The sequence below is a fragment of the Zingiber officinale genome, chromosome 8B (assembly GCF_018446385.1).
Source record: "Zingiber officinale cultivar Zhangliang chromosome 8B, Zo_v1.1, whole genome shotgun sequence".
In the NCBI taxonomy this organism is placed as follows: Eukaryota; Viridiplantae; Streptophyta; class Magnoliopsida; order Zingiberales; family Zingiberaceae; genus Zingiber; species Zingiber officinale.
The window spans coordinates 35922678-35993782 of NC_056001.1; the positions used below are offsets into that span (position 1 = coordinate 35922678).

The 71105-nt window shown below is 37.4% G+C and overlaps 6 protein-coding genes across 21 annotated transcripts; 3 read left to right on the forward strand and 3 right to left on the reverse strand.

Moving 5' to 3' along the window:
• Positions 1–9075: 9075 nt before the first annotated feature.
• Positions 9076–10863, forward strand: LOC122013676 (homeobox-leucine zipper protein HOX17-like). The gene is made up of 5 exons (XM_042569913.1): positions 9076–9254; positions 9915–10108; positions 10192–10358; positions 10435–10514; positions 10614–10863. Exons 1-5 carry the CDS (start codon positions 9076–9078, stop codon positions 10861–10863), a joined length of 870 nt encoding a protein of 289 aa, XP_042425847.1.
• A 2004-nt stretch (positions 10864–12867) lies between these two features.
• On the forward strand, positions 12868–21764 carry LOC122014234 (EH domain-containing protein 1-like). Its single transcript, XM_042570407.1, has 16 exons — positions 12868–13031; positions 13123–13202; positions 13659–13727; positions 13822–13879; positions 13973–14025; positions 14125–14173; positions 14250–14308; positions 18428–18544; positions 18702–18804; positions 18901–18950; positions 19699–19827; positions 19896–20147; positions 20217–20296; positions 20422–20548; positions 20629–20772; positions 21372–21764. The coding sequence occupies exons 1-16, from the start codon at positions 12956–12958 to the stop codon at positions 21558–21560; spliced, it is 1635 nt and encodes a 544-aa protein (XP_042426341.1). The 5' UTR covers positions 12868–12955; the 3' UTR covers positions 21561–21764.
• A 6872-nt stretch (positions 21765–28636) lies between these two features.
• LOC122015022 (transcription factor MYB106-like) lies at positions 28637–30165 on the reverse strand. The gene is made up of 3 exons (XM_042571656.1): positions 29890–30165; positions 29672–29801; positions 28637–29587 (listed from the first exon to the last, which is right to left on the reverse strand). The coding sequence occupies exons 1-3, from the start codon at positions 30020–30022 to the stop codon at positions 28825–28827; spliced, it is 1026 nt and encodes a 341-aa protein (XP_042427590.1). The 5' UTR covers positions 30023–30165; the 3' UTR covers positions 28637–28824.
• A 368-nt stretch (positions 30166–30533) lies between these two features.
• On the reverse strand, positions 30534–35278 carry LOC122015020 (O-fucosyltransferase 31-like). 6 transcript variants are annotated; one of them, XM_042571653.1, is made up of 12 exons: positions 35114–35272; positions 34903–35048; positions 34153–34215; positions 33980–34061; positions 33797–33867; positions 33627–33715; positions 33320–33523; positions 32588–32846; positions 32276–32503; positions 31998–32195; positions 31704–31914; positions 30534–30669 (listed from the first exon to the last, which is right to left on the reverse strand). In XM_042571653.1, exons 2-11 carry the CDS (start codon positions 35041–35043, stop codon positions 31705–31707), a joined length of 1545 nt encoding a protein of 514 aa, XP_042427587.1. In that variant the 5' UTR covers positions 35044–35048; positions 35114–35272; the 3' UTR covers positions 30534–30669; position 31704. The 6 variants fall into 6 exon arrangements, with proteins under 6 accessions (XP_042427587.1, XP_042427585.1, XP_042427588.1 ...); XM_042571651.1 differs by having other exon boundaries at positions 30611–30747; XM_042571654.1 differs by lacking the exon at positions 30534–30669 and adding an exon at positions 30873–31200.
• A 6372-nt stretch (positions 35279–41650) lies between these two features.
• On the reverse strand, positions 41651–42321 carry LOC122015131 (60S ribosomal protein L27a-3-like). The gene has a single exon (XM_042571855.1). The coding sequence runs from the start codon at positions 42319–42321 to the stop codon at positions 41872–41874; it is 450 nt and encodes a 149-aa protein (XP_042427789.1). The 3' UTR covers positions 41651–41871.
• On the forward strand, positions 42306–51210 carry LOC122015129 (transcription factor MYB105-like). Of its 11 annotated transcripts, none has more exons than XM_042571846.1 (6): positions 43001–44789; positions 45905–46003; positions 46076–46256; positions 49752–49965; positions 50047–50409; positions 50843–51210. In XM_042571846.1, exons 3-6 carry the CDS (start codon positions 46116–46118, stop codon positions 51013–51015), a joined length of 891 nt encoding a protein of 296 aa, XP_042427780.1. In that variant the 5' UTR covers positions 43001–44789; positions 45905–46003; positions 46076–46115; the 3' UTR covers positions 51016–51210. The 11 variants fall into 11 exon arrangements, with proteins under 11 accessions (XP_042427782.1, XP_042427788.1, XP_042427787.1 ...); XM_042571851.1 differs by lacking the exon at positions 45905–46003 and having other exon boundaries at positions 43001–44365; positions 44667–44789; XM_042571848.1 differs by having other exon boundaries at positions 42306–43461; positions 44658–46256.
• The last annotated feature ends 19895 nt before the right edge of the window (positions 51211–71105 follow it).

Sequence of the window (71105 nt, forward strand, 5' to 3'; positions counted from 1 at the left end):
AAGGATGAGGTTCGGCCACCACCACCAAGCTCCAAGGGATGCAAGAGTGAAGCCTCCTTTCTCTCCTTTTCTCCAAGCTAGATCCGGCCACCACAAGGACTCCAAGAGAACAAGATGGTTCGGCCACAAGAAGGAGAAGAGAGAAGAGGAAGAGGCCGGCCACCAAGGAAGAGAGGGAGGAAAAGAATAATAGAGTTGTCTTTCATAAAACCTCCTCTACCCCCTCTTTTATAATTCTTGATCTTGGCAAATAAGGAAATTTAAATAAAAACTTCCTTAATTCTTTTGCCATGAAAAGGAAAAATTTTATTTAATTAAAAATAATTTTTCTTTTCATTATAACATGGCCGACCACTTATTTCCCCAAATCAAGGAGAGTTTTAATTAAACAAGAATTAAAACTTCCTAATTTGTTTCTGAAAATTTATAAAAAATTCTCCAATAATTTTATCCCTTCATGATTGGTTTATAAAAAGGAAATTTAATAAATTAAAATCTTTCTTTTAAACATGTGGATAAAAAGAAAGTTATCTCTAAAAATTAAAATCTCTTTTAATCTACAAATAAGGAAAGATATCAAATCTTTTCTTAATCTGTTGTAGAAACTTATAAAAGAGAATATTTAATTTTTAAACTCTCTTTTAAATCATGAACATGGTTAAAAAGGAAAGTTTTCTTAAAATTTAAAATCCACCTTTTAATCAACAAATAAGGAAAGATTTCAATTTTTAAATTCTCTTTTAAACATGTAGATGATTTACAAATAAGGAAAGTTTTTACCAAAAATTAAAATCATCCTTTTAATCTACAAATAAGGAAAGAGATTAATCTCTTCTCTTAATCTTTTGTAGAAAGCTATAAAAGGAAATTTTTAATTTTTAAACTCTCTTTTAAAATCATGATATCCACATAAGAAATAATTTTAATAAAAATCCTTTTTAATATTCTAGTGGCCGGCCACCTAAGCTTGGGACCCAAGCTTTGGCCGGCCACCAACTTGGCTCATCCACTTGGTCTTGGCCGGCCCTAGCTTGGGTTCCAAGCTAGCTTGGCCGGCCCCATTGGATGGGTAAGAAGGTGGGTATGTGGTGGGTATAAATCTCTATATACAAGAGGCTACGGTAGGGACCGAGAGGAGGAATTGGTTTTGGTCTCCCGATAAAATTAAGCATCCCGTGTTCGCCCCAAACACACAACTTAATTTTATCAATAATAATTCATTCTACTAGAGAACTATTATTGAACTACAGCACCAATCCCAAATTACATTTTGGGCTCCTTCTTATTATGAGTGTGTTAGTCTCCCTGTGTTTAAGATGTCGAATGTCCACTAATTAAGTGAGTTACTGACAACTCATTTAATTAATATCTTAGTCCAAGAGTAGTACCACTCAACCTTATCGTCATGTCGGACTAAGTCCACCTGCAGAGTTTAACATGACAATCCTTATGAGCTCCTCTTGGGGACATTCTCAACCTAGATTACTAGGACACATTTTCCTTCTATAATCAACAACACACACTATAAGTGATATCATTTCCCAACTTATCGGGCTTATTGATTTATCGAACTAAATCTCACCCATTGATAAATTAAAGAAATAAATATCAAATATATGTGCTTGTTATTATATTAGGATTAAGAGCACACACTTCCATAATAACTGAGGTCTTTGTTCCTTTATAAAGTTAGTATAAAAGAAACGACCTCTAATGGTCCTACTCAATACACTCTAAGTGTACTAGTGTAATTATATAGTTAAGATAAACTAATACCTAATTACACTACGACCTTCCAATGGTTTGTTCCTTTCCATTTTGGTCGTGAGCTACTGTTTATAATTTATAAGGTACTGATAACATGATCCTCTGTGTGTGACACCACATACCATGTTATCTATAATATAAATTAATTGAACAACTACATTTATCATAAATGTAGACATTTGACCAATGTGATTCTTATTTCTAGATAAATGTTTATACCAAAAGCTAGACTTTTAGTATACATCCTAACAGTTTTAGCATGCAAAACTCCAAGAAAGGTTTTCTACCTTTTCGGCATGGAGTATCTTTATCTAAAGAGATGTGTCTTAAAACATCAAAGAAGATAGAGGAAATGAAGGCAGTTCCTTATACTTCGGCTGTAGGAAGCCTAATGTATTCGATGATATGTACGAGATCGGATATCTATTTTACCGTGAGCATGATTAGCAGATATCAAAGTAACCTAGGACCGGGACATTGGATTGCCGTAAAGTATATATTAAAGTACCTGAAAAGGACTAGAGATTATATGCTGGTTTACTAGGCAGATAATTTGCTCCCTGTGGGTTACACGGATTCAGATTTCCAATTAGATAGGGACAGTAGTAAGTTAACCTTGGGATATGTGTTTACTTTGGGAGGTGGAGTCATAACATGGAGGAGTGTTAAGCAGAAATATATTTCGGACTCCACCATGGAAACTGAGTATGTGGCAACTGTTGGTTGCTACTCGGAAAACCTAATGGTTCCACTGTACAAAAATTTTGTACAAAGGTCTAAACCTTTTCCTAGCTACCATGTGTTCTTTTAAATCAGCCAAAGAAGTTGTATGGCTCAGAAACTTCTTGATGGACTTAGATGTGATTCCTGGTTTACCCAAAATTATCACAATTTATTGTGAGAATAATGGTGCAGTAGCAAACTCGAAGAACCACGAGCCCATATGACAAGTAAACACATTGAGCGTAATTACCACCTGATACGAGACATCATAAAGCAGGGAGAAGTTGTTTTCGTCAAGATTGCATCAGCAGATAACCTGATCCTTTCACTAAGGCCCTTCCGGCGAGAGCTTTTGATGGGCATGCTGAGGGGATAAGAATCAGATGTATGGCAGTATATATGACAACATAGTCTTTTAGTATAAGTGAGAGATTATTGGGATGTATACTATAAGTCTAGCTTTTGAATAAACATTTGTTTTTGAGATATTTTGAAATGAGAATCACATAGGTCAAATGTCTGCATTTTATATATATGTCGATGCAGTTGTCCATTTAATTTATATTGTAGATAATCTGGTGTGTGGTGCCACACAGAAGATCATGTTATTAGTTCCTTATAAATTATAAATAGTAGCTCACAACCAAGATGGATAGAGACAAACCATTGGAACGGTTGTAGTATAATTTGATATTAGTTTGTCTTGACTATATAATTACACTAGTACATTATGTGTATATTGAGCAGGACCATTTGAGGTTGTTCGATTTATACTAACTATATAAAAGAACAGAACCTCTGTTATTATGGATGTGCGTACTCTTAATCCCGATATAATAACAAACACATATACTTAGTATTTATTTCTTTAACTTATCAATAGGTGAGATTTATTCGTTAAATCAATAGGCCCGATAAGTTGGGAGATAACACCATTTATATGGTGTGTTGTTGATTATAAAAGGAAACTGTGTCATATTTATTTAGGTTGATAATGCCCCCTTGAGGAGCTCATAAGGATTATCATATAAACCCTGCAGGTGGACTTAGTCCGACATAATAATAAAGTTGAGTGGTACTACTCTTGGAGTCAGATGTTAATTAAGTGAGTTGTCAGTAATTCATTTAATTAACGGACATACGATATCTTAAACACAAGGAGATTAACGTACTCATGATATGTAGGAGCCCATATTGTAATAGGATTGGTGCAGTAGTTCAATAATAACTCTTTAGTGGCATGAGTTATTATTGATGAACTTGAGTTGGCTATTCGGGTCGAACACAGAAAGCTTAAGATCATCAGGAGGCCAAAACCAATTCCTCCTCTCGGTCCCTGTTGTAGCCTCTATAAAGCCTCGTATTCACCCGTTTTATTTTTACTTCCTACCCAAGAAAGGGGTCGGCCACATCCTTGCTTGGAGCCCAAGCAAGGGACCGACCAAGCCTTGCTTGGTGCCCAAGCATGGGGCCGACCATAATAGTAATAAAAGGAAGATTTTATTTAAAATAGAATTTTGTTAAAAATTATTTCCTTTTATAACTATTTACCATGGTTTAAATGAGAGATTTTAATTTTGTTAAAATCTTTCCTTTTTGTAACCATCCATAATAGGAATAAAAAAAAGAAAATTTTATTTAAAAAAGAATTTTGTTAGAATCCTTCCATTTTAGTTGCTAGCAAATAATATAAAAGAACAGTAGGAGGTGCTCCCTAAATAATAACCTAATCTCTAATCTCTCCTCTCCACAATTCTCCTCAATCCCTTTAGGGTCGGCAGCACCTAGTTGTTTTTGCTAGGGTCGGCGGCAATTTTAGCCTCCACATCTTTTGTGGTCGGCGGCAAGAAGACAAGAGGAAGAGAAGAGAGAAAGGAGAAGAGGCAACATCCACCTTCAACCCATAGGGCCAGCGACAATCCTTGTTTCCACCTTAGTGGCCGACGGTTTTAAGAAGAAGGAGGCACCCCTTTTGCTTTGCATTCTTTGGTGGTAGACAGCTTGGAAAGGAAGAAGAGGTTTGGGTGTTTTGTCTTGGTAGATCGTCGCCCACACGACGTCCAAGGAGAGGAGAGGAATACGGCAGAAGATCAAAAAATCTTTAGCTATGAAGTGAGTTGTCAGTAACTCATTTAATTAACGGACATACGATATCTTAAACACAGTGTGATTAACGCGCTCATGATATGTAGGAGCCCATATTATAATATGAGATTGATGCGGTAGTTCAATAATAACTCTTTAGTGGTATGAGTTATTATTGATAAACTTGAGTTGGTTGTTCGGGTCGAACACAGGAAGCTCAAGCTCATCATGAGGCCAAAACCAATTCCTCCTCTCGATCCCTGTTGTAGCCTCTATAAAGCCTCGTATTCATTCGTTTTGTTTTTACTTCCTACCCAAGAAAGGGGCCGGTAACATCCTTGCTTGGAGCCCAAGCAAGGGGCCGACCAAGCCTTGCTTGGTGCCCAAGATGAGGGTAGGCCAAGCCTTACTTGGTGCCTAAGCAAGGGGCCGACCATAATAGTAATAAAAGGAAGATTTTATTTAAAACAGAATTTTGTTAAAAATTATTTCCTTTTATAACTATTTATAATGGTTTAAAAGAGAGATTTTAATTTTGTTAAAATCTTTCCTTTTTGTAATCATCCATAATATGAATAAAAAAAGAAAATTTTATTTAAAAACAGAATTTTGTTAGAAATTTTCCTTTTTAGTCGTCAGCAAAGATTATAAAAGAACAGTAGGAGGTGCTCCCTAAATAATAACCTAATCTCTAATCTCTCCTCTCCACAATTCTCCTCAATCCCTCTAAGGTCGGCGGCACCTAGTTGTTTTTGCTAGGGCCGGCGGCAATTCTAGCCTCCGCATCTTTTGTGGTCAGCGGCAAGAAGACAAGAGGAAGAGAAGAGAGAAAGGAGAAGAGGCAGCATCCACCTTCAACACATAGGGCCGGTGGCAATCCTTGCTTCCACCTTGCTGGCCGACGGTTTTAAGAAGAATGAGGCACCCCTTTTGCTTTGCATTCTTTGGTGGTAGGCGGCTTGGAAAGGAAGAAGAGGTTCGGGTGTTTTGTCTTGGTAGATCGTCGCCCACACGACGTCCAATAAGAGGAGAGGAATATGGCAGAAGATCAAGAGGTCTTTGGCTATGAAGAAAGGTACAACTAGTTCTTCAATTCCGCTGCGTATCTAGTTTTGTTTTTTTCATGTCGATTTTGGATATCGATTTTGAATACCAACACAAGAGGCCAGCGATCTTGTGCTTCGATCAAGGTACACTTTGATCAATCAAGAACTTGCTTGATTGATCAAACACATGTCTGACCAAGCATGTCGGTTACTAGGAAAAGTTCTGTGTTTGTATAAATTTTTGTATAGGGGATTTACACAAAACGGAATTCCCAGCGCCAACACGACAATCTATCTGCCGAAGTTCGAGGGGGATTTTACGACATGGAAAAAATGCATGGAGACATTTTTCAAAGCAGACTTTGAATTACTCTTAATTATTAAATATGATTTTGATCCCCCAAAGACCAACAAAGAGTTGAAAAAGTAGAGTACCAGTGGCCCAAAAAGCATCAAGCTGACTTCGTAGCAAACGGATGCGCGAGTTCCACCTACTAAGCGTACTTGCACCCCAGGAAGTCAATCAAATCGGAGATTACGAATCAGCAAAGAAACTTTGGGAAAAGTTCTTGGAGCTACACGAAGGAACGTCAGAAGCAAAGCTCGCAAGACGGGACCTGCTCTAGAATCAACTAACGAACCTTCAAATAGAAGAAGGCGAAATAGTCGCACATGTGCACTCAAGGATCAAAGAACTCATCACCCTAGACTCACGAATCTCGGAGAGCTTCTTTGAAACCTAGATGAGTTTTTCTCTAAAAACACCATAAGAATTATTTCATACATTTTTTTTCTTATAGCAACAACCTACGTTGTCCTCCCTGACTTCATGGCCCGCCTCAAGACCTGCGACACTCATTGCCCCACCTCGATTGTGGCGGCATCCTCTTGAAGTACATAAATTACACCTTCGTCGAGATTTAGTAATTTATTGTTTAAAAAATAAATTTTAATTGATTGGACAACGAAAACTAGGATAAATTTGTTCTAATTAATAGTGTAGTTATCCCGGGGCTATGGTACCGCGGTAGAATATTCAGGTTGTCATCCAGATACTCACAGTTCGATCTCCAGTTATGATATATTTATAAAAAAATTTCTCCAAATGTGATCATGGTCGGTGGAAACTTCTTAATTAATAGTGTAGTTTGATGATTGAATAGTGATCTTAATTGTCACAGAGTGGAGAGCTTCATTGAGCACGAAGACACGTGCGCCGATGCTTAACTATTCTACGAGTCCCGTCAGCACTGACACTTTCGCATCCATTTGCTCCCTCGGTATTGGGCCATCGAACCCTTGCAGTTCATGCCTTCTTCCACCAGCGACATCATTACTGGCCTAGTGGTAGTGGAATCCCCTGCTTCGCCGGCAGAGAAAATATAGGAGTACTAATAGCTACGGTCCTAACATTTAGGAGGCGCGGGGTAAAACCATAAAATTAGGCCCCTAAATTTTTTTTAATAAAGTAAAAATCATTTACAATGATGTCTTCTAACTTTTATAGATGCAAAATCATCTATAATATTATTAATTTCAAGATTTTCTAAAATTTCTTTTTCAATAGATAAAATTGCTAATCCATTCAATGCCTCTTGCGACATCGTTGATCTCATGTATGTTTTCAACAATTTTAATTTTGAGAAACTTCTTTTAGCCGATCCTACGATAACAGGCATAGTCAGCAATATTCTATAAGCAATTATAACATTTAGATAACAATCTATACTTTTTGCAAAATTAAAAATATCAACTGTCGACATTATCTCATTTGGTAAAGTCAATTGTAATATTTTTAATTCGGTAAATAAATCATCTAACTTAACATCTAATGAATTTTCATACATAAAAGTAGATGTCATATTAATACAATATTTTCTCAACTCATCATTATCCAATGATTTTAATGTTTTCGAATCAAACAAAAAAACAAATATATTCTCAAATGTTTTCATTTCATCAAATCTACATTTCAAAGAAGAAATTGTCATGTCTACAACAATCACAAAATAATCAATTCTAAAAGATTATTCAGGTGATAGTGAAATTTCATCATTTTTTTTCTCATCAAATTATTTTTTTATAAAAATATGACATTTCATTGAAAATATTGGTTCTATATTCATATAAGATGCAAGACTTTTAGTAATATACAAACTTGTTGCAAAACCATCGTTCCTATACTTTTCAAAATATGATATTACATCATCGAATTGTTTCATAACAGAATCAAAATAATGCACTTAGATTTTGATTGTAACTTCTTATTTATCATATTTATAGCAAATAAAATATCATACAAAATAACTATATCGAGTAAAAATTCAGAACTTTTAATTGCGTTAACTATACTTTCAGTTTCACTCTTAGACTTTGCATCATCACAAATGCTATATAACTCTAATAAAGCACTTCGCACTTCACGAGCCTGAAATCTAATAGTTTGAACACTTTTAATACGACTTTCCCAACGTGTGTTAATTTGAAAAAGATTTAACAGTTAATCCTTTCACATTATCAAGTAAAACTTTCCATCCCTTAGGGAGAACTTGAAAACAATGTATATAAGCGTTGAACTACTCAAAAAAAAAAAACGGTTTTAACACAAGAATGTGTCATATCACTAAGAGTCAAATTAAGACCATGACAAGCACTTGACATGTATAATGTTCTTGGATTTATTTCAAGCAACCTCTTTTGAACTCCTTGGTATTTTTCTTTCATATTAGAATCATTATCGTAACCTTGACCTCTAATATTTTCAATATTAAGATCAAGTGATTTTAATACATTTTTTAATTCATTAAAAAGTCCAAAATCATATTTATCATTACCTTTTAGAAACTTTAAAACATACTCTTCTATTTTTACATTGCTAGATGACATATTAACATATCATGCTATGAAAGTCATTTGTTCTTGATGACTTATATCTATAGTGCAATCAAGAATTACTGAAAAGTATTTTACCTCATTAATTTTCTTAATGATAATACTTCTAACATTATCAGATAAAAGAGAAATCAACTCATTCTGAATTTTATGACCACGATAATGATGGTGAATTTCATAATTTTGAATGCGTCTAATATGATCTTGCATCACAACATCAAATTCAACAATCATTTCAATCAATCATAAAAAATTTTCATTACTTTCTTAATATAGTTTCTCATTAAATTTTCGAAAAATCAAACAACATTTAGAAAGATATTTTACAATTGCTAATATTCATGTAAGAACTTATCTCTAATTGTTTCATTTTTATTTAATCTCATTTTTAATTCCTTCCAAAAATTCATATTAGTTATATGTTCAATAAAATTTTCATATTCTTTAAGTCGTATATATATAAAATTTGGGCCCCTAAAACTTTGGGCCTTGGGCAATCGCCCAGGACCGCCCCACCTCTGGGCTGGGTCTGAGTACTAAGAGGGTGTGGCGGCAGGTGGAGATGGCGCAATGGATCCGGCAGCATGCGGAAGCAGAGCTCGGCCAGCTGGCGTGCGGCGCCGGGGACCACGCCACCAATCACGCCAACGCGGCCATGATTCAAGTAACGTACTGCGCGTGCAAGCAGCAGTACTTCATGGTGGCGTCGCCGGCGGTGACCGAAGTCGAAGAGGAGAACAAGTTCGTAGTTAAGCTTTTAATTATACGATAAAAGTAATTGGTTAGTGACTACTTATTTGATGCGTGTAAATATATATATATATATATAACACCTCAGTGCATTCTCATTTGGTTCTTAGATTTTTTATGTTTTTTACTTTTTCAAATTTTCTTTTGCCAAAATAAATAAATAAATATACAAGAAATGAAGAAAAAATCCTGATTAAGTAATTGATATCACCGTATAGTATACTGAATTATTATACCAGTATTTTATTGAATTATTTATCAAAATAATTATAGAATTATTGTACCTGTACTTAATCGTGTAATAATTGAAGACTTGAATTTTTAAAATAAAAAAATGGTAAACTTGAAAATGAAATGAAAATTTCCTTCTTTTTCTAATGGAAACTTGTCACCAACTAATTATTAATCTAATTTCAAATCATTAATCTAATTATTTCTTGTTCTCTTTCAACTTTTGCTTTTGTATCGTGCAATAAAACAGGTTGTTATATAATATTTTGTATTCGAACAAGTTATTACACAAATAACTAATACAAACAAAAACTGTATTTCCCTTTAGTTTTGTTAAAGATCAACGAGCCAATTATGAGTGACAAAGGTCAACCAACAGTTGACTTTGAATGAGGCCCGGTTGACTTTTTTAGGCTATAGGATGCATCCCAACGGGTTTGCTGCCTCCCCATCTCCTATCTCCATGAAAGGCTTAGAGCTGAGCTTGAGCTTAGGCAAGGGGCCGTCGAGGCCCTCCATTGAGTTTGGTTCTTCGACGGAAGAAGAGGAGGATGAAATAGCAGAGATGAAGGAGGAGCGGAGTTCCTCCGGCGGCGGTTTCCCAGCCAATTCAAGTCCATACAGCTCCGATTTTGATTTCAATATTCTCGGTATCAAAAGGTCGTTCTAAAACTGTTCGCGGTCGTAAATTTCGCAGACATCGGGATTTCCCTGCGGAGAGTTTTAGACATGAACCAGGTTCCTGCGGCGGACAGAACAGAGAAGGAGAAGTCGCCGGAGAAGAAGACGAAGAAGCTACGCCTCAGCGCGCAGCAGTCGGCGCAACTTGAACAAAGCTTCAATCTCCACAACACTCTCGGTTCGGTGAGGATGAACATAATCCAGCATCAAAATCACGAACAGAGCATCAAAATTCAATCTTTGCTGTGATCTGTTTCAGGAGGAGAGGGCGGCTCTGGCGAAGCAACTCAACCTTCGTCCTCGACAGGTGGAAGTCTGGTTCCAGAACAGAAGAGCCAGGTGATGCAAAAAAAAAAATGCTAATTTTCATCGTTTATTAAAGCTCGAAGAACAAGCAGGAGATTAAAGAATTTGATCGGTTGATTAATTAATGAATAGGACGAAGCTTAAGCAAGCGCAAATGGAGTGCAAGTACATGAAGCGGTGCTGCGAGACGCTTCGTGCAGAGAACCGCCGGCTCATCGTGGAGATCGCCGAGATCCGCGCTGGGAAACTCTCTCCTCGGTCTTTTCCCTTGGACACTCCCGTTTGCATCTCCTGTGATCGTGGAGCCGTTGCCGGCGGTGATGCTACTTCCGTCGCTCGCTGGTGCATAAGTAGGAGCACCGGCGACGGCCGCCGCCGCTGATCTATAAAGTTTATTGGCTATCGTCTTCGTCGTTGTTGGTTTGCCATTGTAAATACCGTAGAGGGCTTTCGTGCAAATATAATTTGTGTTTTTTTTTGGCATATTTTATGTTTTTTTTAAAGCATATTATTTTTTTTAATAAAAGATAACGAAAAGATAGTTAAAATGGATGAGTTTAATTATGCAAAACAATAAAAACTTCTATAAAATTAAAAAGACGCTCCCTCTGTATAATTCAATATAAGGAATAGGGATGACAATTTTCCCCGTGGATTTGAGACTCCGCGGGGAAAACTTGAAATAGGGATGGAGATCTCCGATTTTTCGGGGATGGGGTGGGTTTGGGGTGGATATGGGAATACTATTCCCATCCCCAAACCCGCCCCGAATATTATTATTATTAATATTAATAAATAATAATATGATTTTTTAAAAAAAATATTAATAATAGTATTAATATTAATATTAAATTTTTTGAAAATATTATTAATAATAATATTATTAATATTGATATTGATATTAATATTAATATTATCAATTGACTCAAATAAATCACAGACACTAGAATAGCTCATGCCAGGTCAGATTACATGTATTAATATTAATATTAATATTGATGATAATATTGGTATTAATACATGACAGTTAAACTTTCACCTCCATGGATTGCAATTGATGATACAGTGACTACCATTTTGGTGTTTCTGTGTCTGTGATTTGTTTGGGTTAATATTATATTGTTTCTGGTGTCTGTGGTTTGTTTGGGTCAATTTGGAAATGGGGCGGGGATGGGGAATCCCCGAACCCGTGGGTTCGGGTTCGGAGAATCCCCGAACCCGAAAAAATAAGAATGGGACGGGGATGGGAATGGCAAACCCGCCCCCGCCCCGCCCCATTGTCATCCCTAATAAGGAACCCTTCAAACCTTTTCTTTTAGTATATCTATAACTCATCTAGAGTGATAACTATTTGTTAGTTTGGGGATCGAATTCTCTGATTTCCTTATCCTGTCCTACTACTGGATCGAGATAAAAAGATTAGTGGGAGGCAATGGTCCCCATCTGTTAACAGATGAGGGCCCATTGCCCCCCCCCCACAAATGGAAAGATTAGTATATCCAATTATCTAGAGGATAACCATAGTTAGTTTGGGCCAATCAAATTCTATTTTGAATATAATAAAATTGACATCTATCTTATTTTTTACACTCGTTTAGAAAAAATATATTTTGAATTATTATTCTTATTTTCAAAAATATGACTATTCGCTTTAGAATGCAATCATCGAATTCGATATATTTAGTTTAGTGATAAATTAATTCTTAGATAATTCATAATTTCAAATTAAAATATAAATTGCACAGTACAATGTTGGATCTTATTTTGTCACCACTAGTGTCCTCAGAGCTATGACACTGTAATAAAATATTCAGATTATCTTTCAAATATCCATAGTTCAAATTTCAACTATCACATATTTACAGACTAACTGGGATTACCTTTTTTATCGAGAAAAAATTTCTTAGCTGTAAACAAGTTATAAACAGAGCTGATTTTTCTCCATAGACGTGCGGGTAATTACATTTCCCAACCATTGCTATAATATTACAATTATTTTGTCACGGCTAATGCGTGGGGCCGGCCGAATTCAAATTTGAAATTTCAAATATCAATGATATGAGCCGTTATTTCGGGAGCACAACAATTTACCCGTCTGGACACCATCGACGTAATTAGTTAGCAATGTGGGCCTCTTTGGTGTCCCACTCTTGCCTACGACTCGCGAAACGCACCCACTTGCGTCAGTGTACTTCTCTCTCGGATATCTACTCTTCGGATGCCCTCCGGTAACAGTTTGAATTGGTAAGTTAAAGTTTGATAGTCATCCATAATCGGACGGTGTTCGTGATTCGATCAATTGAAGATTACAATTTTTTCGATATTGGCACTTGGAAAGGATCCTTCCCCTTCCCGCTCCTTCACGATAAGAACGCGAGCCGAACTCGAAACGCTCCACTCTTCCCTTTCCGCCTCGAACTCCCTTTCTTCGCCGCCGTCTACGGTTCTCAATCGATCCCTCACCGGCGTTCAACATGGATATCGATTCCTTACCGATGAGGAAACATCACGCCAAGATCTACCAGGAATGGTTCTCCCTCGCGGATTCAGGTTCACCTCCGTTTGCGGATACTTTTTTTTTCCCCTTCACACCTCGCTCTATCCACGAATCATTTTGAGATTTCAATCATGTTTTTGAAAGACGGGGATGGACGCATCACGGGAAATGACGCCATCGCCTTCTTCGCCATGTCCAATTTGTCTCGCGCCGATCTTAAGCAGGTAGATCGGATTCAGTTGGCCGCTGCTGATGTTTTTTTAGTGGTTATTATATTTTTTTCTGATCATATTAATTGCAGTTACCGAATCTGTTAATAGTACTTTCAGGCTTCTGTTGCATATTATGTTTTCGAAGAATATTCCACTAAATTGAACTTAGGGAAAAAGTTGCCAACTGCTATGTTTAAATCCATAATGACATTTACTAACTTGAATTCGAGGAAAAATTGCTACCTGCTGTATCTGAATCTATAATGGCATTCTTCCTATATTGATCATTTGGATTTGATTATGGAGTTGAAGTCACGTGTTGTTTTTCTCGTGTTGAGATTTCTTCGATGTAGTTTATTATCTTCCCCTTTCTTGTTGACTATTGGTGAATCTATGTCTTGCATTTTTTTCTCTGTCTAAAGAGATCTAAGTTGCTAAGTGAGTCTCTCTATACGGCTTGGTATGAAGGTATGGGCCATTGCAGACTCTAAACGGCGAGGTTATCTGGGCTTCAAAGAGTTTGTTTCAGCAATGCAGGTCTTCTTTCTTCGTTAATCAGTTATATTTTCTCCGATCTAGCAGGGGTGTGACTTCTTTCATTAAGCTATGTCTGATCTTTTGATTTGAACAGCTTGTGGCGTTAGCACAAGCAGGCAGTGAGATTAACCAAAATACACTTTCTAATGCGGGTAATCTGTTAATCTAACGTCTGAAATCACAAATAGCAAACTTTCAATGCTTCTAAATCACACACCACTTTCTTTCTATCACCACTCTTGCAGATTTGGACAAATTGAATCCTCCACTTATGGAAGGCCTAGAAAATTTACTTTGTGTAAGTACCCTAAATTTTCATATTATTTTAAAACTTGAAATTGTTCAGATATCAACTTTTTTCTGCCAAGTTTAACTTTCTGGCATTTTTTTCTCTCAGAGAAATAAGGCTTCACCAGTGAAAAATGAACCTGAACCTGAGCCATCGGGTAAGGAACTTATTGTGTATGCTGTGCTGGAATTTCTAGCACCAACACAATGTAACATTGTTGGTCTCTTCTGTAGTGAATATTCAGACACAAAAACCAACATTGCAGTGGTTCGGCTCTAAATCAGCAAAAACGGTATTCTATCTCCTCATACATGTAGCTTTTGTATGTGCCTCATCTTGCTTGAGCACAATATTTTTCAATTGTTGTTTTCATGCGAATATTAAATACTTTAATTGCATATATCATTGGTATATCATATTTCAAATGGCTATTTCTCGACATCTATTGAATTATAAAGTCTATTTATTTCCCCCTTTTTATTCAGATTTATTCTTCTTTGTCTTTCTCTAGACGGATGATGTTTGGATTTTTTTTTTTCGAAGTTAACTTTTAATTCCCATAACATATGTGACAAACTCCGCCCATGATGACCAGTCATGGCCGGTCCCAAGCCCGGATAAAGGAGGAGGGTTGCGTTAGGTTACCAGCCAGCGTCAAACTATGGCAAAATTTCATGAATGAATCCATTAAACTATTGTGCTAATGCTAGGTTGTTCCCCGGAAGGAACGCGTTGCAGGGTCCGACTGTAACGTCTCGGCAAGGACCGCTACATCTCCAGAACTCGGGTGTAGTGATAAATATGCAAGAGTTCGCGTTACAGGGTCGACCGCTACATCTCCATGAGAACTTGGGTGTAGTGTTAAATAGGCAAGAGTTCTCACACCATAGGTTAGATAAGAACAAATATGATAGGAAAACTAATAATCTAAGATTTGGAACATGGAATATAGGAACTCTCACTGGTAAATCAATGGAGGTAGTAGATATGATGATTAGGAGAAAAATTAATATTTTATGTGTACAAGAGACAAAATGGACAGGTGAGAAGGCAAAGATGATAGAGAACTCGGGTTTTAAGTTATGGTATACTGGAAAGAGTAAAACGAGAAATGGAGTGGGTATTATTGTAGATAGTTTGTTAAAGGATAAAGTTGTAGGAGTAGTTAGAAAAGGGGATAGAATTATAACTCTTAAGATAATAGTGGCAGAAACTATGAACATAATTACCGTATATGCACCACAAGTAGGATTAGATGAAGCTACCAAATTAAGGTTTTGGGAGGACTTAGATGAAATATTACAAAATATTCCACCAAATGAAAGGATTTTAATAGGAGGTGATCTAAATGGCCATGTCGGAGTGAAAAATGAGGAATATGAGAGAGTACATGGGAGTTATGGGTTTGGAACGAGAAATGAGGAAGGGAAAACTATATTAGATTTTGCGATAGCATATGACCTTATATTAGCTAATACATTTTTTAAGAAAAGAGAAGAACACTTAGTCACATTCAAAAGTGGGAATAATAAATCGCAAATTGACTTTCTTATGGTTAGGAAGAAGGATAGAAAGATTTGTAAAGATTGCAAAGTCATCCCTGGAGAAAACTTAACTACCCAACATAGGGTAGTAGTGTTGGATATACGCCTCAAACATAGTATCAATAGAAAGAAATATATACAATTCCTAGAATTAAGTGGTGGAAGTTAAAGGATGGGAAGCAACATATATTTAAAGAGAAGGTAGAACAAGCATTAGGTGAAATATACGATGACTCTAATACAACATGGGATAAGATGGTATCAAAGTTGAAAATAGTAGCTAAGAGTGTACTCGGTGAGTCAAAGGGACATGCACCACTAAGTAAAGAATCTTGGTGGTGGAATGAGAAAGTACAAGAGAAAGTGAAGGAAAAACGAATAGCTTATAAGGAATTATATATTTGTAAGAACGAGGAAAATTTAAAAAAATATACAATAGCCAAGAAAGAAGCTAAGAAAGTAGTGAGTGAAGCAAAAAATGAAACTTTTGAACGGTTATATCAAAAATTGGATACAAAAGAAGGGGAAAGAGATATTTATAGAATAGCTAAAGTGAGAGAAAGGAAAACAAGAGATCTTAGCCAAATAAAATGTATTAAAGATGAATGTAATAGGGTATTAGTAAATGATGGAGAAATAAAAGAGCGGTGGAAGAGGTATTTTCATCAACTTTTTAATGAAGGTTTAGGTGACCAACTTAACTTAGGTAATTTAATTAGGTCAAATGAGCATAGAAATTTTAATTTTTATCGTAGAATTCAAACTTCAGAAGTAAAACAAACTTTAAATGAGATGCACAATGGAAAAGCCGTTGGACCAGATGATATTCCAATAGAGGTATGGAAGTGCTTAGGGAAACAAGGTATTGAATGGCTTACAAAATTATTTAACATGATATTGAAAACGAAAAAAATGCCTGATCAATGGAGGATAAGTACTCTAGTTCCCTTATATAAGAATAAGGGAGACGTACAAAATTGTGCAAACTATAGGGGTATTAAACTAATGAGTCATACTATGAAACTTTGGGAAAAAGTAATAGAAAAAAGATTAAGGAAGGAGACCATAGTGACAGAAAATCAATTTGGGTTCATGCCTGGAAGGTCGACAATAGAAGCTATACATCTTCTTAGACAATTAATTGAAAAATATCGAGAGCAAAAACAAGATCTACACATGGTATTCATTGACTTAGAAAAAGCGTATGATAGAGTCCCAAGAGAAATTATATGGTGAATTTTAGAAAAGAGAGGTGTTAGCGTAACATATATGAACTAATTAAGGATATGATGAGGATGTAACGACAGAGTAAAGACTTCAGACGGAATAACTGAAGCATTTCCAATAAAGATAGGGTTACATCAAGGATCGACTCTAAGTCCCTATCTTTTACATTAATTATGGACGAACTCACTGCACACATTCAAGATACAGTACGTGGTGCATGTTGTTTGCAGATGATATTATTTTGGTAGATGAGACACGTGAAGGAGTAAATGCTAAGCTAGAATCTTGGAGGGAAACACTAGAAGGGAAAGGTTTTAAGCTTAGTAGATTAAAGACAGAATATATGGAATTTAAGTTTAGCAATATTAGAAGTAATGAAACAATTGTTAAGATAGGAGAGGACGAGTTGCCCGGAACCGAGAGATTTAAATATTTAGGATCATTTTTACAAAATGATGGAGGGATTGAGAGAGATGTCTTACATAGAATACAAGCAGGATGAGTGAAATGGAGGGGAGCGTCGGGTGTTTTATGTGACCGTAAAGTACCTCTTAAACTTAAAGGTAAGTTCTATAAAATCGCAGTTAGACCTGCTATGTTATATGGAGCTGAATGTTGGGCTATGACTCGAGCACATGAGCAGAAGATGAGAGTTGCAGAGATGAGGATGTTAAGGTGGATGTGTGGACATACGAGGATGGACAAAATAAGAAATGAGAGCATTAGAGAGAAAGTAGGAGTTGCATCTATTGAGGAAAAACTCAGAGAGACACGTTTAAGATGGTACGGACATGTACTTAGACGACCAATAAATGCTCCAGTTAGGCGATGTGAAACTATGATAAACATGCATATAAAACGAGGAAAAGGAAGACCAAAAAAGACTTGGTTAGCAACAATAAAACAAGATAAAATTTATTTAAATATAGATGATGATATAATAGGAGATAGAGCTCAATGGCGTAAAAGGATTCATACAGCCGACCCCACTTAGTGGGAAAAGGCTTGGTTGTTGTTGTTGTTGTTGTATATGTGACAAACAAGTGTAAGAGTTCTTCAAGAGATTAATCATGAAAAACACTTATGAAATTGAACCTAAATGATTGATAATACCTATGAGACCATAACAACTTTATTATTTTATTTTATTTTTCAATTGTTTGTCTAAAAATATTTTCAAGCCTTTCTTTTAAACTAAATTCTAGCATGCATTTTTAGGACCTTCATTATTTCATACCACTTCAGTCTGTCTACTTGGTTCCCTTTCAATATCTTATAACATTTATAGCAAATAAGCTTTGGCATAAGATTTGCCTACCTACCCCTTGGCTACACTAAGCATTGTTTAGATTTAGATCTGTGAGCATGCAGAGGTTGGTGTAATTTCATTGGTTTCATATATGATTAATTCAAAATTTGCTTGATTGGTTGAGCTTTCTGTGTTTCATTTCCTTCTGTCTAAGTTCATCAATTTTGTATTATTTGTTTGGCAATTTTCTAATAAGAATGAATCTTTATATACGTAAATAGTTTCCTTTTTTAAATTAAGCAATTTTTTTTTTGATTTAATTTCCCATGTTACTACTAATTATTTTCTTTCTGTTAACTATTCTAAAAGTATATATTTCCCTTTGAATCAGTTGTTACCATTGAGCTCAGTTACTTCAATTGTTGATGGATTGAAGAGGCTATACCTCGAAAAGCTGAAACCTCTTGAAGTTACCTATCGTTTCAATGATTTTGCCTGTCCTTTGTTGGTATGTTTGCGCTCTACTCTATCATTCTCCACTTTTTACTTGTTCTTATCAGGCCTTCATTAATACTGTGAAATAATAAATGTATTAACGTGTCAGCCTTTTCTTTGAATGTATTCCACTTAATTCTGATTCCAAATACACACTGACTGTCTTGCAGACAAACAGTGATTTTGATGCTAAGCCCATGATCATGCTCCTGGGCCAATATTCCACTGGAAAAACAACATTCATTAAACATTTACTGAAGTCAAGTTATCCAGGTCCTTATATGTCACTATGGCTGATGTTTTCTTTATTTGTCAGATTTTTCAAACTAAGCAAAACTTCCATTATATTTTTGGCACTTTTTCTTTCAGGTGCTCATATCGGTCCAGAACCAACCACTGACCGTTTTGTTGTGATAATGGTATGCAATATCTTTCCTTTTACTACTGATGATCTTGGATTCTTTTCTTTTCTTTATTTCAAGCAAACTAGCTATGTGGGAGGTTAATCTTTTTCTTCACGAGAGGACTTTGTATAAGTAAAATCCTTGTTGTGTCTCTTTTTCGCTTCAAAATGTGCAAACCATTAGATGGCCTAACATAGAAATGGGTATGTTATTTTAGTTGATAATGTGTCAAATACTTTTATTTATTTTCTCTAGTCTTTTAGTCTCCATGGTTCATTCCATCTCCAAGGGGAATGCTATAGTTGATCCAATCAGAGGCATTGGCACAATCGTTCAAGTACAAATTTATTGTGTATCCTAGCGATAAGGATGGTTAACACTTATTTTTTTTTTTTACATTCTTTAAGAGTAAGGGATCTGCTTCCTTGACTTATTTTCTTTTACTAAATATGAGCTTGGCTTATTTTCTTTTTTCTTTATTTTGAGCAAACCAGCTATGCAGAGGGTTGATATTTTTCTTAACTAGATGATGAATTTTGGAGCTTCAAGACGTGGAAACATTGTTTTCACATTAAGCATTGTTTTGAAGCTTCACTAGAAGATAATTTCCTTTTTTGTTGGCCGTGTCTCTCTCCACTCTTGTCATCATCATGGAGCATTGTTTCTTTCTGCTAGTTCGCCAAATTCGATATTGGAGCTTATTCATTTTCTACTCCTCTTCATTATGTACCGTGTAGTTATTTAAGTACTTTTGGTTTTTCAGTCCGGACCTGATGAAAGGACTGTTCCTGGGAATACTATTGCTGTACAAGCGGATATGCCTTTCAATGGTCTTACAACGTTTGGATCTGCATTTTTATCAAAGTTTGAGTGCTCACAAATGCCAAATTCGGTATATTCTCATTTTTTTTTAATGTTTGTAATGAAAAATTTTACATGGTGATTAAATGCGCTTTGAAGCTGCTGGAACACTTAGCGTTTGTCGATACTCCTGGCGTACTTTCTGGAGAAAAACAACGAACTCAACGCAGTTATGACTTCACCGGTGTTACTTCATGGTTCGCATCGAAATGTGATCTTATTCTTCTTTTGTTCGATCCACATAAGCTCGACATCAGTGATGAGTTCAAACGTGTTATTGCCTCTCTTCGTGGCCATGACGACAAAATACGTGTGGTCCTGAATAAAGCGGACCAAGTTGACACTCAACAGGTGAACCAGTTTCAATTTCTTTGAATTCGCAAACGATATACTCATATCACACATGTTTCATCCTCGCAGCTTATGAGAGTTTATGGTGCATTGATGTGGTCACTCGGAAAAGTTCTAAATACTCCTGAAGTAATGCGTGTATACATCGGGTATGCCATCCTTTTCATTACACCTTCAAGATTCTGATACAATATCGGTTTAATGAGGCCAGAATCTGTAAAATTGTACTTTGATAAATAAACGAGTACATAAGTTGTTGAATATGTTTAAACAGTTCGTTCAATGACAAACCCATAAACGAGGCAGCGGTTGGTCCACTTGGGAAGGAGCTGTTTGAAAAAGAACAGGATGATCTCCTTTCTGATTTGAAAGATATTCCTAAGAAGGCTTGTGATCGCAAGGTAATTCAATCAAATTTCATATCTCCTTTTATATCGCACTTTATCGTCTAATTTCTTTCAGACATTTTCATTGATTGCAGATCAATGAATTCGTTAAGAGAGCTAGAGCAGCAAAAATTCATGCTTATGTCATTAGTCACCTTAAAAATGAGATGCCAGCGATGCTAGGCAAGGCAAAGGCTCAACAGAAACTCATTGATAATCTTGAGGACCAGTTTGCTAAGGTATTTTTTCCCCATTACATTTAATTTAAAAATTGTTTCCTAGTGCCTTTTGCAAGATTATACCAAAAAAAAAAATCAAGTACGAGCCCAAAATGTAATATTTCGTGTATCTTTGCAATTCATACCCACACTCGAAGGTTCAAATTTTAGGAATGATTTAATCCAAAACTCCACTTCAGGTCAATTTAGCTATTTATCAAAGTACTAGTTCAATGAAAAACTCACATGTTGCTCGGATACCGAAAACTTCTCTATAAGGAAATGGGCTCTTTTAGTCTCCAGCCGCATCCAAATTGAACCCAAAGCGTCTTCTAGGTCTCTGGAATGCAACTTTATTGAAAAACTCACAAGTTAGCCATATCATCCTTAGAAAATCATATTTCAAAATTTCTAAAATAGAATTAATTTAACACTTTCCATCATAATTGAATTAAATATAATTTATTTGGCACCTAATTGAGGCTATTATTCCCAATATTTGGCTGGCCTAGTACATTACTTCTGAAAACAATAATTGACAAGGTTGCTTTCTAATTTATGTCAAATTGATTGTTAAGATGTCCAAACTATGCTTACATTACGTCAGCTGCTTGGAACAGGTTCAGAGGGAGTATCATCTCCCAGCTGGGGATTTCCCCGACGTGGAGCACTTTAAAGAAGTTTTGAGCGGCTACAGTATCGATAAGTTTGAGAAGCTGAAACCCAAAATGGTGCAGGCTGTGGACGATATGCTTGCTCATGACATCCCCCAATTGCTCAAAACTTTCAGGAACCCATACGAACGCTGAGAGCAGGTATCGCATCGAGAGCAGTTTATAATTACCAATGATTTCTATTATTTTTGAAACAGGGGCCAATGCTCAGATTCCACCATGTCCCACTGCGCCATGCTATTATTAAATTCGAACTTGTAACTATTAGGTTGAGATGTAGTGCTTTGGATTCATATTCTGTGATATATAATCTTCGATCATTTTTTTTTAAAATTAAAAGTAAATGTGTTAAATGTGGCAAAGCAAATGCTTTTAGTTGCTTCCTTTGAGTTGCATCAACAGGGGTTCGTATTTCAATAATACTTTGGTTGAGCAAATACATCCAAGTCCGTTCTCATCCAGTGTACTAAAATTGATACAAATATTATTGATCAAGTTGTTTATCGGCACATTCAACAAAAGTTTTAAGAAAAGAGATTGACAAATGTACTACTGAAGCGTCGAACTCTTCAGTATAGGCAAATAGATTGAAAATGTATTACTAATCAACTTCTGTTATGTTGGTTCTACTGATGCAATCAGCCTTCAAAATTTTGATGCTCGATAATATACTTATGTTTGGTTAATTTGATCCAGGATTGATTTAAATAATATTTGATATTTGGAAGAGGAAAATTTAATCAGGACTAAATGACTAATAAAAATAAGTCTTAATTGGATGTTAGGTAAATGAGAAGTCTACTGAGTGATTAGTCTTAACTCGAGTTTAGGTAAGGAAAAGTCTTAGTGAGTAAAGTTAGGTGATGGAAGTCCTTGTTAGTGAAGTTAAATAGTGAAAATTCTAGTGAATAAAGGTAGGTAATGGAAAGTTCTAATAAGAGAAGTTAGACAGTGGAAAACCATAAGGGAGATAACCCTATGTAATGAGAAGTCTTAGAGGAGTGAACTCCAAATAAAAGATAAGTCTAATATGGTAGGTAGACTTACGGGATTAGACTTAAGTTGTTTGTTTGTATTTTTTATGGTTGTTTTGTAGGAATTTGGAGTTGGAAGTAAAACAGAAAACACACAAAGATAAATGAGTGAGTTGTACTTGACTCGGGTCGAACTAGACTTAAACCAGTTCAGTAGACCGAACCAATGGTTCAATAGAGCAATTGAGTTCAGTTCTAAATTATTGAATTGTCAGAAATGTTGATATAGAAGCCGATATGGAAAAAGATTAGGTTAAGCCTGATGATTTGGCTGAGAATAAAGATAAGGCTCATGCGACTGGGGGGAGCGCTAGGAGGAGTGTGTGACACTTAGGAGCTTCAGGATCAATCGACAACGATCTGTTTGATTTTCTTGTATTTATAATACTATACGTTTGAATTTAATTTCCATTTGTGTTTATGTACAAATTGTAAGGCGTTTCTCTGTCTCCTTAAAATTTTGGAAAAGAGACTACTAGTAGATGGACGCTTCCCATGATTAGGTCTTGGACATACTTACCCCGTGAGGGTCGAGAACCAAGTAAATCCATAAGTCTTTTTGCTTTGTTATTTTATATTTTCGTTGTGCACTAACTCTGGTATAAAGACGAATGAACGACGAAACGTGAAAAGAAACCTAGTGATATATATTTACCCTCCTACATTGACGCACACCGATCTTACATATTCCTACAAGTGCAATACACTTTTGTACTTTTAGAGAGTACTTGTGTAAGTGTAACCTAGTTATAATTTTTGAATATTCTATAAAGATATCATCTAAACTCACAAAGCATCTAGTCTGGATCATGACTCTGATATTATTTGTTGGGACCGAAATAATTCACGTCTTTACAATGATATGATATTATTCATTTTGGATTTAAATCCTTATAATTTTATTTTTGGACTATATTCAAAGGTCTCATATCCATAGAGATATTTTCATCCCTTTTAAATTCATAATGTTTTTCATATCTTTTTCATGTTAAATTTTGATTACATTACCCTTGGTGTAAAGAAACTTCTTTGACGTTTAGTACTGGAAACGTAGCATTTGATTTGACCTCCATTTCGGTCTCTTTCCATTCATGTTTTGCAGATAATATTTCTCCATCCCACAGATTACAGGTTGTTCCTCCATCCGTTTTCATTCTTTATAGGAGATTTGCATTGAACAGCTTGTGCGCAGGCCATTCACTTGTTTATTATTAGAAAAAAAAACAGAAGAAAGGCTTGGAGAAGCTAGCATATTTTCAAGTTCTGTACTAAAGACAGTTCTCATTCTCACTTCTCATCTTATAAGTCAGTATTCCACATTTAATTTGCTTAGTCCCACATACTTTTAATTTGCTAACATATGGCGCTTTAGTTTCACACCTTTGTGCCACTTAGGCTGAATTTTTAGTTCCAAACTAATCGAATTCACATTTAGCGTAAAGTTGATGTCCTTTTCCTTATTATAATGTTGAACCTTGGAAAACCCTTTTAGATGGGATACCATAAAACATACGCAATTAGTGTGCAACTACATATACGATAGCGATTACAAACTAATGAATTAGCTTTTAATATGAAAGAAAGAATGATAACATATCCTCCTATTCTCACAATCTTCTCGTTGACCATCACCTTCCATCAGAAATTTTAATATCAATGCTTTGAGTTAGCACAATTTACTCTCCTTCAACTAGCTTTTAGTTTGTACTGATATGGAGCCATAGTTGAACTGGAAGGGAAAGCTTCAAGAGCTGTCTTAAATGCGGCGATGGCGACCTATAGCAATGGGTGTTGCTGTGCTGTAGATTAGCATGTGCTTAGTGAAGGCAAAGGTAAAAAAGTGAAACTAATTATTGTGTTTGTGAGGTTGGTTTCCTCATTGATGGACCGCATCTACTTCACCATCACGTACATAATTTATTGCAGGACACAATGAGTGTTGCTTTCGTGACGGGTTATTGTGGTAACTCTCTTTTCATCCATGTCAGAGCTAGACATAGACAGCCATGGAAAACCTATACATTGCTTGGAAGTCCAAGTCAGATCTACCTTGCTCCACTATTTGGGTACATTTTCTTTGTCATAAATGTTTTCTTGTGTCTTGATCTTGCATTGAATTGTTTGTTGTAAATATAAACGATAGTTCTTCCAACAAAGGTTTCAAATCGTGTTATATTATTTGATGCGCGATGTCGGTAATAAATTATAGTTAAAGAAGGAGGTGAAACATATGTAGAAGGTATTATTTGTATTGAGTATGACTTTAAATCTTATACCATGTTGAATAAAACAAAACGGTTGAAACATAATGATCCCGTCCGGAAGCTGAGTCGGATGGAGGCGTGCCTTGGTGTACTGGAAGTTGACGGAAAGTCGCAGCGGCGTCAGATCTACCTGACACCCTCCAGAAAGGTTCGCACGGACGGCTGACGAAGGAGGATGATCAGGACGATGACAATGCGGCTCTGTGCACACTCAGACGAGCCCACGAGTCGTTAGAGATCAGAAACCAGGAAAAAAGTCCCCGGGTCAGGCCCTCCGATACTCAAGTCAAGTACTTTTTCCCCAGAAAGCACAGAGAAAGGACGAAAAGTAAAGACTAGTAAGAAATGACGACTGAGCGTACCTGCATAAGGGACAAAACATCCCTTTTTATACTGCAACGGATGTTTCTGGAACCTGGCGGGTGTCAGGGAATGTCGATTGTCAGGCCTTGTCTGGCGGTGATTGACATGTGGCACTTCCTCATAGGTCGACGGTAAAACCAAAGGCGTAGGGAGCCCCGATTGTTAGAATATTCCCCGACACACTGATTATTCTCTGACATTCTCTGATAGGCAGCTACAATTCCTTGGCTTGTTTGTCCTGCTGTACCCGGACGCCGAGCCTGCCTTCCGAGATCTGTACTCCGACTTACTTTTGTATGCTGTTATCCGTGGCTCGTCTATCTAGACCTATAGGTTAGGCTTGTATCCTGACCTGCCTCTGTTGTTATCCATGGCCTGTACATTCCGACCTGTATGCTAGAGTTGTATCCCAACCTGCCTTTGTTGTTATCCAGGGTTTGTACGTCCCGACCTGTACTCCAGGTTTGTTTTCCGACCTGTATACATTAACCGTTATCCATGGCTCGTACATCTCGATCTGTACTCCAGGTCTGTTTCCCGACCTGTATTCGTTTACTGTTATCCTTGGCCTGTACGTCCCGACCTGTACGCTAAGGTTGTATCCCGACCTGTATTCGTTTACTGTTATCCGTGGTTTGTACGTTCCGACCTGTACGCCAGGTCTGTTTCCCGACCGGCCTCTGTTGTCATCCAGGGCTTGTGTGTTCCGACCTGTACGCTAGAGTTGTGTCCCGACCTGCCCTTGTTGTTATCCAGGGCTTGTGCGTTCCGACCTGTACGCTAGAGCTGTGTCCCGACCTGCCCCTGTTGTTATTCAGGGCTTGTACGTCCCGACCTGTACTCCAGGTCTGTTTCCTGACCTGTATATGTTAACCGTTATCCATGGCTTGTACATTCCGACCTGCCCGACCGGTCTGTTTCTTGACCTGCTTTCGTCTGGCTAGTACTTTCCCGACCTGTGTAGGCCAGGTTTGTATCCTGACCTTCTATTTCGCTCGAAGTCTTTCCTTCTGCGCCTTTATTTGGCCTGTGGGCCCACTCCTCAGCTATACCCGGCCTGGGGGTCCATCCTTTAACTATAGTCGGTCTGTGGGTTCAGTTCTTAGCTATACCTGGCCCGTGGGCCTACTTCCTGATCGCTATCGAGGCTAGTTATTGTCCGACTTGCCTCATCAACTGAGACTTTGACCTTGGTCACGCCCCTGGTCACGCAAACTTGACTTCGGACATCCACGTAAGCTTGACTTCTGACCGACCACGGAGGCTGGACTTCTGACCTCCCTGACTTCCACGTCAGCTAGACTTTTGACCCTCCTGACCTCCATGTCAGCTTAACTTTTGACCGGCCACGAAGGCCGGACTTCTGACCTCCCTGACCTCCACATCAGCTTGACTTCCGATCATCTCATGGTCTTGACTCCTAGCCACATCATTTCACTGACCCCACGAACCTGCGCCGTATCACATAACATTCCGATAATTAGTTAAAATTCGATACCACTCAGTATAAATAATATTTCTTTCTTAGGTTTTATCTCCTTCCTTCAACCTCTAACATCATTATAGTTTTTCTATCGAAGACCGAAACTATGATATGGTTGAACTTTTGTGTTAAGTGGTATCGATTTCGATGATTTACACTGATATAGTGCATAATGATGGGGGTCCGATAAAGTTGGACAGTCAGAAGTCAAGGGGATGTGACAGTCAGAAATAAAAGAGACGTGACAATCAGAAGTCAAAGGGACGGAGTATTCAACAGGTATGGAAAAAGGAAATAAGATTGGGTGACAACGTCAGCAACCTGATTCCCGATCGAGCTCTCACAGACCATAACTCCAGATCTGAGACACCTGGGTAGACAGTTGGGGTGATACATGACCTGAATTTGACCGGTGGGGCTCCCACGGCCTGGTTGTAGTTGTACTTAGGCCTACTGCTCTCAGTAAGCTAAACTCCCGGTCATCTCTTGGACGATCTCTCCACGGCTCCCGACCCTCTGGGGTTTAGGCCAAGTGTTATACCTGAACTGAGCATCTCGAGCTGCCCTATTCATGCACGGTCGGGACAGAAGGCGCTACATGACAACAAGGTCAGAGAATTGTAACCATCTGTCAGAGAATAATTGTTAAGTGTCAGAGAATATTCCAATGGTCTGCAGTCATCTAGGAATAAAACCTTTCTTCAGTCTACAGGAGGATGGCACGTGTCCTCTATCACCCGATAAGTCCTGACACCCGACATTTTCTGACATTAGTCAGGCTCCAGAAGGTACACATTGTCATATAAAAAGGGAGGTCCTCTCCCTCACGTAGAGACGCTCTCTCGCACATTCGCACTTGTCTTCTACTTTTTTTTTCTCCTTCGTACACTATTTTTCTGGGGAAAAGTACTTGACTTGAGCGTCGAAGGGTCTTCTCCAGGGACTTTTTCCTTGGTTTCTAGCCTCTAACGCCCGTGTACTTGTCTGAGTGTGTGCAGAGCTCAGCCACCGTCGGCTCAATTATTGTCGTCCATCAGCGCCACGTGGGAGTCCATTTTCGGAAGCACATACGAGAAAGTTTTAGTCGCCTCTCCGTCAACGACAGTAACAGCTCACCTGACCTTCATCTTACTCAGATTCCGAACATAATCGTACACAATATAAGATTTCAAACCTTGTTTCTAACATCCATAGGCTTCTAGCTTGATCATATATCGGTTGTGCATTTATGTGATTTCGATAACTAAATTATACTTAAACAAAGCCAAATTCATACTCAGTTCGCCATTTCGACTTGGTCCTTCAACTGCTTTATATACTTAAAAAAAAAACAGAATTAATATTCAGCTACATATGGTTTGACTAAAACTATATTTTATAGAATATTTTAAGCTCCTTTTTTTGGTTTCTTGCTAACAAATAATTGTATCCTTCCATGGATGCATGCTTTTTCATTTTTCACTATCTAATTTGAGCTCATCGAACAAGACAAACCTTCAATTCCTTTAGCAACCTAAGTTGCTTTCTTCTCTATTCTCTCTCTCACTGTATATATATATATGTATATATATATAAAAGAGGGCGAACAATGGGCATGTGGGTTGTCCCTCTCATGTCAACTAGTTCATCACACTCATTTCTGTAGGGTAGGCCCATATTGGATGAGGAAGGAAGACCTCTTACAGACTTTATGTCACTGGCTGGAAGGACTGCTGCATGCATGGATTGCTGGTCAAAGCGTGTTGCATCTATCATGGTACAACGGAGTAAATGACAGGGCAGAGGAAAACCTTGTAGCCGAGGCATGCCAAGACTCGGTCCTCGATTATCTTTGAATGTCTCGAGAATTCGAGGTGGATAATTATTTCAGCAAAGATAACTTTTAGGAAACTGGGTGACACTTGCTAGTAGTCTCTGATGAAGATAAGCAACACTGGAAATTGCTCTTGTTTGATGTTTATGGCCAGTCAATGAGTTTTATAATAATCAAATTAAAGGATTTTAGAGGAGGTACTGTGAGAGAAAAAATGAGCAGGCAATTGAAGATTTAGCTGCAAAGACTCGATCTGTTCTTGAAAGCTACTAAATTTAAGCATATAAACAAACCAGAAGTTACAATCCCAGGACGATGCAAGCGCCTAACTGCTGCATTTTATTTGTCTGTTTCTTACAGATTCGATTGGAGGCAGGAGCAGGCTAATGGCTAGTTCAGTGCAGGGAAGACTCGCAGTGAAAAAAGGTTACTGGGTACGGTTCTAGAACGCCGGCGACGAGGTGGAAGAAGAGGAAGAGTTGACGGAGTTGAGAATGGTGTTCCAGTAGTTCTTGTTCATTTCTACTTCCTCTTCTTCCTCCTCTCGCAGGCAGTCATTGTTTCCGTAAGAATCGCCGCCACCGTAGTCGGAATTCTTGTCTCCCAGCAGCATCCCGGTGAAGCCGCCGCCAGCTTGCAGTTGACCCCATCCGCAGGCCTCTCCATCTCCTAGCCACGGCGCCTCCCCGCCGACGACAGCGTCGTAGATGCCCAAGCCCGCAAAGTTATCCATCCTGTCGGCTCCTTGGTAGCCGAGCCCTCCGGCGGCCGCCGCCGCCGCCAGAAGCCGGTTCTCCGCGAAGCTCAACGTGGAGGTGGGCGACTCAAGATCCGACCTTTGGCCTTGCCCCGGCGGCTTCCCTTCCCACGCCCCTCGCCAAGCCCGGAACACGCCGACGAAGCCCGGCGGAGAAGCGGAGGATGAGGGAGGCGACCCCATGGCCGCCGCAGTCCGAATCCTCGACTCTCGCACGAGGCGCGCCTCGGCCTCCAGTCGCGCGCTCTCCCACTGCGCCATGTGGCTGAGGTTGGCGGCGCTCCGGGAGCGTCCGGCGTCGGCGGCGGGGCCGAGGGCGTCGCTCTTCGCCTTGTGCGTGCACGGGTCGATGCCCATCTTCGCCAGCCGCTTCTTCAGGTGCGTGTTCCAGTAGTTCTTGATCTCATTGTCCGTTCTCTTCGGCAAGTGCGTCGCGATCGCCGACCACCTGAAACAAAGAAACCTCCGAACCATCAACCACATCATGCTCACGCAGAGAAAAACAATGCAGCATTCGAGGAGCAGATTGAACCTGTTCCCGAGCAGGGCATGCAGTTGGACGATGGTCTGCTCCTCCTGCACACTAAACTCCCCTCTCTTGATGTCCGGCCTCAGGTAGTTGGTCCACCTCAACCTGCAACTCTTCCCACACCGCTGCAGCCCTGCAAAAGCACCACCACAATTCACACTTCATCGTCCTTTTTACCCTTCTCAAGCGCAATTCAGGTAGCGGCGGCAGAGGAAGCTCACCGGCTTTCGCCGGCAAAGCTCTCCAGCTCCCATGGCCGTGCTTCTCGACGTAGGCCAGCAGCTTCTGGTCTTCCTCCGGCGTCCACGGCCCCTTCTTCAGCCCCACCTTCTCGCAGCACGGCGATCGACCCATCACAATTCACACACCCCGACCTCACAGGAACAATCTGCTTATATCTTAAGCTCTCATGCCCGTCGACCAGTCTATCTCATAGTGTTATACGCAAAAGTCAAAAAAGGATAAATCCAGCTAGTGCTGGGTGACCAAATCCGATCTCATAGATTTTTCTATCGGCTATTAGAATATATATCAAAAGTGCTGATGGTAAATAATTTAAAAGTCTAATATTCTTTATTGTACGTGCTATTTAAAAAAAATTACTATAAATTTACCGTAACTTACTATTAAATAATGAATACTTAGAAGTTAATCCAAATACCTTAACACTACATCATAATCCCTGAACGTGATACAGCAGAAGTCTAGTATTTATTGCAGAGAGAGAGAGGGGGGAGGGGGAGAGGGACATGAGCATAAAAGGAGGGGCACCATACAGAAATGGCACTGAAATAAATAACGCTCTGCTGGTCAGGACACAATAATCCTTCGCAACCTCAGCTTGTCCTGTCCTTCTCTCAGCTCTTTTAACTGCTGGTTGAATCTGTTTTTTCATCCACGGAGCCTATGTCAGGCTGGCAATGAGAATGGGAATGGAAGGAAGGAAGAATGCCCGGTGCTCAGTGCAAGGGAACGCCTGCATGAGGCCTGCCATTCTTCATCTGCACCGCACCAGTGAATGACGCTTCATCATGATCGTGCAAATGTCAACAGATGTTTCAGCAGTGGATCTTTTGTTCCTTCCAGCAGTCAAAACTTTTATGAGTTTTTGCAAGAAATTTGTGCATTTTGGATTGTCGGGCGTGGACAGTTGGACTGACAAGATAAATAAGAGGAAAACAACAGAACAAAAGAAAAATTAAGACCTCAGTCACACGATCCGGATCCGTCTCCTTGTGTAGGACGATGTTGCCACAAAAGTCAGATTGAGGCACCATTTACTGGCCTTATCAAATCATGTCGTTGACTTTTATAACATGGTGTGTTTTACTTATACGCTCATGTTGAAGCATATACATTCATAATGTAGAAAAACAAAATTGATCGTCCCCAAATGCCTTGGTGAAGAGACATGTAAACTCTGGTGGTAAAAGATAAAAGCCCTTACGAAGACTTAGTCAGGCCTTCTAAAGAGGGACACGAGAGTATTTAACTGTCGGCCGGTCATGTATCATGCTCGCCCTATTTTTACCCTGTACCCCAATTCAAACATTTCAAATCAATCATGTTATCATAATAGTCTTGAAATTTTATTTTGAAAAGTCTTAAAATTACCTCATAAATTTCTTGAAAATTTAATTATATATAGATGCTATTATATTTAAGAGAGTTGGGCCCAAGTTGTACCCAATCTCTCAAAATATCTTTTTTACCACCAAATTCGTAATAGATAATTTCACTTGAATTGATGGTTTACTGTGTAATAATTGAAAGTGCATAGGACTTGTCTCAAAAAAATTATCCACTTCAGAGTAAAGGGTATTGAAGGACCTATTGCATATAACCTTATCTAATTTTGCAAGAGATGATTTCTGAGACTCAAATATGTGGCCTAAGTCACATAATATCAAATTTATTATTGCACTAAGGCTCCCCACACTTCAATTGAAAAGAACAATTTATTAAAAAAAAAGGTAAAAAAAAATGCCACCTATGGAAAATACTAAGAAGCCAAGAATGTAAAACCTTGCAATACCTCATCCTCCACACATGCAATCTGTAGCTGGATATGTGTAAATAGACTGTTTTGGCTTCCTCAACCTAATCTGCCCTTGTCGCGTCTTGTGACCTGACTCGACCGCCTGTTGAAAGTCAGACCACTCTATGCTCTTATTCAGAAACAATTGCCCTAACAGGCTCATGCTCGGTCGTATGGTCTTCAAGTTCTTATATGTCCGATAGCCCAACTAGATCCATCAAAAAATCTCAGTCAGTAGCTGTCAAAGCAAGTGATTGCCAAATACTAAATTGTTATCACAAGGAAACTAACTACTGCATTGTGCATATTGCCAGGGGATGCAGAGATGAAGATGTCTGCGTGCATGCTAACAAAGTAGTCGACGGCGGCCAGAAGAGATGCCTTGCCATCCACCTGCATTAGTTCCTCTTCTGAAGCAAGGTTCTTCTTATCTTCCATGAGTGGGAATAACTTTAGCAGGCTAGAAATTCTAGCCTCTCCACCATACACCTGAAGCAACAAGGTTCAACATTAAGGCTTCTATGCCTTTGTCCACCGGAAAAAATTAGAAAGAGAACACAGTTTCAGACCTTATGGGAGGCGAGAAATAGCCGGGTGCTGCTGTCAAAGCCCAAGGCTACCAGTAGCAGTCCTATTTCTTCAGGGGTTAATGGGCATCTACCCTGGCCTCGCAACTCCTCGTCAGTGAATTGGGAATTTAACACCCTCCCTTGCCATATCACTTGCCTGTATTTGGCTAAGGCAAGCCTTTCAGCTTTACCACCTCCAAAATCACAGGAAGAGTGTGCCGTCATGTCCTGCACGTCTTTGTTGATTATGACTTGTAATCCTGAAGTCCAATTTAGGAATTATCTAAGCCGTAGAAATGTGTTAGGCTATACCTTATCGAACCGAAGGTGTAACACTGCAAATTTTCCTGAGCCTGCTTCATTCTCATCTTGTATCTCTTTTATATACTCATTGGTCTTTTCATGGATTGGATTCCTCAATCTCTTAACAAGGGTCTGTCCTAATGCAGTGATATGAGGAACAAAAGCTAATGCCTGAAAATTTACTTTACATCTCAGGCGTTGTATATCTCCTGGCAAATTGTCGAAAGTCAGTCGGTGGGAGAAGGGAGAAATAGCAGCGATGCCGTAACTGTTGCAGCACGATCAGAGTAAGCAACTGATAGCATGAGAAAAAAATATGTAGCATATAACCCATAGAAACTTAATCATGTGACTCTACACAATGTTCTTATAAGCCAAAAACTACTTTAGCTATTGACGAGACCAAATTTGCTAACCCAGCATACAACTGTATTCTTCATTGAATGACAGCTCATTCAACATAAGCTTTTAAATTTGTTCGATAACTCATTGGTGCAATCTAGTGAGTAACAAGCAGTGATAAGTCAGTTTTAGTACACAGGACTTGTTGAGTCGGAAGATCCAATTACAAGCTTGTATTAGGACTCCAGAAACATGATGAGTTTATAGAAAATTATTAAAGCACAAGAAGAGAATTAATACCCAATCTTTGGCTGTACAACTCGAGGGAGATGATAAATGTGACAGTTAAACTAGTAATAAACTGTTCTAGCAACATGAAAAAGCTGTATAATCACTGACCTGTATAAGACAGGCAGAACATTCTCGAGATACCAATCTGCAGAAGCATGAACAGGTGCAGTCTTCACTCTTGTAGCACGAATGCCAATAGCATAATACTCTCTGGTGCTCCAAGAGTATTCTTTAGGCAATCCTCTAGATATTGAGATGTCCTCTTTTAGTGTATCAATAAAATGGTCAATGTCAAATATCTCCTCAAATGAGCTACAAAAGCCAAAAAAGAAAAAAACATTAACTTTTTGTTCGTTATTCAGGTTCTAAACTCACTAAAGATGAAGCAAAAATAAAGCTATTTCTCCCAGACTACCTCATATCTTGCCAAACAGGATTAACTTCGAGGTGTGGAATAACAAGGGTAGCATTCAAAATCTTAGCAACAGCAACTGCATCACAGATCTACAAAACAAGTGAGGTTGAATTGGAAGTTTTCAATTACCAGTTATTGAAAAAGGCAGTAACACAATGAATCTTGCTTACTGCCATTCTTTGTTGATTCAGTCCACCGTCAAGGAAAACCTGAATAAATCCATTTAACTTGCTAGGGAGTGCTAGAGATTATAAAATAGAGATGTCATCCAACGAATCCATCAAGAAAAATCAAACATGGAAAAAGGAGGCTTCTGAGTTGACCATATAGTCTCACTGCTATACAATACTTACAGGAGGTAGTCGATGGTCGGATACAAGGTTTCCATCCTTGTGGTGCTAAGGGAGCCCAAAGTTCAGACTTTTTGTCAATTGACTTGAAAAAAATGGAAACAATGAAAAAGATGAGCATTGAAGTCAGTAGAATATATGATGATTAGTGTGTATAAGTGAATATATGTACTTACTGTTCTATGTTGTAAGGCACCCTTTAAAAGGGACAGATGCTTAGGTTGTGGAGCATTCCACTCCTGCGAATATTATTATCTTGACTCATTTATCAATTAAAATGCAAAGAAACTCAATTCAAATATCACCAATACCACTAAAATGCACAATGATATATGTAAAACTAAAGTGTTCCCGAATGCAGGTCAATATTAATATTTGAAGATCCGCGATACCTCAGTACACGACTCTAAATAGCAATCTCACTCTTATCACTCTAATATACTTTGCTTAAATGAAGTACTTAAGCCAAAGCTTGACCAGTAAATTTGGCCTACAAACAGTTTCAACTAATTCTTTGGGCAAATGAAAATGAGAGTGCATTGAGCACCCTTATAGGATTTATAGTGAAAATTCATTGTATTCAAAACTCCATAAATTGATATCGAACAACAGCAATTTAATATGAATAATGCCTATTCAGTTGATTCGAGCTCCAGATTAAAATAACATTTTCATGCCTCCGATGACCATCGGTTGCTTTCAGCAAATTGGATAACCAATCCATTTCTAATGCACTCGAGGAGCAAGTGGTTCGGTAGGGCAATCAAATAACATGGATCATATCGAATCATCAATAATCTCCCGTTACCGAAATTCTCATAATTCGAAGGACCCAAAAAAAACAACTTTCGACGCGAAATTTCACACAAATCTAAAAATGGGGAAACGATTTCATACAAATTATAGTGACAGGAAAGAGGGCTCACAGAGAAGATGGAAGGAAAGGTGCGACCAAGCGGGATGAAGAGCGAGGGGAAGAAGGACGGGATGAGGAGCACAAGCGAAGCCGCCAGAAGTCCGCTCCTCTGAGGCGGCCGGTAACGGTAGCTCCACCACCGCAGCAGCATATCGCCTGCGGTCGCTGGATCAAGCTGTGGGGTGGCGGTTTAAGAAAAGCATAGAATAAGGTACGCGTACGTTTACCGTCCCCGGGACGAGTAGTTCGACGGTGGCAGAGATGCGGATGCGAAGGTGGTACGATGCCTGTCGCCGGAGATCGATGGGCAGGTAGCGGTTTTGGACCTCGAATCTCGGAGGCGAGGACTAAGGAGGCGTCCTGTTGAAACTCGATCCGATATGCTCAATTTCCTTAACGATGAAACTTTACTTTTCGCCCCACAAGTTTTGATAATTAATTAAATTTGCTCTAAATCAGACTTTATATATGTGAAAACACTATTTGTGCATTGGTAGTAGAGCGGTCAAACGGGTCAACTCATGGTGGGACAAGTCGGCCCGTGGCAGGACGGATTGGCCCGTGGTGGGCCGACCATTTGACGGGGTAGGGCGGGCCGACCCGTCAACTTGGTGGGTTCGGAAATTTCCAACTCAACTCAATCTAAGGCGAGTTGCGGATTTGACGGGCCAACCCGCAGGCCTATCATTTTTTTAAAAAAAAATTAAAAAATATTTTATATTTTCAACGTTTTACTTCGGAAATATTTTATCAACCAAATGTATCCATAAACATGTATTTTACATATAAATGAATACAAACGAGTAGTTATGTGGGATAAAAAATATTATTTTTATTTCAAAATTATAAAAAGAAAGCTAATAAATTGGCAAAAAAACTTAGCTTACATGTGTTTCTCAACCCGCGGGCCAACCCAAACCCATCGGGGGGCGACCCGCGCGGGTCGCGGGCCTAGGCGGGTCGGCCCGTGACGGGCTTGGGTTGATAAAATTCCAACCCAATCTGCTTAAATTGTTTGGCGGGGCGGGCCAACCCGACGGGTCCAACCCAAATTGACGGCTCTAATTGGTAGCGTATCTTGTCTTAAAGTCGAGTCGACAGATGTTGGGATGTGGCGCTCTTATTGACCTGTGCGAAGACTCCGAGCAAAGCGAATCTACAACCACAATCACGTCAGTAGTGCCGAGCTAGGGAAGGGTTCCCTGACATTGGCCCTCCGACGCTGGAGTCAGTCATCGGCGATGTGGAAATAGTAGAGCGAAGAAGTAGAAGAGCAGTAGCAACAGTAGATTATCGCATACCTCCGTTGAAGCTTGGACTACCTTTATATAGGGCTCCTGTAGCACTCGTGCACGTTTCCCGAGACGCACACGCCTCTTGCAGTTTTCTCTGAAAAGGTGTATCAGTAAAGTGTCTCTGACACAATATCTTAACGAGCCGAGCATATCTCGGAAATGGCAGTAGATGCTTCTACCGTACGATCTTCTGTCTGAACCAACCACCGACCATGCCGCCTGTTAGCGGCACATGCTCCCCAAAAGATAATATCCAGCCAACCGTGTCTTTTACTAGGTCGAGCGGAATAGCCGCTCGGTTCGGCTGAGTGTATTCTCTAGCTGATCAAGGAGGTCACTCGACCGCACGCTTCCGATATCTTGAGAAAGCCGCTCACCGATCTTTTGCTTTAGCATAGCTCGGTCGTCCATCCGCTTTGTATAAGGCCGAGCGAGGAAGCCGCTCGACGTACCCTTGCATATGCCTATTTCTGAGCGTCGGAAACTCGGAACTTTGTCGAGCTGTTATGATTTCGGATTGGGTTTTCTTTATCCCGATCGAGTGCTACCCGCTCTGCCAGTGATCTAGGGGCATTTGACCACCTTGATCGGCTTCCACCATGACATTGATTTCCACCATGGTAACGGGATGTGACTCTCCCCTGATCACCTCATCAGTAGCTTATGAAGTCTTGGATGTAGCAAGTTCCTCCCTCAATCAGTTTAGTCGATTATCTACTTTTACTATATCCAAGTTTTAGTATTGCAGTATTTACATTTCTTTTGCTAATTGCGTTGATATGGTTGCATAATTTCTCTATTTTTTTTTCAGAAATTCTGACTTTGCCACAAGGCAAAAATATGTTTAATTAGTTCAATTTGTCAAAGAATATCTCTAATGACTATGATGATCTATAAGAAGTGAGATGAATTTTTTATGCAAAGGTTCAAATTTTAATACTAGATCCTCCATCAATATCCATCTGTGTATTTTTTGATTTATTTTTATGATCGATAAAAAAATATAAATAAAATTAGATCGATCATCTTTAAAATTAATTAAATTGTAAGAAATAGAAACCTAAATTATATATATATATATATATATATATATATATAAATATAATATAAAATATGATGTTATCCTGTCCACCCCACCATACACGCATGAGGGATAACTGCTCATGTAGCAGTTGATGATCAACATTGCACGTAGATAGTAAAAGCGAACCCTTCATATGTGCACTGAGACACATGCTTAGGTGGATAGGATATCATTACCCTATATATATTATAGCATAAAAGTGAATCATTCCAGGACGATACCAGTATACTACACTTTCTGTAAAGGAATAAATTACAGGAAACATTTTCTCTAAAAAAGTATACTTTTGAAGTTATGATGTAAGAGTATGTTGTTGAAGTTATGATGTAAGGGTGTATTTTTGGACTTTGTGTTTTTGAGTGATTTTTATTAAAATCGTGAAGGAGTTGAGAGGCTGAGGTTGGTTTGAGGTAAGTAGGATTTATTTTGAGTCATAAGAGATACCAGGTCAAAAGATAGGTTATCCTATTTTTTTAATCCTAATTCTTAGGCGGGTTTCTTCCAATGATCCTCACCTATAAAGAATATCATAGAGAACCAATGCCCCAGTTATTATTGTTCAAGAATACATGTAGTATATCTTTCTTATTAAGTAGAAAGTGGGAAAGAACAAGACAAAATCTTCTTTAACCTAGCAACAAGTTTAGTTGGTCATAAAAAGGCCTTTATTAAATAAAAAAATTTATAGACCAAACATAATAGAAAGGAGATTCAACAAAAAGAAAATTACATTCAGGATATATAAACAAGTGATAATTACATACAAAAATACTAAGAACTTACAAACAAGAAACTTGTACACAGAAAAATTATTTGCACACTGCGTTGATGCTTTACAAGGAGAGAGATGAGGACTTTAAATAGGGAGAAGAAGGTTTCTTGGCAGAGAAGAAAAGAGATGACATTTTTAGAAAGCCATTCAACCAATCTATGACTTGTAATATCTTTTTGTTTAAAAGTTGCCTCTAAATCTTTCAAAAATAAAAATAGATGATATTTTTAGAAATATCTCTATATTTATTTGTGTTTATATTGATGACATTTTAATTTTTTTCAAAATTAAGTTTGAACATTTTGTTCACCTACGTATTATTTTCAACCTGTTTGAATAACATGAGCTAATTATTTAAAAAAAATTAAGGATATATATTTTTATCTCAAAGTATAAATATTAAAGGATATTTTTTGTCAACAAATTTTATTAACCTGAAATAAAAAAAACTTCACTTTTCTAAACTTTTCTGATTCCAGGTTGCATGTCCTTTTTGTCTATATTTCGGGCATGAATCATTACTTAAGAATCACGATTACCCAAACACTCTCAAAAGATTATCAAAGATAATCCTAAATCAAATACACCCTAAATATATATACTATACCCCACTTAAAATTTTTTAGTTTTAATTTTTTTTAACTTGAACATTATAATCGGTAAAATCTAATTGACTTAACTCTGAAGTTAAAAAAAATACTATTAGACACCTTAAATATAACCCTTAAGCACCTATTTTTTTTAATATATATTTTTTTAAAAAAATTTAAAAACTACGACTTAACTCCTAAATCCTAAAGTAAAAAAAATAATTTTATCATGGAACTAAAGCAACAATAAACAACGTAACAAATTATATATTAATATATATAGCAATTTACTCCACAGGTTTAAATTTTTTTTTATGCTTAATATTAATACTATAATTCAATCCTAACAAAATCTTAGGTGGCATTGGATTCTTTTCTAATAATCAGAATGAAAATAATAATATTATGCAATATTATTTTTAAAAATAATATTTAATTAATTAAATATTTTTCTATCAGAATGAATTAAATTTTTTTTTATTCTTTAGATGAAAATAAGAGAAAAAAATAAATATGAAAATAAAATATAAAAAAGAAAAAAAAATAGAGAACAGGCAGAAGGAGATGAGAGAAAGCACGAGAGAAAAAAAAAAGAAAAAAAAAATAATATGATAGAAAAATTAAATAAATTTATTAAAAATATTTTGGATTTCGTTCCAAAATTTCATTAGCGTTCCCTACCTTACTGATATAACACGGAGCGTTTAAAAAAAAAAAAATACCTGCGACTGGAACGAGTCCGCAGGTTGACATCCAAATTGGTGTCCTTTACCATGTTACTACATTCAGCAGAAATGTGTTGTTTCAAAGTTTTTTTTGTCATGTTTGTGTCGAAAACAGAGTTGGCCGAGCTGACTGGAGTTGCAGTTATACATGCTGAGGTGATGTGTTGTTTCTTCAAGATAAGAAACTCTTCTTCAAAGCCACTTGAAAACAAAACGTTTCAGAGCATACAGTGGTTAAATCCCACTGTGAGTTTTTTCGTTGTCACGTTTGTGCCACATCAAAAGTTAAAAATCTCACACCTTTTTTCACTATCAAAAAATCTCTCAAAAACTCCTTCATGAGTCATACACTTTTTATTATATATAATTCTCATTTCTCTTTCATATTTTACATTATACACTATTAAATTTTTATAAAATTTAAATTTACCACTTGCTAACATGAAATAACAATAATAATTTAAAAAAAATATAAATATTACAGTGCATCAAATGAAAAGACATATATTATAATAACATATAAAAATAAACGTAAACTCATCTACACCAGATCATGTCTCTGTTTAATTTTTTCCACCATTTTCTCATGTAAATAAAGTTGTCCTGGTGTCATCTCACTGGTATCCTTCATAAGAATTTCATAATCCTTATGAAAGATCTCGGCTTCCCGCAGAGTCATTTTTTACATTTGATATTCTTTAATATCTTGTCATTCTTTGTCGATGTTATGTTCCATTGTGTCGCCCTCTCTGGCTTTAGATTTGCCCTTCCTCTTCGCTGCCTTTTGCCCTATTGGACGAATGCGGACTTCAGAGTCATCTAAATCAACACTTGTATCTGGATTTGATGTTGAAGTGTTTCCTCCTGACTCGGATGTCCTTGCCTTCTTGTTAGAATAATGAGCAACTGATTGTGGAGTATATTTCTCGTAGTCTTTGAGAACCCTCCACACATGCATATACTTAAAATCCTTGTTATTGTTGTTGTCTTTCCACATATTCAGTGCATTCTCCAACACATTCTCGTCACTCCAATCGCTTTGCCGATGAGTATAAAAATTATTATAAGTTACAGAAAATTCATTTACCATCGGTGCAAACCTGTAATAATGTGATTTCAGACGCTGATAACTTCTCGTCATAGATCCAGTGGAGCGATGTTTGTTGTAGTAATCAGTAATACGTTTCCAAAAAGCTTGATCCTTCTGGTCATTACCAATGATTGAATCAGTGCTTATAGTTGCCCATGACTTCGCAAGGACCACATCTTCATCGGGAGACCAAAATCTTCTTTTCGATTCATTTTCCTCCAGCTCAACTTCACGCTCTTCTTGTGATGAGTGTGGTGGCACCTAAGTTGCTGAAACAGATGATGACGTTAGAGATTCTTTGTCGCTGATAGATGGATCAATAGTTGCACTTCTAGATTCATTCGAAAGTATAACAGGTGGTTGATTAGGAGAAACCCCGTAAGGATAAGGCATCCCAAGTTGGCTACCCATTGCTGACCAGTCTTGGGATGGATACATACCAAATGGAGCTGAGGCGGTGTTACTTGGATTCCACGGCTGCAAAAAATTTTGAGAACTTTGGGAATTTGGAAAATTTGGAGAATATTGTAGAACATATGAAATATTTTTAAAAATTTGGAGGATATTGTGGTTGAGAGAAAAAATGAGGATATTAGATATTTGGAAGAATGTGAGTATTTTGAGAAGATGTATTTCCTTCCGTATTTGAAGAATTCAAAAAATTCGTAAAGTATTGAGATTTTCATCCATCTCGAATACAAATAGGGAATGAAAGGAAGAATTGAGTTGAGAGCAAAGATAACAATGAAATGAATGAAATAAATTTCATATTTATAAATTTTTTATATATTAAAAAATTAAATTATAATCGTTGAAGATCGACTAAAAACTGTTCTCACTAAAATGAAAAACAGATTTTAATTATCAGACTTTTTGATTTTTTTTTAATTATTAGAAAAATAAAAAAAAAATGAAAAGACGAAGAAGAGCCGCTTTTTCGTTTTAATCAAAAGACCTCCCTCCACTGTGGTTGCTCTCATGGGTATCCAATTTACAGTAGGAATGAAAGGTGATAAATGATTATCCTATCTTGGCCAGCTTACGTTAACTAAGTTATTTAACATACAGTTCGAGAGACACGGATGAACATAGCGGTCATGGAATATAGATCCAAACAAGATGACGGCGAATCATTTAAAAATTTAGGTGTACAACAAGGCGCTCATTACTTCACAATTTTGCTGACGATAAAATGATATCAATTTAAGAATCCTAAATCGGAACACTGCAGCCGTAATCATTAAAATCAACAGAACACGTCTAAAAAGATTCAATTTTTGCAATCAGAGTAACCAAAATGCTGCATAAATAACCAGTATCAAATCCGGTAAAAGGTTTTCTATACTATGGTTGGAGTAAGAAATTAAAATTCGAATGTAGAAAAAAAATCTTAAAATTATCCGAACAAATAACAACCTCCAAATCAAGCAGTGAGCACGACAGCGCCGCCGGCCTCCTTGATCTTCTTCTCCGCGATCTTGGATATGAGCTTGGTTTTCACGACGATGGGGCGGGATAGGGGGAGCGATCCCTTGCCGAGCACTTTGAAGTAGCCATGCTCGGTGACATCGAGCAGCGGAACGGAACCGTCTTTGGATCTGGCGGTCGATTCCTTCACGTCATCAGGGATGAGCGACCAAAGAGTGTCGACGTTGACGATGGGGCAGTGGAACTTGTTGCGGAGGCGGTGGAAGTAGCGCATGCCGACCTTGCCGAAGTAGCCCGGGTGGTACTTGTCGAAGAGGATGCGGTGGTGATGCATGCCTCCTGCGTTCCCGCGGCCTCCCGGGTGCTTCCGGTGCTTCCCAATGCGGCCGTGGCCGGCGCTCACATGGCCTCGCTTCTTCCGGTTCTTCTTCAAGCGGGTCGTCATGGGCGTCTGCTGCTAGGGTTTCGAAAAGAACGAAAGAAATTTATAGCATGCGAATGCGATGATGAGAAGAGGCCTGATGTTGATGGGCCTTTGGAGCAGTTTTCATAGGCTGGTCAAAGTCCAACATAAAATAGCATGATCATAGTTAGGCCGGTCCGGGCCTAACAGCAACACCGCCACTCAACCACTGAACACCGGCCTCGTCTCCTCCCTCTACTCCGCCGTCGCCAACCTCTTCGACCTCTGCCGTATTCGCCATGCGCCCGCTCCTTCTCATCCGAGATTCCTCATCGGCCACTTCGCCGTCGTCCGCTCCTCCCTCAGCCTCTCCGAGAGATTCCCTTTCCCGATCGCCGCATGGTGGTAGCCTTCCGCTCCTCAAGCCTCCTCTTCTCCAGACAAGTTGCTCCCCAATCTAAACTCTGCCCCCCTCGCCTCGGATTCGTCCGTAGCCGCCGAAGCACCACTAGTCTAGCACTTGGATTTCTCCCACTGGGAGACCCGCAGCATGGCGCTCCCCTTCGCCGGCTTTCTTACATTCGTGATCGGAAACAGTTTCAGGTCGAAGGCCGAGTTTTCTCTCAAATACATGGGTCGCATTTTCTGGTACTCTTTTCGTCTCACGGGAGAGCTTAAGCCCCGGCATGGCTTGCTTGCGGACAGATGAAGCGTCAGTTAATCTTACAAACAAATAGTATTTTCTGAAAGTCCAACTGCAATATATCAAATAGATAGCAAACTATTGCTCTCTCCAATAATGGAAATACTGTTGCTATGTATGCAAATGTCTCCCTGGTATCCTCATGCACCATGTTGTAGATCATCATTCGTTTTGGGATTGTTTAATGAAACTGGTCAATGGTTAGGAGAATAGTCAGAGCACTGAACATAGATGAGACAGCAAAGTAATGGACTTATATTGTATGTTATCCTGGCTGAATACCCTTACATAAGCCCCTCAAGTGAAATGATTTAGATGTTGGAGACATGGCGAAACGGTGTAAAGCTAACATTTACTACTTTCCTCTGCTAAAGTAGAATTGACGCGTGCATATGACCATATGAGATCATTGGTGCAATGGTAGAAGAAGAGTAGGACTATTAAACGTACATGAGACAGCAAACTAGTCGACTTATATTGTATGTTATCCTTCCTGATTTTTTTTTTCAACAAGTCATAGAGTGCAGAGATTTTTTGTGAAATGATTTAGAAATGTTTGAGATATAGTGAGACTTCAAAAGATAGCATTTACTACCATCCTCTGCTTAACTAGAATTGATCATGCAGATGCCTATGAGTTTTTTGGTGCGATGGTTAAAGAATACTAAGAGTATTGAACATAGATGAGACAACAAACTAGTCAATTGGTATTGTATGCTATCCTATGTGATTATTTTTACATAAGTCATAGAGGAGAGAGATTTTCTCAAGTAATATGGTGAGACTTTGTAAAGCTAACGTTTACTACTATTCTCTACTAAACTAGAATTGGTGCATGCAGATGGCCATATGAGATCTTTGGTGCGATTTTTTTAGATAACCTTTGTATATTTATCTTTCATTTGGAAGTCTAGATTCTGCATGTAGATTAAAGATTATGTTTGGTAGTTTCATTTTCACTTAACACAACCAATGTTAATTCCAAGCCAGATGGAAAAGGATGATGGTTGCATTGGGTCTAGGCAGCAAGGTTCGATTTGTCTAGTAATTTCATTTTCATTCACAAGTAGAAATTATCATTCATCTTTACAATACTGATTTACATTATTTATATATCATTATTTTTCGGTATTGTAAGTCTGAAGTTGATTACAAATTCAAATATGTGGAGTTGTGTTTTACACTGTGGATGTTTCATTTGATTAACCTAAATTGTTATCTGCCTCATTTTTGCATGTTCCTGGTTTAATTCTCAATTGATGGTCAGTAATCATTTCTGTGCATTTCTTGTCAAAGAATCCACTCATGGAAGCATCTAAGCTATCAGATTGTCTTGCCTGTAAGAAACTGCTGGTGCTCTATTCTAGAATTCCCTTTATACTGGTAAATACATCAAATAACGGAGCTACTTGTTCCTACTACAAGCACTTCTATAGTCAGACCTCTTAGTAATCAAATGGATAAGTTGTACTTCCATCAAAATTATGCCAAGATAAAACTTCATGTACAACTTGTGTCTGATTTTCAGGGCTAAAATTTTTTTGGATGTCATTTTGAACTTTCAATTAATTAAATGTTTCAGGACTTGTATGCTTTATCATGGCAATTAAGGGATCCTATGACTTCCTTTTGAATGTTGGCAACTTGGCAATTTATTGTTCAACTAAAATAACAGGTGTTGCAGGTTCAGCCATCCTAATCATATGCAAGTAGTTCTTCTTTCACGTGTGTGGAAGTGCACATCTTTATCATATTTCTTGTAGAAGACAAATCCATTCCCCGTGTAGTTTAAGACATCAAGAACAATGTAAGTAAAAGCTAGCCAGTTACATTAAAGTTTCATATCAAACTAAATTCATTACTGCAAGCTAATTGCCAGAAATTGCAAAATCGAAACTACTTGAGACTAATTCCCACTTTCACTATTTGTTTTTCTCTAAATATAAAAACATCTATGACCAATATTAAAACTAATTGTATGATTTTCATTGTTTCCATAAGCTTTCTGTTTAGTGGTTGGATCAGTGATATAAATATTTTTTGATTTGTTTGTTTTTTCCATTTTAGCAAATTGTAAAAAGTAAGTTGTTTTTTTGTAGCTTTTCTTACTTTAAATTCTCCTTGTATGATCTTTTTAACTTATACCCCTATGATGACATTATCGTTATGCTAGTTTTGTGTTTAACCAGTCATCAATTGCCACGAAAGAAACTATATGATTCTATCTTGCTGGTCAGAAGTCTTGAACGTGGGATTCTTTATTAGCCAACTGCACAGTCTTCTAATACATGCATGGAAAAACAAGCAGCTAATTGTAAATGTATCTATTTTCCTAGGAGTTGATTTCTAAATATACCATTTATTTTCAAGATTGTAATGATTCTCTTTTGATATTTGATTCTGCTGCAGATCTATACATTCTCGACCATTTCATTCTTTTTCTCCTGAACTTTGATGCCATTCCATGTCAAGTATTAACAAATGGATGAAAAAATTAATAGAGGATGGATTTGAAATAAAATTGAATTAAGACTAGATTTCTTAGAAAATTTAAGATGATATACTGTTTTTGTTGAAAACTTTAAGGTAAATGATATTTTTTAGTAATCAACCCTTTCCCCTATCAATGATGTATGTTCTTATTTTTGCTGATGGACTCAAACTCTCCCAAATATTGCATTAGATTCTATGAATATCATCCAAATATCACATTCACCATGGAGAGATTAACTGTCTTAGCAGTTGGGAGGAAAACTTGAATGAGAAATTCTTCTGATGAACAGTCATTATTAACAGTGGTACTCTGGACACTCTTTTTAATTTTAGCAGTGTGTTCCAGAGGTGGACATAAATAGCTTTGTAAAAATGGACTGCGTGAAGCTGCACTTTGTATGCTAACTTAATTCTTGGTACCTGCTTCAGGTCCCCACATTCACCTTGTCTGGAGGGTAGCTACATGTTCTTTTCAAAAAGTTAGACTTTAAATTTGGCTAACTTCTCTTTGCTGTTAAATTCCTCGTGGTAATCCAAGAGTACTAATAACTCACCTGCTCAAAAATCAATCCATCCCACTCTTCGTTTGTCCGTGCGCAGGTTACAAAGTAGGAAGACATGGATAATGCTTCAGAGATGAATGCACTATGATTGCAGCTGGAGGTGGGTAGAAGCAGTAAAGATATTGCTGAAATCTTTGTCTAGTGGTCTCCCTGATCTGACACACTTCACCACTGTCGCTGCCACTGCCGTGCCACATCCTTCACAAACAGAAATGGAGGTAAAGTTCATTGGCTTCTTTGAAAATTTCCTGCAGTGTTAAATCTTTAGTGATGATGATTGATTTGATGTCTGCTCAGTCATGTCCTCTTAGCACTTTGCAATCAACCCACTTTATCTGTACTGAGATTTTGACAGCCTACGTATGTAGTATGTAGCATCCGTTTCTTTTCAACAAATTAATACATTAAGTATAATTATCTTGTGACCAATTCTTATTTTGCATGATACTTTGATAATATGCTACATTAATTACTATATATGAAGAAACCTTTGCAATTGTACCATGTGTCCATATGTTGATTAGATACCAGGCTCGAACAGCACAAGTTTCTCTGCCAAACTGGCAATAGATAGGGTAAGATTTGGAGCGAAAGAGGATGACAACCCAGGGGAAATGTGCATGACAGTATCGAGTCATAATTGTCTAGGTGATCATTGTTGCCATGCCCTTCCTTCCATGGCATTGTCTTGATGATGTCTTTTCCTGTCATTCTCTTTATGAATGCAAATAGTTTTAAGCCATGGCCGTCCCCAGAGCCTGCGTGCCATGTAACTATCTAGCTGCAGTTAATACTAGCATGCTAATGTGTGTTAGTGTTTTTAACTATCAGACAAGTTGTGGCATTAATTCATGGTTTCGTGCAAATGGAATCAATATTGAATCCAAATTTTATCCGTTTTGGTTTTGACTGGTTCATTATCTATTCCGTCTTAAGGCTTAATAAATATCAGATGGGAGATTGATCTCGAGCCAAATCAGCTAGTTTGGTTTGACTTTAAAAACTCTCGTTAAATTTCTTCTTTGTAAGGGGATGTGCAAAAGTGATCTCGAGTTTTTGCATTGTGAGACAATTAATTTGCTGTAGCAATCCTTCTTTGGAGTCACAAAAAGTAGGTGAGTAGGATTGGACATGAGCTTGAGTCCCCATAGGAAAGATGTCATGAATGTCTGTACCTTCTTAGTTAAATCTAGAATAAAGGTATCACAACTCTTTCCTTTATCTTAAAGTTAAAACTCAAGTCTCAACTTCTTCAACTTTCCTAATAGCATTTTTTAAAGATTATTTTATTTCTGGGGAGATATAAAACTGCTTTATTGCATGCTGTTCTCAGTTTACTGGATTGATTTGATTTCCAGATGATCTACTTTGGAATTTAATGGGAAGAGCTAGTTGGGTAGGACCTTACTGTCATTCCTTTCATTACATCCACAGCACCACAACTACTCCCTTGCTATATATGGTAATCTTCCAGGGCCCCTGAAAGTTGAAGCTGTGCAATTGAGAAGAAAAAGATGCCTCTTATGTGAACTCATTATCCAGTTAAGCATATGGAATATGGATGGGAATTGATTGGGACCCTTCAACGAAACCAATAGCTATTTGGAGCTGTGTAACATCTAACAATTAATATGTCAAAACAACGAAGTGGTGGAGATGAGTTTCTGTCGGTCAAACCTAAGCTTCGCTTCCATAGAATGTTGGATCTGGATTAATTCAAACTTGAAGGTCTGCGGTAAGATTGGTCAATCATAAGACATCACTTGCACCATGGGAAGAGGAAATTAAAACGTTCAAGTAATATGCCTCACGAACTCTGAGTCTTATGCTTAAGAGCCCTGTAAAATAAGTCAATTACATGCTAATATTAAAACTTTAAGAGAGTTTTCACATTCCTCAACATCTTGGAAGGGTTGTATTTGCAAAATGGGAGGAGAAATGGCTTGTATAATTTGATATGAGGATGGATTGTTAATAAGTATGGACACCTCTAATGCCGGCACAACTAGTTCTCATCTTGATTGTCTGACATCTTGTGCATTCAATGTTGAAGAGTCTTTGGCACTGATTAGACAAATTGTTCATGTCAATGCCATTGCCTTATCAGCATCTGATATAGGCTGATAGTTGGTGCCAGACAGTTTCAACTATACTATATGATCGAGCATAGTACAAAATGGGCATTAGGATTCAATCCTGGCTAAGAACCTTCCTTATGCAAGCACCAGATGTGCTTAACACATCATGAAATGGTGCCACCAACTTATTCCAAGGATTGATTGGCAGCAAAAGGTGAAATCGTCACCTTGGCGTCCCCTCCAGGGAGCCCTCCCAATGTGGAAAGGAGGTAAATTACGGGAGACTTCGCCCAACAACAGCAACACATGCAAAGAGGGGTTAAGGCAATCAGTGGGACATTCCACATTATATCAAGGATTGATGCATGTATTGGATGTGGTTTAGACTTTGGAAATTATGGAAAGGTTTCATATCTACTAAAGCTGTGTAGTTGTATGCCCTAAAGTAGTAAGCTTAAGGGATACATTATTCTTTTCCTTGCATGCTCCTCCAAGTTGCATCCAACTAGTTCTCACGTTGATTTACTTACCTGAACAACACAACAATTATAAGTAACGAGACTCATTATGGATTTTATCTTGCCATTGGACATTTAATTTATTTGACCTATTCTCCATAAATGTATGACATCTGATATTTCACTGTTTTATCAGTTTGAAAATGTGCATTCTTGCTGCCCTCTTCAATGAACCCACTCCTACTGTCCTCATTTAATTGCAATGAGCCAGCCACCCACAGTGGTATTACACAAACTGCAAAAAACCCTAGCTTTGAGGCCTTTTGGGTGTAGGGTGGTACATGCTTCGTGCAGAAACAAGTAGGTCCTTGTCTATTTCTTGTGGTGGTTGTGTTCCTGTGACCATTTAATATTTAGGACGCTTGAGCGTTGCATAAATAGGCAACAGATTTGGTTGGTTTAAGGTATCGATTAGTTGCGTTAGGTTTATTCTTATTCTTTAAACTTAGAACGAACAGTTGAGACAGCTTACAATTAGCATTTAGTGTTCGAGTGTCCTACCAATTTTAACTTCACCAAGTTTGATGAGGTTGAGTTACTATCGAGGTTCCATTTTCCACATCCATTTTCAAGGCTGGTGGTCCTCAACTCTCCCCTCTGCAGCTACACAGCACGAGCTTTCATTCTTTCTCAGGGGAGAGAGAATAATGTAGCTCCATTTGGGTGGTAAATGATTCAAAGCTAAATATTAGCCAGAGGCCAATAGTATTATTACGCAGGAAAGATAAAAAATGACTTTGGCAATAGGATCAGATAGATCAAAATTGTCAGGAGGGAAGTAAATGGATGCCAACGAATTGCTTTGGTCAGATGCAAAATGACGCTAGCAGGTCCGGTCCGTTGCTCAGCATGGTAAACCAGAAGCCAGACCAGTCTGATCGACTCTGTTAAAGCCGACTGGTCTACCCTTCAAGTTTTTTAAATGCACTCGGTTTCACCATTATTTGCTTTTAACTTCAACTGTGCACGTCTCGTGCGTGATGAGAAAATTCCCACACGTGTGGAGCAGCGTCCTGGTGACCAATAAAGAAATAACGAGATCAGTTTTAAAAGATCAAACTCTTTATTTCAATGTCCTGTTCCACACTGCTTAATTGATCATTTCCCTGTGCTGAAGGAGAAAGCCATGACCACTGCTTTCCCCTCCATGGAGTGCTGCCAGAGGTCACCAGAGAGCAGTGAGGTTGTTAATTACAACAGCAATGGTTTGCCAAAGATCAGTGCAAGAGGACACTGGAGACCATCCGAGGACCGCAAACTCAAGGAGCTTGTTGAGCTCTATGGCCCTCAAAACTGGAACCTCATTGCAGAGAAGCTGGAGGGCAGATCAGGTGCTAGTCTTTACTCAATAACCTATATCACCCTTCTTCAAGAAAGTAGAGTAACTGAACGTTAGTTTTTTGTGAATGAAGGGAAGAGTTGCCGCCTGAGGTGGTTCAACCAGTTGGATCCTAGGATCAACCGGAGACCATTCGGCCATCAGGAGGAAGAGAGACTAATGGCTGCTCACAGGGTGCACGGCAACAAGTGGGCAATGATCGCGAAACTCTTCCCTGGAAGAACTGACAACGCAATCAAGAATCATTGGCATGTCATCATGGCCAGGAAGTACAGGGAACAAACAACGCCTGCCTCTTTGAGGAGAAGGCTTATGGTCGAGGAGGAAGTAACCAAAATGGCGTCTCCTTGCTTGCCTTTTCTTGGTGGCTCATCCAGTGACTTTGATCGCAGCTGCGAGAGTTCTACTCAAGCAACTCCATTTGACTTCTTCTCTGGTAATTTTTTTTTTACGCCATTACATTTTTATTCCTTTACAAAAATTTAAATTTTTTTAGATGCATATCTATTATTTTTTCTTGAGTAGAGGATATAGTACCACACCCACAAAAGCATTACATGTATACATGCATTCTTCTTTTACCTTGAAAATTTCATTATTTCTTTCTTTACTTGGCCCTATGATTAGAATTTATCAAAAGAAATAGACAAAAAGCATCTTAGGTTTCACGTAAGAAATAGATATATGTTTGTTAACTGTTTTTTTTTTTTAATAAAAATAACCATATAAATAAATGCTTCTGTTTCATTTATTTCTTTTAGCAGTATTGAGCAATATCCAATTTTTCCTCCATACATTCTCAAATCCCCATTAAATATTTTTTTCTTTGAAATATGCGACATGTTACGAATTTCTCTTAATAATTGCAGTTGATCAACCCAAGGTTCGTTTGTTCGACCAATCATCTTTCATCAGCTTTCCACCTCGGCAGTCAAGCCATGTTTCAGCCAATGAGACACCACCATTTGATCACGATCATGAGATCACCAATCTTGATGCACAGCCAAGCTTCATAGATTTTCTTGGTGTCGGGGCCGGATGAGTTGGCAGTTGGATTAGTGGGGTCCAATTTGAGAACACAGAAGGATCCTCTTGGTATGTGTTACCGGACACTTTGTTTTTTTCTTTCCCTTTTCCCTTCGTCTAGATCAATTAATTGTTTTCTGAACAAAATATTTTGTTCTTAATCTTTATAATCTAAAAAATATTTTATATCCATTAGTAAATTATAAAGCAGACTAAAGTCATGAAATTAGTAATATATATATATATATATATATAATTTACATATTTGTAAGTTATTGTATTGATTTATTAATTTTGCTTGCATAAAATGTATTTGCCACTTCCAATTGTATTCCATAGTCTTAATTAATTTCATTATATTAGACTTTTGTTGTCTTCTAATTCTACTTTAATTGGCCCTCAAACATTCCAATTTACCACCTCAAATTACATCAATTGCATAGTCATAATTTACGTCAGTTTTTCAAGAAATATATATTATACCCCGTATCTCTTGCACACACAAAAGGACTTTCTTTCTTCAGGAAAACTGTAGTGGATAAAAGTTAAGTAACATGGACCCAAAATTGGTGGTTCAATCAAAAGGCGTATCGTTAATGGAATTCATCCCAAGTTTCTTGATGATCTTGTTGGCTTGATCGGTTGGATGGTACTCGTCCCAGATCGCATACTCCAATCTTTATACAACTAGTTCTTAAGCCCTACATTAACTGAAATTGTTACCATCCAATGTGTTAAGATGTAGAGAATTTTCCATGACGGATGATACATACTATATATGTATGGTCGATTGATTGGACTTTGGAAGGCATAGTAGGCATCCCCAAACTTAAAGGTTGCATTAGGGAGAACTTTGGATTGGCTGCGGCTTTGTTGAAGTTTTGTGCAAGCTCTTGACAGCTTCCTGTTGACGCCATGAACCAACAGTTGCAAAGGGATGCCCGAAGCCGAAGAATGTCAGTTGTCTAGCACCCAACAAATGCTATTCAACATGTTAGAGCTAAGCTTTAACTACTTGAGATTGGTTATATGGATTTTATTGTTTTGATCAAACTTTATGCAAAACTATAGCATAATAATATTCAAAATAAATAAATATATTTATTAGAGTTCAATTTAAATCTATTCAACATGATTGGAATTAAAATATGTATGTGTTGAACTATATATGTGTTATAGGAGTAGATGATTTGCCTTGAGTTGTGTCTAAAGTGTAGTCATGAGGTAATCGATGAAGGTATCGCAATTATAGTTCCATGAATCAGTGTGCACTGGAAGGAGGTAACTGTTGAGGAAGTCATTGCTTCCTAGTGCCACCGCATAGCGAGATTGCTTGAGGAACTGTTTGGTTTAGGGTAAAAAAACTCTTTTCATCTTCTAGTCATTTTGTTGTCGGCTATAAATTGACCCCGTAATTTATCTTCCTTCACATAACTTGGGGACGGACTGTAAGGGACGCATAGAGTGAACATAATCACTTTTTATTACAATCGAATAATTTGTTGGTTGCCTCACTACTACTCTTTTGTCCTAACAACTCTTGTGTCCCTTGAAATAATTCTTCGATTTGCTTATAAAGCGAAAATTGGAGTTGAGATCTCGAAAAGAAGCACCAAAACAATGATCGCGACTGGCCGTTTTAGTTTTCTTCCTTCCATGGTGTTGGATTACACCATCAAAAGACAAGCTTTTGAGAAAGTTTGTATAAAAAGCTTGGGAAAAGTACTTTAAAAAGTGGGGTTCATTGTGGTTGAGAGTTAGAAATCTTGTTTATTTCAGTGGATCCACTTCGAACTTCCAAGCACTTGTAGAGTTTGAAATGTGGAGTTAAATTTTGATGATTTGGTTGGTGGAAAGGTAAATTTACTTTCCTAATATAATGTTTTCGAAATCTGATGGGATTGGCCGGTTCAGTCGGTATATCCGAGATCCAACTTTGTGCAAATCGTCTTGCTTGAGCAATGGAGAAATATCGGCTCTCACTAGTTAGAAATATAGAGTTGATTTTTATGGTTAGGTCGCCAAAGAGTTAGCTTAATTCACTTATCTCATCGAAGAACCTAATGCCTTTTAAATCGATCTTATTAGCAACGGAGCAATCTCAACTGCATCGGTCGAAACTTTTGAATATTGAAAAAATCTTGGCCATCTGATTTTGAAAATACTAACCACATTTAACGATATGATGCACCTAAATCTCATTGAAGAACTTGTTTTTCTCTACTATAGCTACAAAATGTTGTGTGATACAGAAAAAAATGAAAAATTGTCGTGTACTTTTAATTGATGATGGGTGGTTGGGTCCACTTATTGATTGATATGGTGGTTGGGGTGCCGATTTTCTATTAGCCCGTGAATCTTTTTTGGTCCCTTGCAAGATAAATATCTCCACTAAATGATATAATTTTAAAATATTTTAATATAACATTAAAAAAAAATGATTTTTATCTCTTAAGATTGCATATAAATTTATCTTTTAAAAAAAAAAAATCATGAAAAGATGTTTGATTAGATTAGATTGCGATTTTTCTTTTTAGCGATTTTTTCTTTAAGGATTTTCTATTGCTCCTCTTAAAAAATAAGCTTGCGATGACGTTGACTTTTTTTAATTAAAAGAATTGTGTTTAAATTAGAGTCAAATGTGTTGTAGATCTAGGCAATCTTACCTTGGCGATTTAGTGACTTGAATGTAGATGCACTTTCTTAAGTCAAGAGAATCTTTCTAATTTGGTAGAATTGATCACGTAAAACATTTGGACAACAACTTAAAGAAACAAGTTTTTGGACCATGTTCGAAGTTAGTGGCGAAGGAAAGTGAAAGCACACTTGAATGAACAACAATGACTTCGAGAATATATACAAACAATGAAACAAACAAAAAAAAATGGTTGCAATCAAATAAGTTATGGTGAGTGCGAAAAGTGAAAAAAGGAATGGTTTTGATTAAGGCAGTAAACTAGGAAAGCTAAGCCAAGTTTTATGGCGTTCGAAGATATTTGATAAGATAATTAAGTCACATCAAATCTAAAATAAATCAAGTCATTGAAATAACTATTCAAGCTTGATTTGATTTCTTTTTTATAAGTTTGAGTTTCAAGATTGACTTGAGCTTAATTTGTTTAGTTATTATCGAGTTTTAAATTCAAACTTATTTGATTGTTTGAAATTTTTATATTTTAAATTTATTTGATTGATTATCGAGCTTAATAATACTAACTTATTTGTTTATTTTAATTTTTTTTTATTTATTTAACATATTGATAAACGTTTTATTGATGAATATAATTCACGAACATTATATACGAATGTTGTTCATCAAGTTAAACATATGTGTTCAAACTTATTTATTTAAATTAATGAGTTGTTCGAACTTGTTCACCAACATTCAGTTAGTTGAATAAATTTAAACAAACTCTTATCAAGTTAACATCAAATTTGTTCACAATGGTTTAATTCATTTATGGCTCTAGTTTTGATTCCACAATTTCGAAAACACCACTACAATTGCAATGCAGTGTGTGAAGATGAAAGTAGGGTTGCAAACTAGCTCAAGCCCTCTTAGGCTCGAGCTTGACTCGACTCGATTTATACTGAATCGACTCGAGCTTGCTCGAGCCTATAGAGTTGAGCGCGAGCTCATGTTCGATATTTAATTATGGACTCGAGCTCGAGCTAAATTTTTTTTATTTTAAAATTATTTTTAATAAATAAATTAATATATTATATATTATAAAATATATATATTGCTCAAACTCGGCTCGATTTCTAATCAGGCCGGCTCAAACTCAATCAACTTTGAACTCGAGTCGAGTTTTAATCAAGCCGCTTGCGAACGACTTGACTTATTTGCACCCTTAGACGAGAGAATCCATTATTTTTCACAAGGCTATTTCAATCTTTGTCTAATTTGTATTTGGTACATGTTCGATATGAATATCAAATATTTTAGTTGATCGTTTTGATTAGACGAGGGATTCGAGACTTAAGTAGAAGGCTATCATAAAAGAGCACATTAAGGGTGTGTTTGGTTCAAGTTATCATATATAATCTTGGTTATGTGATTATCAGATAATCAAATAATCAAGATTATGGGAAATAAAACATAATCAAATGTTGTTTGATTCAATCTAGGTAATGCAACAAAAATTTGTTTGTTTGAAGGTTGTAATGAATAACCAAATTTAATATTTTACTATATTACCTTCAGTTACAAAACCAATTATACATAATAATAATAATAATAATTATTATTATTATTATTATTATTATTATTATTATTTAAACTCAATGTTTTTTTTCTTTTTCTTTTTCATATTTTTCTTTATTTATATATATATTTTTAATATTTTGTTTGTTTTATTTTTTATTTTTTTACTTTTTAAAAAAAAAATTAGATTTTTTATTTTTTTAGATTTTTTAATGTTTTTTTACATTTTTAAATTTTTTTAAAAATTTTATGTTTTTTAACGTTTTTATTATTATTTTATCATTTTTTATTTCTTTACGTTTTTTCTATTTTTTATTTTTAATTATTTTTATTTTTAATTTTTTTTTTATGTTTTTTCTATTTTTAATGTTTTTTTATTTTTAATGTTTTTTTATTTTTAAAGTTTTTTTTACAAATTTTTATTTTTTTATGGTTTTTTATTTTTTTACGTTTTTTTATTTTATTTATTTTATATTTTTCATTTTTTTTACTTTTTTCTTTTTTGCCACATTTTTCTCTTATCCGAGGATATTTTGGGTAAAATTTTTTTGTTAATCCTGGAATAAAGAAAAACCTCAATTTTCCGATGTTTTTTTATTCCTGATTGCATGTCCTTTTGTTGACGTGTCAAACATGAAACATTACTCAGGAATCATCGATTACCTAAATTAAACAAGATTTTTGTTGATAACTTTGGATGAATAACCAAGGTTATCAAGAATAACTCCAACTAAATGCACCCTAAAGGTGGCGAACAATAGAGAGTTAAAGAAGTACTTACGATATTGTGTCACATTGAACGTGAGAACCATAAAGTTAAACTTCTCTAAACAATGTTGTTATACATATTGAAACCTAGATCCAACTCGCTTAGCGCTAGAGCAAGTAACAATTGGATGATCGACTCATTTACAGCAAAGTAAAATATGTAGAACATTTATCAACTATTCGTGTCTAACTTAAAGTTGATCGTGATACAAATCTTTCATTTGTTTATAATTCTCTATATGAATCTCATCTATGATGGATATAAAAAGATAAAAAAGAATTATCGATCAAAATTAAATTACCAAATCAAATCAAATTAGTATTAGGATTATTCTAATAATTTTATTATAATTATTAGAATAATTCTTAGAATAATTCTATTATTTATTAATTGTTAATTGACAAGTACTTTTTAAACATTATATATTATATTATCCTTAGGATAAATATCAATGAATAGTAAGATTTATTATTGCTCTTATATTTTTATCCTCTTTCTATTTTTCTTCTAACATGGTATCAAAGTTATCTCTTTTTCTTTTCCCCTATCTTCTTGAGACTGAGATCCAATAAAAGATGAACCCTTGTTACTTAACCTCTTCTCTCTTCTCAGTTTTTGCTATGCTTGTGCACTTGTTATTGTGCACTGTTACCGTATTTTAAATCCGTCTTCCAAAAATTTGCATAACTATTTTGCTGCCTCCAGCATTCCTCCGGCCTCCGGAGCCCTCCAGAGCTCTCAGTCGTCGTAACCCATGCTCCTCCTCGCTTCGCTGCCCTCTTTCGTAGCAGCAAGCTTCGTTGCCAAGGTTGTTCCCACGTTGTTGGCGAGTAGTGATTTTAGCTTCCCCTTGTCTCTGTCCTTGCTGCCGGACTTCGGTGAGCTTGTTGCTGCTGCCTGGTTTTCTGCCACTACTAGCCACAGGAGTATCTCCTTCGCAATCTACAGAAGCCAACATCATCTAGACAAATTATTTTACTTTAGATGTCAAATATTCAACGACATCAAGGAGGCCAAAAGTAAAATTTAGACCGATGTTAAATTTATCACATCGTTGGTCATACTAAAAATCTATGCCCTAGAAGATTTGATTGGTCATATACTCGGGGGAATATCAAATTTTTATCAGAAATGGATATTTTGGTATTCAATGTCCTAGTCGATTTGACTCGAATTTCATTGGCAGTCCTACAACTTCAAGACAACCATCTATTTCACAGATCTATCCTAAAGTCATCTACTCTCGGTAAAACCCCAGAATTTTCATCTACTGATTAGTATATTGACACTGGAGTAACTCATCATGTCACATCAAATTATAATATCTTTACAGACATAATGTCATATTATGGCTTAGATACGGTTCAAGTAGGCGATGATTCAAGTTTACAAATTGCTAATCTTGGAAATACATACATTTATTTATCTAATCATACTTTTCATACGTGCAATGTCTTTCATGTTCCATCTATCACTAAAAATTTACTCTCTGCATGTCAGTTTTGTCTTGATAACAAGGCGCAACTGGGGCCGGCAAGAGGGGGGTAAATTGCATACCAAAATAAAAGTACACCCTCCTCGATTCTTTCAACTCCAAAATATGCAATATTAATAAAAGTAAACTAACATAGAGAAAAAGAAAGACTCAGCTATTACTTGTTTACAACCAAGAAGGTTGTTAATCCAAGGCAGTATAAAAAAAACTCTGAAGAATCTCCTTCTCTAAAGACGGAGAAGTCTTTTACACACTAAACGCTCAAAACTATTGCAAGAAAGGAATACAGAGTTGTTTGCTTGATTAAATTGTTAGATCTGAACCAAGACTATATTTATAGCCTTGGTCGGGGCGCCCCGAAGGATTCCAGGCGCCCTGGGGGATACAATTTTATCCCCCGACGAATAGATCGCGGTTTGACTGCGATCAAGATAAGAAGGCATCCCGGGCGCCCGGAATGGATCCGGGCGCCCGGACTGTGAAGTCAACCAGGTTGACTTTTCGTCCGGGCCTTCTACTCCATTTCAGCTTGCCTCGGTCCGGGTCTCTTCTACTCCGGCTCCATTTGCTTGGGTGATTTTCGCTATCCGAAATAAGGCTCACCCGAACCCAACTTCCGGTCTTCTCCTCGACCAAACCTTCCTTCCCGGTTCCTCATCCCTTGAACGCCGCATACATTCTTCTCATCCACCGGTGTACTCTTCCGCGGTCACCTCGTCCCTCGGACGCACCGAGCTCGTCAGTTCTCTCCCCATGCCGTCCTTCTCGCTAGCCGCGTCTTCCGCTCGACTTCCTGCGCTCCTAAGCTCCTACACACTTAGACACAGGGATCAAATAACAAGCAGGACCTAACCTAACTTGGTTGATCACATCAAAACAACCACGGGGTCCAACAATCTCCCCCTTTTTGATGTGCATCAACCCAAGTTCAAGTTAGGGTATAACAACAAATAGTAATTTTAAAGAAATTACTAACTAACAGTTTTAAGCATAAAAATTGCAATAAAAAGTTGCAATACTAAAAAAATTAAATTTGTCAATTCTTAAAATTCTAAATTTATTCTCAATTTTCCTAACTCCCCTGAACTTGTATCTATTTCTCTCCCTTTGATCACAGCAAAAAAACAATGGGGTTATAAAATTTCGAATTCTTAAGAAGTGATTTTGCAAAAATTCTAAGTTAATTCGAATTAAAAAATTCTGACTTTAGAGGACTTTTTAACTTAAAAAAAATGATTTTCAAAGAATTTTCGCAAGAGAATTCCTTTAAGTATAGATTTTTTTTAAAATAATTTCTGAAAAATTTTAATTTAGACAAAAATATTTTCTGAAAAATTTTTCTAAGTGAAAATTTTATGCAAGAAATATTTTTCTAAGTCAGAGAAAAAAAATTTTAAAAACTTTTACGAGCATTATTTAATTCTACTTTTCAAGAAAGTTAATTAAACATTTCATTTCTATATTTGGCTTCCAGGCAGTGGCCTTCTTGGTTATTGAAGCAACAACCACTTTCTAGTCAAAGCCTCATAAGGAAATTTACTGTTTAATTTTATTCTCTGAAAGCCTTTAACTTTTAAATTTAATCTAGCAATGATTTAGGAATCCAGTAAAGATTCCTTCCTACTTGATTGATCAGAAACTTAGGGGGTATATAGTTTCTAGGAACTTTCCTAAGTTGTCCCTGATGTTTTCTAATATACCAATTTAATTTTCCATAAATCCTTAGTTTTGATTTTAGAAATTTATTTAAACATGCATGATCATCTTTTAATTTTTGAATTTCAATTTTTTATTTTTTATTTTTTATTTTCTGATTTTAAATTATCATACATTTCTAGTGGGCATGCTTTTGCTAAGTTCAATTTCAATTCAGTATTTTCTTTTTCTAAGATTGCTAGATCCTTTGTAAGCATTTTGATAAAATTAAAGGACTGAGTAGGGGTGAGATCACGTACCTTACTTACCTTACTTGGTGACGCTCCCCCTTCGTCGCAACTTTCTTCTTCTTCTGAGAATCCTCCCCCTTCATCTATACTCATCTCTGAGTCTGAGTTATCTTCAAAGAGATGGTTGGCCATCAGTGCTATTCCTGAGAAGGCTTCAACTTCTGACTTGGAGGATGAAGAGTCATCCCATGTAGCCTTCAAACTCTTGCGTGTAGAGGACGTCGGTCTCTGAGGTTTCTCCTTGCGTTTCTTCTTCAACTTGGGACAATCATCCTTGATGTGCCCTTCCTCATTGCAGTTGTAGCATCGGACCGTCCTTCTATTGCATTGATGCTTCCTTGACTGCGATTTAAATTTATTAGTATTAACAAATTTATTTAACTTTCTTACCAGTAGCACCACTTAGATTTCGTTGATCGATGCTTTAGAATCGGGATCATCCTTTTCGGCTTGTAGGGCAATATTGAGGTTTGTCTTCTCCATTTGCTTAGGCTCTGTGATTCGAGACTCGTGAAGTTCAAATGTAGAAACTAAGTTTTCTAAAGTACTTACGTCAAGGTCCTTAGAGATGTAGTACGCATCTACTAAGGAGGCCCATTCCGGAGTTCTAGGGAAGGCGTTAAGTGCATACCGAATGGAATCTCGGTTCGTTACCATCTCACCGAGATTCGTCAGTTGCGTTTTTAGCTCCTTGATCCTTGCTTGGAGTTGCGCAACCTTCTCGTCGTTGTTCATCCGAAGATTTGTTAGTTGTGTCCGGAGGACATCGCGCCTTGCTAGCTTCGCTTCTGAGGTGCCCTCGTGGAACTCTAGGAATTTATCCTAGAGGTCTTTGGCGGAGTCGTAGCTTCCGATCCGACTTACCGCCTGGGGCGGCAAAACACTGAGCAGGTGAAATTTAGCCTTTCCGTTGGCCACGCAATCAGCCTGCTCCTTCTTCGTCTAGTTGCACTCTTCTTTATCTTTTGGCGCTGCATATCCATACTTCATTATTAAAAGAATATCAAATTCAGTTTTAAAAAATACCTCCATTTTTTGCTTCCAAGTAGTGAAGTCTCCGTCGAACTTCGGGGGATGAATGTTCGCGCCGACCATCGTCCTGATCTTTGTGCTTCAGTCGACTGTTAGTCCTTCTAAGGTTATCGGGCTCTGATACGACTTGATGGCGCAGCTGGGGCCGGCAAGAGGGGGGGGGGGGGGTAAATTGCCTACCAAAATAAAAGCACACCCTCCTCGATTCTTTCAACTCCAAAATATGCAATAGTAATAAAAGTAAACTAACATAAAGAAAAAGAAAGACTCAACTATTTACTTGATTACAACCAAGAAGGTTGTTAATCCAAGGCAGTAGAAAAACCTCTGAAGAATCTCCTTCTCTGAAGGTGGAGAAGCCTTTTACACACTAGACGCTTAAAACTATTGTAAGAAAGGAATACAGAGTTGTTTGCTTGATTGAATTGTTAGATCTGGACCAAGGCTATATTTATAGCCTTGGTTGGGGCACCCTAAAGGGTTCCAGGCGCCCTGGAGGGATAAAATTTTATCCCCCGATGAATAGATCACGGTTTGACCGCGATCAAGATAAGAAGGCATCCCGGGCGCTCGGAATGGTTCCGAGCGCCCAGAGGTTCGGGCGCCAGGAATGGATCCGAGCGCCCGGACTATGAAGTCAACTAGGTTGACTTTTTGTCCGGGCCTTCTACTCCGTTTCAGCTTGCCTCGATCCGGGTCTCTTCTGCTCCGGCTCCATTTGCTTGGGTGATCTCTGCTATCCGAAATAGGGCTCACCCGAACCCAACTTCCGGTCTTCTCCTCGAGCAGCCTTCCTTCCCAGTTTCTCGTCCCTCGAACGCCGCGTATGTTTTTCTAGTCCACCGGTGTACTCTTCTGCTGTCACCTCATCCCTCGGACGCACCAAGCTCGTCAGCTCTCTCCCCGTGCCATCCTTTTCTCTAGCCACGTCTTCCGCTCGACTTCGTGCGCTCCTAAGCTCCTGCACACTTAGACACAGGGATCAAATAACAAGAAGAACCTAACATAACTTGGTTGATCACATCAAAACAACCACGGGGTCCAACAATCATATCACATCAAATTATAATATCCTTACAGACATAATGTCATATTATGGCTTAGATACGGTTCAAGTAGGCGATGGTTTAAGTTTACAAATTGCTAATCTTGGAAACACATACATTTATTTATCTAATCGTACTTTTCACACGTGCAATGTCTTTCATGTTCCATCTATCACTAAAAATTTACTCTCTGCATGTCAGTTTTGTGTTGATAACAATGTCATGTTTGAGTTTCATCATAATTATTATCTTATAAAAGATAAAGAAACAAATACTATGGTGTTTGATGGGAGAATTAAAAATGGTCTCTACTATCTTTAAAGTTCTTCAATTAAATCTTTTGTTGGTGAACACACAAATAAATCAGCTTGACATGCTTGACTTGGTCATTCTTCTCTTCACATTGTTCAATCAATCATCAATAGGTATGGTTTACCTACTTCATTTACCTCCTCTCTATCTCATTCATGTAGGGCCTATATAAAATCTAAAAGTCATAAGTTATCTTTCTCTTCATCCGATCATGTTTCTAATTTTCTACTTGAAATAATTCATTCAGATGTTTGAGGTCATGCACCTATTTTGTCTAACCAAAGTTTCTAATATTATGTTACTTTCATTGATCATTTTAGTAATATACTTGGCTCTATCTTATGAGAAGGAAATTTGATTTATTAGATATATTCTGTAATCTTTAGAATCAAGTTGAACGATATTTTAATCATAAAATACTCTCTTTTCATTCTGATTGGGGAGGCGAATATCAAGATCTCCATCGTCATCTTATCTCCTGTGTAATTGTTCATCGAGTCTTTTGTCCTCACACCCCAGAATAAAATGGCTATGCTGAGGGAAAATATAGGCATATAGTTGAAACTACCTTAGCTCTTTTTCATCATATCTCAGTTCTACATAAATTTTGAGATGAAACTGTTAACACTGCCTTATATCTCATAAATCGACTTTCTATTTCATTGCTCAATCATAAGTGTCATTTTGAAAAACTTTATAATCAAACTCCTTATTACACTTTTCTTCGAATTTTTCATTACAAATGTTATCTATGGTTACACCCCTACTTTAAACACAAACTTGACTCTTGTTTACTACAATATGTTTCCTTCGGTTATAACAATTTGCACCATGGTTATCATTGCTTGCATATACCAACAGGATGAATTTATATTTCACGATATGTTACTTTTGATGAGCTTCTATTCCCTTTTTTCAGTAGCTTCTTCGATCTCTCCTCCATACAGGTGGCACCTTCTTAATATCTCCTAAAATTGTCAGAAGTGATGACATTCTAGGTCTTGGTCCGGAGCTCTCTGATAACTCTCATATATCATCAGAATCACCTCAGGTTGTTGATCCAATCTTTAAAGTTTCAGTAGTTGAAGATAATACAAGTCCATCATCAAAATCACTATGTTAGTCTACTTCCTCGTCGCCATCAACAAGTGATTCAGATGATAATCCTCCTTGTCGCATGCTTCCCTTGAGTGACATATACGCACAATGTCCACCAATGACAACTTGCTATCCCCTTCTATGAGCTCTAATGGTCTCTTTAAAATCTATTGAGCCAACTTATTCTACATAAGAGAGCAAGGATCTAAATTGGTGTAGTGCAATGACTACAAAATTTGATGTACTTCTTTATAATGGAACATGGAGTCTAGTTCTGCGTACTCCCTCCATGAATATTGTGGGCTCTAAATGGGTATTCTGTCTTAAGCATCGAACTGATGGTTCTCTTGAACGACACAAAGCTCGACTTGCAGCCAAAGGATTTAGTTAACAACTAGGTATTGACGTGAATAACACTTTTAGCCAGTCATCAAAATTATATCTGTCATACTATTATTATCGATAGTTAGTTTTAATTGGCCTGTATGTCAATTGGACGTTTTAAATGCGTTTCTCTATAGTCATCTTGGGGAAACTGTATTTATGGAGTAGCCACCTGAGTTTATTTATCCACAATTTTTGTCTCGTGTTTGCCAACTTAAGAAATCCTTATATGGTCTTCGACAAGCTCTTCGTACATGGTTTCATCGAATATCTGATTGGTTACAAGCTCAAGGATTTTCTGGATCAAAGATTGACTCGTATCTATTTCACAAATATAATGATGGATCTATGATATATTTTTTTATTTGTGTAGATGGCATCCTGATAACCGACAATGATCACAAGGATATCACAAATTTATTAAGTCTTCTCAATCAAGAATTTCCTACTCAAGATTTGGGTATTGCTCGTTTTTTTCTTAGTATTGTGCTTATTCCACATGAGGATGATTATCTTCTCTCTCAGAGAAAATATATTACTGGGTTTCTCCAAAGAGCCAAAATGGATTGAACAAGTCCGATCTCTATACTAATTGTTATAAACAATTCTCCAACTTCATCCTCTCCTGCTCTGTCTGATCCACAAATTTATCAAAGCATTGTTGGAGCCTTAATATTACTTTTGCAGTAAATCGTGCTTGTCAATTCATGCATGCTCCAACTAAATAAAATTGGGATAATGTAAAAAGAATACTTCATGATCTCAAAGGTACTATTCTACATGGTCTTCTTTTATATCGCTAATCATCTCGAGATTTACATGCCTATAATGATGTAGATTAGGCAAGTTCTCCTAAAGATAAATGCTCTGTTAGTGGATTGCAATATTTTTTGGACAAAATCTTATTTGATGGAATTCGAAAAAGTAACCAACGATATCTCATTCAAGCACTAAGGCAGAATATAAAGCTATAGCAAATACAATGTCTGAAATTATTTGACTTCAATCACTTTTCTCTGAACTTCATCTTGCATCAAATATTGCACCAAAAAATTGATATGTCAAAATTGGAGCAACATATCTTACAACAAATCCAATCTTTCATGCTAATACAAAACATGTGGAAATTGATTTTCATTTTGTTCATGAACGTGTGACAACTCAACAGTTATCCATCTCTTATATTTTTGCTAAGATCAAATCGCTGATATCTTTACTAAGTTATTATCGAAATAACTTTTCAACAAGTTAGCAAGCAAACCCAACGTTAAAAATCTCCCATTAAGTTTGGGGGTGTAAAAGAGATAAAAAAAGAATTACCATAATTGACCAAATTAAATCACCAAATCAAATCAAATTAGTATGAGGATTATTTTAATAATTTTATTATAATTATTAAAATAATTTTCAAAATAATTTTTAGAATAATTTTATTATTTATTAATTGATTAATTGATCAAATACTTTTTAAATATTATATATTATATTATCTTTAAGATAAATATGAACAATAAAAAATTATTTTTTATTGCTCATATATTTTTATCCTCTTTAGCTTCTTCTAACAGGATGGACAACATGCCAACCGCGACATGAAGCACCTAATTCTAATGCTAGCAAGGAATTGAAGCCCTCCCTCTCATAGGGTCATATGCATGCAACATGAGACCCATACAAGGGGGAATATTCATAATGATTTGATCGATACATTACTCTATGCTTTAACTTATCCATCCATCTAAAGAGGAGAAAGATAGAAGATAGACATGACGGTTCATTCCCTCGCTATCCGTGGACATATTCCAAGATAGAACTTGTCTCATTTTCTCATCCATAAAAACTCAATCTAATTAATTTATATATAACTTGCTCTTTTTGACCAACTCAGTGGACACAAATTAAGTCGATCGACATCTCCCTCCCTCACTCTTATTTGTGCGTGGTTGGTAGTCGCGAAAGAGTTGAATATGTAGAAGTTAGTGGTGAGGACCAAGTGTTTACGTAGCTTTCTCGAGGGATAATTTTTGTATGGGGCTACAAATGAGTCAAGTTGAGCATGACTGTATTTAAGTTTATTTAATTTTTTTAAAATCTCTAGTTGTGTATATCAAACTATATAATCGTAATTAAGATTAAGTCAATTCGACCACTTTGCAATCAATGTTCTAAGAAGAATTAATATTAACATCGATATATATCTAAAACTAAATCCTAATCACTTAGATTGGACAAAAGAATACAATGAACTATCTAGCTAGCAAGCTAGCGTGATCATTCTCGCAATAAAGGGCCCTTTTAAGTGATAATTGTCGGTACAATTGACCTAGGTCACGGTCAACTAAGATCGGATTAACTTGAGTTTGAATTTTGATATTTGATCAATATATTTATAAGAACTCAAGTATGTTATGGTTGATTGAATACTTGACTAAAAGTGAGATATCCAATGGGAGGTTGGTAAGAGAAGTCAAAGTCGGTCAAGATTGATTGAACACTTAGCGATCAGAAGTCTAACAGAAAAATGACAAGAGAAAGTTCAAGTCAGTTAAGGTTGACCAGATACCTGGTAATCGAAAGACCAATATGAAGTTGGCAAGACAAAAGTTCAAGTGAGTCACGAAGGATCGAATATTTGGTAAACAGAAGTCCAACATGGAGTTGACACGAGACAAAAAGTCCAAGTAGATCATGGATGACAAACACTTGGTGATGACAAAGTAGAGTAAAACATTAAAGTTTTTCAATAGCTTTCAATTTGAATCAATCTTTGAAAATGAGAGTTATTTTCATAGAAACTATTTGTCCCTTATAGTACATGACGCAAATAATATCTACATAAATTTTCATGATTTTTAAAAAAAACATACAATTATTTAGGATTTTCTGAATTCCAGGTTGAAATATAAAATTAGGAAATCAGATACAATAATCAATTGGTCAATCGATTGTTGTACAACAATTGATTAGGCAATTGATTAGTGAAGGATTTTCGTGAGCACAGAGGCTCGCGGAATTGATCAAGTGATCGATTAACACTCCTTAAGTGATTAAAACAATCAATTATAACGTTGTAATAGATTGAAACTTCTTAATCAATTGAAACCAACTTCAATCGATTTAGAGAGACTGTAATTGATTTGTAGCTGAAGCCAATCGATTAAGACTGCTGATTATGGCTGAAATGGTCTGATTTCAGTTCATTAAATCATGTTTAGTCAAGTTAACTGTCCCTAACCCTCTGAAATACTTATATAAGTTCATTGAGGTAATTTTTTTTGATAAAATAAGAAAGAAATGATTTAAAGGGACTAATTTGGAATTTAGGATGAGGTTTAGATTCAATATTAAACTTTTAATCCCAAAACTTTAATTTTTGAGTTTCCTAGAGGGTTAGAAATTCCAAGTCATTGTTAGTGCAATGATAGAAGTTTGTTGTATATTTTGAGGGGGTGGTATTCCTTAAAGACATTATTCATATTCTTTTAATGATAAGGAGATAATGGAAGCTTGAGAACCTTCATTATTATGAATAAATACTCAAGGGGGAGCATACGATAAATGCTTAAGAGTGAGCATATGATACAATGAAAGATATGAGACTTTCGTTGAATTCCCTTTGAACAAATTGGCTTTCGAGGAGATTTTTTTATGTATATCAAAGGGGGAGAAAAATGTAGGATTTACGTTAGAAATCCTCATTCATGCTTAGACATGGGATGAAGTTGGGCTAATAGGTTAGCCTAACTTAAATGTATTGTCAATCATCAAAAAGGAAAAAATTGTCACGAGATTGTTAGTGCAATCGTCTTTGGTTCAAGGTTGACTAGTTTGACCAAGCTCGAGTGGGTTTGAGCTTGAGTTTCGATGTTTGGACAATATGTGAGAAGTAGTCAAATTGGTCAAGGTTGATCGGATATTTGACAATATGTGATACGGGAGTCAAGTAGGTCATAGAGGATTGGATACTTGATTGGAAAGCCTAACTAGAGGTTAGGCAAGGTAAAAATCCTAACTCGAGGGTTAGGTAAACGAAAGTCCAAGTGGGTCAAGGATGTTAGGATCGTTCGTACTCGGCTAGAGAGGGGGGGTGTGAATAGCCGACCTCAATTCGTCGTTTCTTTCTACAAAACGTGTTAGCGCAGCGGAAAATACAAAGAAACGAAAGAGAAGAAAACCAAACCTTAACACAAGGATGTAACGAGGTTCGGAGATTAGGGCTCCTACTCCTTGGCGTGTCCGTAAGGTGGACGAGTCCAGTCAATCCGTCGGTGGATGAGTCCCCGGAAACCCGGCTAATAGATACTCCTTGTGGGTGGAGAAACCTCGCCACAATAACTCGCAACAGCAAGATAGAATACAAGGAATACAAGAAGTAAATACAATGAATGTAACAATACAAGCTTGCCTTCTTGTCGTCGACTGAAGTCCTAGAAGCAACAACTTCACGGACGAATGCCAACAAGCAGCTCAGCCGAAAGAAGCTCATGCGGGGCTTCGGAAGTAAGCTCAACAAAGCTCAGTCGAAGCTGAAACTTCAGCAGCAGAACAGAAGTTCTAATGAGGAAAAAGAACTAGAAAAACTGCACAGAAGATGCCCTCGTCTCCTTATACATGCGAAGAAGAAACAGCGAAGAAACTAGCCGTTGCGTCACAACCCGAACAGTCCGATCGAGCAAGCGTGGAGCCGAGCGATCGAGTGATCAGTGCCATCGAGTCATAGATAAAGCACAAGGTCCGAGCGATCAGGGCAACCGACCGATCAGAGAGGCCGATCGAGCAGTCTGATCGGGCGGGTCGAAAGGTCGACCGAGTGGACAGATTAGATAACCGATCGGTCAGAGAGATCGATCGGGCGAGCCCGATCAGATGAGCCATGTATCATTGGATCGGTCTGCAGCCCGATCCAAACTTCTCAGCCCTAAACCTAAGGCTTCCACACCAACATCCGGTCAACCTTGACCTGTTGGTATATCATGCCTAGCATCTGGTCACTCCCTTGACCTGCTAGCACTCCTTGCTAAGTGTCCGGTCAATCCCTTTGACCCACTTAGACTTTTCCACACCAGATGTCCGATCATCTCTGATCCATCTGGATTTTCCTCTTCGTGCCAAGTATCCGATCACTCCCTTGATCTACTTGGACTTTCCAACACCAGATGTCCGATCACCCTTGATCCATCTGGATTTTCCCTTGCCTGGCTTCACTCACCAGGACTTTCCAACTGCCTAACATCCCAGTTAGGACTTTCCCATTGCCTGGCTTCACTCACCAGGACTTTCCAACTGCCTAACATCCCAGTTAGGACTTTCCCACTGCCTGGCTTCACTCACCAGGACTTTCCAACTTTCCCTCGTGCCAAGCTCCCTGCTTGGACTTCTCCGTGCCAAGTCTCCATACTTGGACTTTTCCAGTTGCCAAGTCTCCATACTTGGACTTTTCCCGTGCCAAGTCTCCACACTTGGACTTTTCGCGTGCCAAGCTCCCTGCTTGGACTTTTTCCCGAATCAGGTCAACCAGGTCAACCTTGACCTACGGTTGCACCAATAATCTCCCAAACATCTATTCTTGTCCCATATCAAGAATAGAACTTCTCTTCTCGTCAAACATCGTCAAACATAACTCGTCAAACATCAAAACACAACTCGAGTCAAGTCAACTCGAGTCTGGTCAACCAGGTCAACCTTGACCTAAGATTGCACCAACAATCTCCCCCTTTTTGATGTTTGACAAAATCCAAAATCAAGTTAGGTTAACCCGATAACCTAACTTAGGTTTTCCAACCATCTTCCAATGTCTAATGTTCTTTCCTTGAACATTCTCTGGACATTCTCCCCTTAGGTTAACCCGATAACCTAACTTGGGTTCTCCAATAATTCTCCCCCTTTTTGACACACATCAAAAAGAATTCCAATGTTCTTCCTCGAACATTCCTTGACATTCTTCCCCTAGCTTAGGTTAACCCGATAACCTAACTTGGGTTCTCCAATAATTCTCCAATGAACACTCTCCCCTTTTTGACACACATCAAAAAGGAAAAAGAGGGTATCAAGGTCAAGAGTTTCTTCCTAATGAAAGTCCCATACCTTTCATTGAAACTCTTAATTTCCCCCTTGATACTAAACTCAACAATCAACTTAGTGATAATCCCATATCACTAATCCTCAAAAGTCTTAAGGAGTAAAAACTCCCCCTAAAAGTCAACTCCCCCTTGACAATTAGGTAAAACTCCCCCTAAAGGTCAACTCCCCCTTTGACCATTGCACCAACAATGTCTTTGAGAGTTCCAAACCTTTAGCAATCCAAAAACACCACTTCCATAACTGAAATTTCAGACAACAGCTGAAAAATCAGAAATTCGGCACGCCCTGATCGGTCCCCAGACCGATCAGCCCTTCACCAGATCGCACTCGTGCTACTGGATCGGTCTGCAGACCGATCCACAATACTCTGGATCGGTCCGCAGACCGATCAGATCTTCCCTGGATCGGTCCCCGGACCGATCCAGCCACTGAAATCAGAGATTTCTGATTTTCTCTCCGGGAGAAGTTCAGAAACTCACAGAAAATTACAGAAAATTCCAAAAAAAACGAAACTTTGAGGATACATTCCTCATATCATACACTATCAAGGAAAAATAGTTTTCTATGAATATGGTTTCCATTTTTCAATCTTGATACAAAGTTCAAAAACTTTGAAATAGTTCAAGTTTAACTCAACTTTGTATCACAATGTTCAATGATGAATGCTATCACTAGGAAAGCTTCATCAAGGTTTTTCAAATCAATTTTAAAATGCTTTTAAAACCATTTGAATTTGGGACCATAATCTTAGGGCTAGATGTACATGACTTGTACACAAGCTTTCCCTATGATCCTCAATTTCTTGAATTAGGGTCATCTAGGTACAAGGACTATGCACCTTGATCCTAACTCATGATCCTAATATCTCACACACATCTAAGGTGTATCAAACCACATTCAAGTCAATTTGATGTGAGATATGGATTAAGGTCAACTTAGGCTAAGTTCTCATGCATTTTCTAAACACAAATTTGATCTCAATATCCAAATGTGTTTTTCATCCTTAAATTAATTTCATTGATCATTAATGCAAGAGATGATGACATGGCATAAAATGGTATCATAAATGAAAATATGTGCCAATGTCATGATGTCATGGCATAAAGTTTGAAACTTAAATAAACATGACATATAAACTAGCCTAAGCATTATCATGACATTTCAAATGATAATAAAACTAAACATGATGTCATGACATGTGAGGGCAAACAATTATGGCAAGATTTAGCATAAATAAATATACCTAGATTACCTATCTAAGTATCCTTAACCACTTTGCTAACCTAGAATTTAACCCTTGATTGCCCTAAAATGCCAAAATCCTAATTTTGACACTTCTTGAACTCTAGATTAATTCATGCCACTTAAAGATCAAATTTATTCTCAAAACTTGGCATGTTTCATTTTTCCTCGAGAGTTCTCTAGATTTTCCCAAATTGTGCCAATTAAAATCATTCTTTTCCATAATGGCACATTTTACTCTTCCAAGGAGTAAATGATAATTCCATTTCATTTTCAAAGGTTCACAAAGCCTTGAAAATGCTCCTTGAGTGTCAATTCCTCAAAGTTGGGTTAACTACCCTTCTTATTGGAGTTGACACTCTCTAACCCATTTATGGGGTAGAGAAGATGCTCCTAGGAACCCAATACCTATTAGAGCTCATTGGGTTCACTAAATATTCACTAGGGATAACTTCCCTAGCAACCCTCCTAATGACCCTCTTAGGCTTTAAAGC

Coding starts and splice junctions, on each gene's coding strand:
- LOC122013676 (XM_042569913.1), top strand. CDS start 9,076: ATGGCGCAATGGATCCGGCAGCATGCGGAAGCAGAGCTCGGCCAGCTG. Junction 10,109..10,191: donor CGGTTTCCCAGCCAATTCAA/GTCCATACAGCT, acceptor TAAATTTCGCAG/ACATCGGGATTTCCCTGCGG. Junction 10,359..10,434: donor TCCACAACACTCTCGGTTCG/GTGAGGATGAAC, acceptor GATCTGTTTCAG/GAGGAGAGGGCGGCTCTGGC.
- LOC122014234 (XM_042570407.1), top strand. CDS start 12,956: ATGGATATCGATTCCTTACCGATGAGGAAACATCACGCCAAGATCTAC. Junction 13,203..13,658: donor CTCGCGCCGATCTTAAGCAG/GTAGATCGGATT, acceptor CTTGGTATGAAG/GTATGGGCCATTGCAGACTC. Junction 14,174..14,249: donor ACCTGAACCTGAGCCATCGG/GTAAGGAACTTA, acceptor TCTCTTCTGTAG/TGAATATTCAGACACAAAAA.
- LOC122015022 (XM_042571656.1), bottom strand. CDS start 30,022: ATGGGTCGATCGCCGTGCTGCGAGAAGGTGGGGCTGAAGAAGGGGCCG. Junction 29,802..29,889: donor AGCTTTGCCGGCGAAAGCCG/GTGAGCTTCCTC, acceptor GTGCTTTTGCAG/GGCTGCAGCGGTGTGGGAAG. Junction 29,588..29,671: donor CATGCCCTGCTCGGGAACAG/GTTCAATCTGCT, acceptor TCTTTGTTTCAG/GTGGTCGGCGATCGCGACGC.
- LOC122015020 (XM_042571653.1), bottom strand. CDS start 35,043: ATGCTGCTGCGGTGGTGGAGCTACCGTTACCGGCCGCCTCAGAGGAGC. Junction 34,216..34,902: donor CCTTTCCTTCCATCTTCTCT/GTGAGCCCTCTT, acceptor TAATATTCGCAG/GAGTGGAATGCTCCACAACC. Junction 32,847..33,319: donor GTTCTGCCTGTCTTATACAG/GTCAGTGATTAT, acceptor GTGCTGCAACAG/TTACGGCATCGCTGCTATTT.
- LOC122015131 (XM_042571855.1), bottom strand. CDS start 42,321: ATGACGACCCGCTTGAAGAAGAACCGGAAGAAGCGAGGCCATGTGAGC.
- LOC122015129 (XM_042571848.1), top strand. CDS start 46,116: ATGCACTATGATTGCAGCTGGAGGTGGGTAGAAGCAGTAAAGATATTG. Junction 46,257..49,751: donor CTTCACAAACAGAAATGGAG/GTAAAGTTCATT, acceptor CCTGTGCTGAAG/GAGAAAGCCATGACCACTGC. Junction 50,410..50,842: donor TCCATTTGACTTCTTCTCTG/GTAATTTTTTTT, acceptor TAATAATTGCAG/TTGATCAACCCAAGGTTCGT.